The sequence below is a fragment of the Petaurus breviceps genome, unplaced genomic scaffold (genome assembly GCF_028583685.1).
Source record: "Petaurus breviceps papuanus isolate PSGF00001 unplaced genomic scaffold, PetGlider_PUasm1.0 101, whole genome shotgun sequence".
Taxonomy (NCBI): domain Eukaryota; kingdom Metazoa; phylum Chordata; class Mammalia; order Diprotodontia; family Petauridae; genus Petaurus; species Petaurus breviceps.
In genome coordinates this window covers 4064787-4126991 of record NW_027185575.1, presented here as the reverse complement: position 1 = coordinate 4126991, position 62205 = coordinate 4064787, and the positions used below count along the sequence as shown (strand labels likewise).

General features: G+C 39.5%; 1 protein-coding gene across 1 annotated transcript; it reads left to right on the top strand.

Moving 5' to 3' along the window:
* Nucleotides 1-1916: 1916 nt before the first annotated feature.
* LOC138158039 (solute carrier family 15 member 4-like) lies at nucleotides 1917-41738 on the top strand. Its single transcript, XM_069083953.1, has 8 exons — nucleotides 1917-2528; nucleotides 17332-17627; nucleotides 24449-24617; nucleotides 25228-25305; nucleotides 26089-26257; nucleotides 30728-30883; nucleotides 33594-33752; nucleotides 41475-41738. Exons 1-8 carry the CDS (start codon nucleotides 1932-1934, stop codon nucleotides 41621-41623), a joined length of 1773 nt encoding a protein of 590 aa, XP_068940054.1. The 5' UTR covers nucleotides 1917-1931; the 3' UTR covers nucleotides 41624-41738.
* The last annotated feature ends 20467 nt before the right edge of the window (nucleotides 41739-62205 follow it).

Sequence of the window (62205 nt, the reverse complement as noted above, 5' to 3'; positions counted from 1 at the left end):
CACACACACACACACACACACACACACACACACACACACACACACACCACACCCCCAAACAATTACTATAGAGTGAAGACAGAGAAATTTGTGTTGGAAGAGAAAGTATAGTTTGTCTAACTAGGTCCAGTAATGCTCAGCCCTTTCCTCCCTCCCCTTTGTATTTATAGAATCCGAATATAGCACCAACACTTTCTTGAATAGGAATATTCTGAACAATCACTAAACACTTAGTTGTCATCTAGCCATCCTTTGCAAGCCTCTCCCAAGGTAACTGACTTTTTTTTAGTTCCAATATTCTCTGTTCTAAGGACACTCCCATGTCTGATGCTCTCTATTCTAAGGCCCCTCTCAGCTTTGACATTCTCTATTCTGCAGACCTTCCCAGTTCTTATTCTGTTTGTGTCTAGTTCCTATGTGGTTGCTGGAAGATCGACTTCCCCATTAGAGTGTGAGCTCCTTCAGAGCAGGGACTGTTTGTGGTCTTACTTATCTCTAGCACTTAATATAGTGCCTTACCCAGAGTAGGTGTATAATAAATAATTGTTGACATGAATTTCCTCGAAATTCTCTAAGACCCTCTCCAGCTCTCACATTCTTTGTTCTTCCTAGTTTTTAAATTCTCTGTTCAAAAGTTTCTCCCAGATCCTAGCATTTGTGACTTTGTTCTCTTTCCTTCACCTGTCCCTTCCCCTTCACACCTTCCACTTTCCTCAGGTACTGGCAAGTACTCTAGTTTTGGAGTCACTGGGACCTGGGTTCCATTCCCAGCCTTGCCATTTTCCAGAGTGGCACTACTATTCAGACCTGAATCCTAATAAAACAATAATAACAACTGCTAACATTTATATAGCATTATGTGTCAAACACTGTCTTAACTGCTTCACAGTGATCTCATTTGGTCGTCACAATGACCCTGGGAGGTAGGTGGCATGATTATCCCGCTTTTACAGATGAGGAAACCGAGGCAAACAGGTTAAGTGACTTGCCCAGGGTCCCACAGCTAGCAAGTGGCTGAGGCTGGATTTGAACTGAGGTCTTCCAGCCTCAGGCACTTCCTCCTTTAACTTTGGTTTTTTTTTTTTTTTTTTAATTTGGCTTCCTTATCTGTAAAATAATACTCTCCACCTTAAGGGTTTTCCATGAATCAAACGGGATAATATTTCTAAGGCACTCTGTAAACCTTAGCGTGACCTACACATGCTAGCTCTAATTTCTATTGTCTTCATGGAGAGGGTGCCAGACTAGATGGTTTTCCTGATTCATTGTTGCTGAGTTGTTTCAGGAGTGGCTGTTTTGCGGGGTTTTCTTGGTGGCTTGCCATGTCCTCCTCCAGCTCCTTTTATAGATGAGAGATACTAGACACGTAGGGTTAAGTGACTTGCCCAGGGTCACACACAGCTAGGCAGTATCAGAGGCTGCATTAGGACTCAGGGAGGCGCTTCATGCACTCTGGCGCCCCGTTGCTGCCCTGGATTCATTCCAGTTCTCCAATTAGAGTGCAAGCTCCCTGAAGGAAGGGGCAGTTTTCTTTCCGCTCCTTCCCCCCCTGGCTCCGAGCCGGCTCAAAGCTGGCTGAACGAATACACGAAGACAGCCGCAGACGGGCGGCCACCCCGCAGGGGTGCAGGGCTGGGTGTCCCGACTCCCCCAGAGCATCCCGGAGCCGCCCCGCCCACGCCTCGGGGTTTGTGTTCATCCCCACGTGCCTACGGGGGAGGGGGGAGGGGAGGGGAGGAACCGGAACTGTCGCCCTTGGCTTTGATCGAAGGCGGGCTGGCCCAATCGGGACGCGCAGAGGGCGGCCCGGCGCTGGAGGAGTCAGCTGAGGAGAGGGCGACGGGCAGGCAGACCGCGGCGGCGGCCGAGACGAGCGGGGGACGCGGGAGGGAGTGCGCACGGCGGCCGGCGGTTCGGGCCGGCCCCCGCGCATGGAAGGCCGCGGCGGCGAGGATGGGGCGGGCGAGCGCAGCCCGCTGCTGGGCGGGAGCGGCCGGCCGTGGCGGCCCGGGGGCGCGGGAGCGGGCCCGGCGGCGTTCGCGGGGCGGCGCGCGGCCTGCGGGGCCGTGCTCGTGGCCGAGCTGCTGGAGCGCGCCGCCTTCTATGGCGTCACCTCCAACCTGGTGCTGTTCCTGAACGGCACCCCGTATGACTGGGAGGGCGCGCAGGCCAGCCAGGCGCTGCTGCTTTTCATGGGCATCACGTACCTGGTGTCGCCCTTCGGCGGCTGGCTGGCCGATGCCCTGCTGGGCAAGTGCCGCGCCATCCTGCTCAGCCTCGCCCTCTACCTGCTCGGCATGCTCAGCTTCCCGCTCGTGGCCGCGCCCGCCACCCGCGCCGGCCTCTGCGGCGACCTCCCGCTCATCCCGCTGGACAACAGCACGGGACCCTTCCCCAATGGCAGTGCCCCCGGCGGCGGGCCGGGGGGCGGCCGCTACTGCGCCCGGGCAGTCTACGCCGGGCTGGTCATCGTCGGGCTGGGCGTGGGCACCGTCAAGGCCAACATCACCCCCTTCGGAGCAGACCAGGTAGGCCCGCGCCCGCGGGGGCCGGGGGTCTGCGGCCGGCACCGCGGTGGTCCGCTGGTCCTTCCGTAGCAGGGTCCTCCGCGGTCCTCGAGTCCGCGCATCCTTCCCATTTCTGTGGGAGCCGAGGTGCGAGGCAGCGCGGACTGGGAGCTGGAAGAACTTTAGAGCCCACCCGAGTTATGGGTTTGGAGCCGAAGGGGGCCGCGGCCCGTCCCGTTAGCAGCATCGTCCATTTGGAGCTGGGCGGGGCTTTAGGGGCCCTCTGGGGACAGTGCCTTGTTCAGTGGGAGCTGGAGGGGTTCTAGGTGAGCAAAGGGGTCCAGAGAAGTTCATGGCACCAACAGTTTAGAACGGGAAGGTTCTCGGATCTCGTCTGGGTATGGCATCTATGTAGAGCTGGTCTGAAGGGATGTTATTGGTCATTTAGTCCAGTTTTTCCAATTCTAGAGGAGGAGACAGACCCATAGTAGCCTAGACCTGGAGCTGGGAGGGACAAAGTAAACTAGCAGCCGGCACAGAGCTCCTTAGAGTTTGAACAGTGCATTACATACATAATCTCTTACTTGATTTTCATAGAAACCGTCAGAGATAAATGCTCTAATTATTATCCCCATTTTACAGATAATGAAACTAAGGCTTAGAGAGGTTCAGTGGTGGTAAGTGGCATAGTGACTGGAGTGTCAGAATTGTAATCAGGAGGCCCTGAGTTCAAGTTTTGTGTCAGAAACTAGCTGTTTGGACTCTTGGTAAGTCACCAAACTTCGGTGAACCTCAGTTTTCTCACCTGAAAATGGGGATAATAGCACCTAACTCGCAGGGTTATTATAAGGATCAAGCAAGATAATATTTGTACAGAACTTTACAAATCTTAAAATGCTAGCTGTTATTTAGTGGCTTGCTCAGTGAGGGAAATGACTCTGTCTGTTGGCAAACAAGTATTAAGCACTTCTCACTCCTAGGCCCTATGCTAAGTGCTAGAGATGGAGAAAGGCAGAAACAACCCTCCTTCCAGGGGAGGATCTTCTCTCTGCCTCTGAGGCCAGTGCTCTGGGTACTAGGACAATCTGTTTATAGTCTTAACATCATTTTGTAGATGAGGAAACATGCTTGAGATGTGAAGTAACTTACTGGAGTTTTTCAGAGGTGGTCAATGTTGAGATAGGATTTGATCTCAGGTCCTGAAGTGATTTCCCAACACTTCCCTTCTCCCATCATAACCCAGGGAAATGAGTTCTTTGTGGTCAGTCTGGATGTTCTGCAGTCTTCCTGCCTGTCCTTATAATAATACTAATACAATAATCCTAGCTTACATTAGGATAGTATATTGTGGTTTACAAAGCATTATTGGTCTCCCTTTTACAGATGAATAACAGTAACTCACATTTATGCAACCCTTCCCTTTAAGTTCTACAAAGTACTTTTCCTCACATCAGCATGGGTAGTATAACTATTGGCATTCTGATATAGAAGAATCATGTCAGGATTTGACATCAGGATCTGGGTTTAAATCCAATTAAGTGGGTAAATTTCAGCCTTGGAAGAAACCTCAGTGGGTATCCAGTACATTCCCTGCTTAAAAAAGGGTCTCTGCTACAACATGCACAGCACTATGATTTCCCTCCTGCCCCATAACGGTCACCCTGCCTTAGCTGAAAGAGCTTCAGTGACAGCGCCCACTGTTTCCTGAAGCTGCCTATATTCCACTTTTAGATCTAAGTGTTAAAAATTTTCCTGACATCAAGCCTATTGACAGCTTTACCTTTCAAAGCAATTCTTACCCACTGTTTTCCCTTAAGTAAGTTGTTAGTGCAAATGTTTGGTCTTTTCATCTTGATCAATTGTTAGAATTTTGCAGTAGATTGATACATCTGTGGAAGTTGTTTTTCAGTAGTAACAGTGATGCAGCATGTTGCAAGAAAAAATGTCTTTGGTCTAATTAATATGAAACAAATCCTTTCCAATCAGCTGCAATATGCTAGTAGTGTGTGCCAATCTTCCTACTGTTAAAAAAAAAAGTTTCTTTCTGCACTGATCTTTTATAATTAAGTCTTGTGGTAGTAAAATACTTGATAGTTTAAACAGAGTACAGATGTAAGTGTATAGGTTACGCCTCCCCCCAAGTTTGACTTGTTTAAACCTAAATATAACCCTTACTTGGTTGTGTGCTTGTATGTATATTTTTTTCATGTCAGACATCTTATTTCTGGGGTGTGGCCTCTATCTCCATTATGGTTTTGGTTGAAGGGAAACAATTTTTAAAAATGGACTTTCATAACCTATAGCTAGAATAGGCTAGTTTTCATGATTGTTTGCATACTTTTATACTGGAACAAGAAGAATCTAGAAACATCTAAACTCATGTAAAGATATCTGTGCAAATATGTGCAATTTAAAAATTTTTCTAAATGTTTTCTTCACCTCAATGGATCAGAGATTTTTACTTTCGTTCATTTAGCAAGCTTTTATTGAGCATCTACTATTCACTGATTTCTGAAATGAGTATTGGTTGGTTCAGAGATAAGTAATAATGATTAAGTATTACATACAAATATACACACATATATTTATTTATCTTCAGAATTTACAAAGCACTTTACCCACAGCCTTTTCCCTCAAAAGGTCTTGCAGTCTTGGGCAGGGTGGGGTGGAGGTGGAAAAATCCAATCTGTGGCCAAATTCTTTTGATTTTGTTTTTGTAATATCTCTTTTTATGTGCTTTCTTCATTCCTATGACACTGAAACCATCCTGGTGCAGGCTCTCATTACCTCATACTATTTTAATAACCTGTGGATTGGTTTCCTTATTTCAGGTCTCTCCCTACTCCAGTCCATCTTCTACTTAGGTTAACAAATTAATCTTCGCAAAACTCAAGTCTGAGCATGTCACTTCTCTCTCCCCCTCATTCATTAAATGCCAGTGGCTCCCCCTCACCTGCAAGATCAAATAAAAAATCCTCTGTCATTCAGAGCCCTTTACAACCAGTCCTCCTCCCTCTCCCCCAAGTACTGTATAATCCAGTGACACTGGCCTCCTTGCTGTTCCTTGCACAAGACCCTCTTTCTTCCTGTTCTGGACATTTTCACTGGCTGTTCCCTGTATCTGGCATAATCTGCCTCTTCCTCTGTACTTCCTGGGATTTCAAGTCCCAGACAAAATCCTACCCACAAGAAGCCTTTTCAGTCTGATTGCCCTTTAATCCTAATATCTTCTTTCTATTGATTATCTCCAGTTTATCCTGTATAAATCTTGTTTGCATGCATATAGTTGTTTTTCATGTTGTTTCCTCTGTTAGGCTGTGAGCTTCTTGAGAGCAGAGACTGTTTTTTGCCCTTCTTTGTAGCCTTAGCACTTAGCACACTGCGTGGCACTTAATAAATGCTTACTGACTGACAGAATAAGACACAAATAACTCATACAAAGCAGAATGTAAAGGGGAAGCACAGATAAAGTACTCTGAGAAATTTGTAGAGGTAAGAGGTCACATATATTTGTGGGAATCAAGGAAGGCTTCATGGAGATAGTTTTGAAAGAAGGTAAGAGATTTCACTATGAGAAGATGATAGTGGTGAGGGAAGAAACAACCTTGACTTGGGAGATACTACAGTCAGAGACAGAGAGGCGAGAAAGCATGCAGTGTGTCAAGAGATAGGGGAAGGAGTTCAGCCTGATAAGACTGCAGACACCAAGAGTGGCAAAAGCAGGCCCTACTGTACAGGAGCTCACAGTCTAATGGGGAGGCTGGTGAGGTTGGAACCAATTAGTGTAGATCCTTGTATGTCTTTCCATTTATTTGGAAAGTGACAGGGAGCCAGAGAAGGCTTGGAAATAAGAGTAGTGAGTGTCTGATCAAGGTTATCAACGAATGAAAACACAAGCATTTTAAAAATACTTGGTATGTGCCATGCACTATGCTCAGTGCCATGGATACAAAGACAGCACCCCTGACTTCAAAAAGTTTACATTCTGATGGGGGAGACAGCATGTTATTAACTAGGTACACCTGAGATATAGCCAGGAGGCACAGAGGGTAGAGCACTGGGTCCAGAGTTGGGAAGAGCTAAATTCAGACACTTCCTACCTATGTGACTCTGGACAAGTAAGGCATTTCAGTTGTGCCTGCCTCAGTTTCCTCATTTGTAAAATGAGGATCATAATAGTACCTATCTCCCAGGGTTATGAGGATGTAATAAGATAATATTTGTAAAGTGCTTTGAAAACTTTATATCTATTTATGGATGTATGTATGTGTATATATACGCAAATACTAGCTCCTGATACAGAAAAATGAAAACTGCCCCTTCCCCCTCAGGGAGCTTTCATTCTACATACATAAAATATTTTTTTGTATTCTTAGCACCTAAAAGATGAATGTGGGGGTGGATGCATGGGATGGAGGAGCCCTTAGGAGGGTATTAACAGTAATCTAAGTTAGAAAATATGCTAGGTAACTATGAATGAAAATAATAGTCCCTGCCCTTTAGGATTCTAGACTCTAATGGGGAGAAAGGCATGTAGAGGAATGAGATTATAATAATTACCATTCACGTACTCTAAGGTTAGCTGAGACCTTTCCTCATAGTCACACTAGAAGGTGGGCAGTGCAGACGTTAGGTTCCACATTTTACAGTTGAAGAAACAGGTTCTGAGAGAATAGCTGAGTTGCCTGTAATCAGTGCCACAACAAATAGGGAACTGTGGCTGAATTTGAATCTAGGTCTGATTGCAAGGCCAACTTAACCTGCTAAGTGCAAAGAAACAGTACAACTTTATGTTCAGGATCATTCATGGCACCCAGAGCTCTCCCAGGGCTCTCTAGGAGATCTTGTTATTGCCAACTTCTCATTGATTCCTTCATCATCTTTTAGACTTACTCTAAACAAGTCCAAATCAACAAAACAATTTTTAAGTATCTGCCACATAAAGGGATCTTTACTAAATGCTCACTAAACCAATATGAAACAAGGCAACGCTCCTGTCCTCTTAGAACTTAAAATCTTGTAGAGTGTATGTGGGGAGGGGGGCAGGGAGGGAGGGCGGTAGAGTGGGGGAAGAGGTGGTGGGGATGGGAGTGGTGATAAAGGCATGAACACAAATAAATTTAGTATAAGTTAGCTAGTATATGATAAGTGACTGGAAAAATCCAAACTGTAGTGTTAATGATTCTAGAACGATAGTTGGGATAATTAGGTAGGGAGAGCTGAAGATAACAGGTTTTTAGCCTGAGGGATTGGGAGATTATTGGTCCTATTAGCAGAAATGAGGAAGTTAGGAAGAGGAGGAAAGATGATGAGCTCATTTGGGGATTTATTGATTTTGGAGATCCCATCAAGATGGGAGTTGTAGTAGTAGTTAGAGACCAAATATCTCAATTCGGGAGAGATTAGGACTGGAGATAAAACTTTGCTACTTCTTGTAATCTTTCAAACAGGGAATAAGGGGAAATAACCAAGGAAAATAATGTAGAAGGTAGGACAACAGTTGCTTTTTTTTTGGTCATCCTGCCCTTCGTAATTTATCTAATCCAATCCAACAAACATTTATTAAGTGCCTGCCATGTTCTAAGTCATGGAAGTGCTGGGGATGCAATTAATAAAAAGAAAGACAGTCTCTGCATTCCAGGAGCTTAAAATCTAACATTTAGCCTTTTCTCTGTGAGATGTAAACTGTCCTTGAGTTAGATGCTTATCAAGTGGGTGATCCCTTAGTTAATTTTGCTCTTCATTTGGTCATTCAATGATACATTTTCCCTTGTGGCAATGTAAAAAAAAGTTTTATAAGATTGGAAAAGATGGGGGACTATGGGCACTGTGGAGTGGAATATGTTACCTTTGCCATCTGACTTGGTTGATGAGTTGATTGTTTTTTTTAACTGTTTTTTTTCACTATCTTTTAAAATCTTTGTTACAAGAAATTCCTTGAAGTGGTGTGGAGGAGGGTGAGGAACATATTTGGTAATAAGTATTATGTTAAAAATAAAAGACATAAATAAAGTAAGGACAGTGTGGAGGGTGGCCTTAAAAAAGATTTGGCCACTTATGTGACTTTTTGGACAAGTTGCATTCTCTCTGAGGTTGAACTTTATATGTAAAATGAGAAAATTTGACAAGATGACTAGGGTTCTTTGCATCTTAAATGAAGATGTGATCTAGGGAATGGGAAGAAAGAGTAGAAAGGAGAGAACAGATTAAAGAGAGAACATCAGTTAAATTTAGCAGCCAATTATGGAGACAAAATTTAAGAATCAGGTGATTTCAGAATTTCTGCCCTAAGTGATTTGGAGAGTAATGTGTTATTAAGAGAAATAGAGAAGTTAAAAGTGACAAGGTTTTAGATGAAGAAGATGATGTCTGTTTTAGGCATCTATTAAAAAAAAATACTGCAGTTAATAGAGCACTGGCCCTGGAGTCAGGAGGACTTGAGTTCAAATCAGGCCTCAGACACTTAACACACACACACACACAAAACTAGCCATGTGACCTTGGGCAAGTCACTTAATCCTAATTGCCCTCCAAAAAGCAAAAAAAATTTAAAAATTAAAAAAAAAACTGAAGAAAAGGAAGAGGCATTGGAGATAAGAACTGGGTTTGAGAATAGAAAATGAAATTCCAGTAGAACAAATTCACAGATCAACTCCAGAAAACAAAACAAAACAATTTTACCCCTTAACTAGCCAATACATCCTTTCCCTGGCTCTTAGTAGTTTCCTCATCTGTAGAGTTGGCATAACATGTATACTGCCTACCTAATAGGATTGTTGAGGAGAACATTTTTTGAATTCTGAAGTATTATATAAATGTTATTACCTACCATATGAAACGGTAGTGAGGAAATTATTTTGTCAACTATAGTGTTGTGGCAGTGTAAGCTGCTGTAATCAGTAGGGTAATTTTTGTAGGGGGTTGGGGCTGGACCTGTGATTTCTTTGGTATGTGGGGACTCCCCATGAGGAAACACCTTCACTTGTAGGTCAGCAGCTGTTTTGCAACTTACCGTTTGGAGAGATTCTTGGGGATTCTGAGGGTCTTATTTATAACAGATAATAAGGGTTATAGAGGGATGATATCTCTCCCACCATTTTCATTTGATGTTGATTTCTTCAGCTAGTTTTTCAGTTCCTTGTAGTTTTGAGGTTATGGATATTTATTAATCTATTAAAAACATTGTTTTTCATAATGTTCTTCATAATAATGCAGTATTACTGTGCCATTAAAAAAAAAACCCTGACAGATAAGAAGAATACAAGGAAACATGGGACGATTTAAATGAATTGATACAAAATGAAGTAAACAAAACCAGAGATGCCTCTTCCCCTGGAAAAAGAAAAACTAACATTTTATGTATATATCCACTGTAGCCATGAAACTTGCAAGTTTTTAGATAAATAGAGCTGGTATGTCAGGGATAATCAAGTGTGAACTTGGGCAAAACACTGATCTTCAGTTTCTTGAACAAATAAACCATTAGAATTGGATTGTAAAGTTGGAGGAGTTGGGCTAGATGTCTTCTGAGGTCTCTTCCAGCTCTAGATCAATGATCCTAAAAACAAAACAATTGAAATCAAATACTATGTAATTGTAATGAAAAAGTCAGTATTGATGAGCACATAAGATTATACCTCCCTCTCTTTGTGGAGGTGTAGGATTGTGGATATGGAATAATGCATATACAATCAAATTTGATTAGTGTATTGGTTGGTTTTGATGAACTGCCTTTTTTTGTTTATTATAAGGGATGGTTCTGGGTTGAAGAGGGAGGAGGGATATATTGGGAAATGAAGGCAACATTAAAAACAAAAGACATCAATAACCATTTTTTTAAAATTTCAAGTTTTTGTGACTTGGTATTTTGTCTGGGTGATTATGGGTAGATATTCACTAGTTGCTAAATTTTTGCATCCTGCAGTGATATGTTGCTGTTTACTTGCAAAGTCTTCATTGGTCCATAAACTCAGACCTCTTAAGAATGAACTTTTTTTAGTTTCTGGTAACAATGACTTACTCTTGTATTATTATCATGAACCCATCAAATTTCTGTAAACAAATCAACTTGACTCAGCCATTTGTTCCTTGTCAACCTATTTTTGGTTTAGTTTGTGTAGAATAGATAGCCTTTTGGTTCTTTTTATGGATTTCAGCTATTTGATAGATTCTAAACTACTGTCTGTTAAATTTAAAAGGTTCATTGGTCTCTGATCAGGCTTAACTATTGCTCTGTCAAGAGATATCTGTTGAGAAATTATTTCTTTAAATTTTGAATTTGGTTTTACTGTGCAGCCTGAGAATATCAGTTTTCTTCTATTTGATGAATGATATTAATATTTATGTAGTTGCTTTGGAGTGGTGACCCTACACTTTGTTAATATGGTATGAGTTTTTGTTTTAATTCTATCTAAATCAACTGTCACCCATTTTATTCTTCCATTGGTACTGTTAAGATTGTATTTCAAAGGTATTAATTGTGCTAAGTGGGTTTTTCCCCTTGAGCTCTGACTTGAAGATGCCAGTGAGTCTTTTTACGTACATACCCATGTAGAAGCATAAAACTCTTGAGATTAAAGCCTCTAGGTTAAGAGAGTAAGAAAAACATTTTTCAAGGCGCCTAGGTGATGCAACGTTTAGAGTACCTCCCCTGGAGTCAGAAGAACCCGAGTTCAAATCCAGTCTATGACATTTATTAGTTGTGTGACCCCAGGCAAGTCACTTAACACTGATTACCTCCAATAAAGAAAAAAAATACATTTTCCCTGACCTGTGAGTTCATCTTGTTAATAAAGGCCCTTCTCAGCACATGTTCTTTAGTAGTATTCAGTTTTTCTTTGAATATTCTCAGATATTCCAGAACTATATCTAAGAAACTGCCAGGCCATGTACCAAAAGAAGAGAAGCAAAAAACAAGGACATTAAAAGAAAATCTACCTATTATGCAAGCAAAATACATTGAACTTGAAGACAGGATGCGCAGACAATCTGAGGATCATAGGTCTCCCAGAAGAACACAACAGGACAAAAAACTTTAACACTATAGTGAAGGAAATAATGAGCTGCCCTTTACTTCTGAGAATAGAAAATGAAATTCCAGTGGAACAAATTCACAGATCAACTCCAGAAAACAAAACAAAACAAAAAGACCAAACCTAAACGTTTCAACTCTAAGACATGCAGTAGTGGTTAAATTTAACAGTTCAATCCAGAAACAGTAAGTTCTGCAAGTCACCAGGAGCAAGACCTTCAAATACAAAGGAAAGAACATTAGAATAACTCAGGACTATTAAGTACCCACTAGAAAAAGGAGGAAATGAAATAAAGAATGTTTTCTGAAGAGCAGCGAAGCTTAGAATACAGCCCAGAGTGACCTCGCCTGCAAATCTGAGCTTAACCATATGGGACAAAAAGGTAGACATTCACTAATGAAGAATTCAAAACATTTTAGAAAGAAAACCAAAACTTGGAAATATTATTTGCTTCTTGACCCCAAACAACAGAAATACAGGAGGAATGAATAAAGATGGTGGTGGCAGCAGAGCTACAGGAGAATGACTAGTAAGAAACATTTTTTCTAAATGTACACATGGAGACAGAGGTGAAAGTGGAAATCTGGTAGAGTTAACATTGAAGAGGCAGGTGGGGGCATTATGGGCAGAACCTGGCAACAGCTTACCTACAGATGAATGCTTTTATGGGACTATATTACATCAGAGGAGGGTACGTGAAAGGGACTTGAGGTAGGGAATAGATGGCTAGGGAGGAGTGAGAGCTACCAATGGGGGGGAGGTGGCATGTTTCCTGAGAAAGATGTGGGGAGTAAGGGAAGAGAAAGGGGGAAGATTGAAAAGGGGAGGAAAGGAAAAAGGGCTTACTTTGGAGGTGAGAGGAATGCTACTACGGGATGAGAACTTTATACTGGATGTAGCCTGGGTAATTTGGTGCCTGAAAAATCTACTTGACCCAGGAGGGTGGGATTTGGAACTCTGGGGGGCAAATTAGCACCTGGACTAGTGGGGGAGCATAAACATAGGGAGGAGATTTCCAGGCAAATGTAAAAAAAAAAGGTAACACAAGAGGATATAGATCCATGGGGATGGGGATGGGGTGGGGTGGGATAGGAGGACAGGGAGGTGATATCATGGTCCCCTTCAGCCTGTTTGACACCTGCTATAATAGGCATCGTTCTGAGAGTGAGACCCAGTGGAAAGGGAGAATCCATGCCCTACTAGGCAGAGGCAGAAAGCACCTAGAGGGCTGAGCCTAGAATGGAGACCTTGGAAGCTTTGATTGCTTCCAAGAGAAATTCCTACTAGAGGCAGGGGTCATGAATCAGAGAATGAGGGTCAGAAGAGAAGATGGAGAGCGAAGAGAGTGGGGAAGAAAACCTTTTTTGGAAAGGGACACAAAAATGAAACAAATTAATGAACAGGATGAGCTGAAGGGAAGGAGGAGGGGGACTGCCTGATTGAGAGGAAAAAGGGAAGAAATGTATAACTAGATAAAAGCAGGAGTGAGGAACCAAAGTATATGTAAAAACTACAGACCCTTTATTTTTGTGGCATATTGATTAAGCGCATTTATAATCCAGTTAACTGCCATTGATTTATTTCCTCATTTTATATTCTCAATACTGAATACCAAGTGCTTTGATCAGAGCTCACATAACTGAAGAGAAACTCAGAAGGTATCTTTCACTCTGAAATTGCCTGTCCTTGTAAGGCGCTTGTAACTTCTATAAAGTGTCTCTTTCAAACTTCAGCCTCAGTGCAGAATAAAGATTGTTTTCTTCTGCAGTTATTGGTGACATGACTTAGATCCCAGCATCAGGTAGAAAGACAGCCTCTTCTTGGTCTGCTCTTCTCCAAACCCCTGGTATCAGCAGAAGGTGAGATTGTTTGAAAACTCTTAAGAATGGTTATTGGAGGATAGCTGTCCATTAGACTGGTTCCTTGTTTAGGCTCGTGGCATCCAATCATTGGAACCAAATCTGTCAAACACATTGTAGGGTGTTATAGGTGATATATGTATATGTGTGCTTGTCTGTAGCTGCCCTCTACTGTGCACTGTGAGTTGCATGCTTATTATTCGGTAATTTTTCCTATAAATTTAGAAGCCATCAACCAGGATTGGAACTAAGCCAATTTTGGCTACCTCAGACTCCCTTGAACCTCTAGATGTGATGACTGGTCAAGTTCAGAAAGCCAGAGAAATTGACTGATCCCTATAACTCAGTGATAAGAATGCCTTCACTTTCTCTTTGCTTTTAGTATTGAACGAATACCTGACCTAGAAATATTGTACCTTATTAGTGACTTAGGAATCTAGCCACTCCTATCTTCTTTAGGAATCCCATAGATCAAAGTGCCATCCCTCTAGAGATCTTGACTAGAAGAAAAGGGGAAAGACTCCTTACATCGTTTGTGGATTTTTTGAAGTTTTTGGACTTGTTCAGTGTTTAATAGGGATATGATCATGTCTGTATGACACTGAGGAAGGGAGAGCCTTACCAGTGCCTTTGATTGTGAGTTTCGGTTGTCATTAGTTGCTAGGGGGTATTATTGAGATTAGTGTGATAATGACATTGAGCCAATTATCTGAGGAAATTTAATATCTTTAAGTGTCTTAGGTTTTACTCTTGCCCTTTTTCTCTGTGAGTGAGCCCTATGTGATCATGAGGAAGCAGACATACTGACCATTTTATGGATAAAAAACAGATTCTTGGGCCCTCTCAGAAATGGAGAATCTTAGACTAGGGATATCTCTGCCTTGGAAATAGGAACATTACTCTTTTATGTATGCATCTATTTTAGAAATGAGACTTGCAGCTTTTTGGACAAATGGTTTTAGTATACTAAGGATTGTACAGTTAAACAATTGCCCAAAGAAATATCCCTTGACTTAGATAAAATGGAACATTTAAAGTATCCTTTGAGACAAAGCCAAAATTAGAATGCTCAAAAAAAGTTCAGAAGATACAATTTCCTCTTTTCTTCCTTCTAAGGAAGAGAAAAAACTTAGACCAGATATGGATATCAGAAAACTTAGCAAAGTATTGTGGGTTTTTTTTTTTTTTTTGGTCACAAAATAACAGAATTTGAGAGTAGGAAGGGATCTCAGTGATTTCCAGTACAGTATCTTCCCATACATGAAAGGAATATTTTTTATAACATACCCAACAAGCGATCGTCTATCTTCTTGGTTGTATGAAAGAATAAATATTAATAAAGATCTTCATTTTTGTCTTTTTCATATACGTCTTTATACACGGAGAATCCTGGAAGGGATAACGACCCCTACTGAAATTGAAAGTCATTTTAAAAGGAAATGGGAGTTTCGGTAATGAAACTTCCTCAAATTTGACCAGTCATTTTTTTTTCTTCTTGGTTTACTTAACCAAGAGGAAATGAAAAAAGAAAGATGTGTGTATGCGGATATTTGTGTGCATATACACACATATTGCAAAGAGAAAAATATGATGCAGAGATGAAAAATAAGTCTTTTCTAATTCCTAAGTCTTATTGTATTGAAATTTTTTTAAATGACATTTGTTTCTACAAAAAAAAGAAATAGAACATGACCTTTTAAAATAGAAATTTGCAAATTATAATGGGAGCAAGGTACTATCAATGAAAAAGCCTTTATTAAAATGCATGCTATGTAACTGGCATTGTGCCAAGGCCTGGAGATATGAAGACAAAAATAAAATCATCCTTGCTCTTGTAGAGCTTATGTTTTATCAACATGAATTTTCTTTGGATGCAGGTATTCACATTCCTTAATTACTAGTTTGTTCCTCTATGGGGAGTTGGGGAGTTTGAATGTTTGTGGTCAGCCCTCTAAGTTGTGAATGACATAAAAACAAAACAAAACAAAAAAATCAACCCCAATTTCTACTTTGATGAACCCAGGCCTCATTCTTGTGTCCATTGATGGGTCCTGCAAGAGTGACAACATCAGGCCCCTCCATGCAGGGAAAGTCGTTAAAAAGCCACCAAATGTCTTTGCTTACTTAGCTCAGTGTTGGTTGTGCTCACTTAAGTCTATTCTGACCTCAGATAAATCTACCACTATCTGTAACTGAATCTTCTCCACAATTATGGGTCATCTGTAAGAATACTTTTGCTGACTCTTCAGTCGAAGTTGTGACCTTTTCATCATATCAATTCAAACAGTTTAAAATATATATATTTTGGCAAAGCACCTGCCCAAGGTTCACACAGCTAGTAAGTGTCAAGTGTCTGAAGCCATATTTGAATCCAGGCCTGGTAGTCTATCCAGTTCACTACCTGGCTGCCCCTCAAACAGTTTTTACTTTCCTTTATTTCCCCCAAACCTCCACTGTCCCGTGTAGATGACTACTTTTCTATGTGATCTGTTCTTGATCCTGAAGAGACGTGGGAGGCTGACAAGATGCCTTTTCTTCTAATAACCTTTGACCCCTTCTCAACTGCTGTCTGACTTTTCATACTACGAATGCCCAAAATGGCTGTTTGAAATTCCAACCTAGATTTGCCCTTGTCTTCTTCAGAATCATTTGAGACATCAACATTGATTTTGTCATCTGTGTCAATATTGGGTAGAACTTTTGGAGTTAGCCTTAAGCAAAAGCTTATAATGATTTTAAGTTCTTCAGCTTTTTCTTCAGACATAATTCCTCCATTTCCACTTTTATTTCATTTAATATGGGTTTAGAGATTAAATTATTTCTGTGGATTGTCCTACACTGATTGGCTACATGGTGCTGTATAACTTGGAGCAAATGATATAGTTGGCACAAAGTTGCATGCCACCCATGACTATTGCTGGTAAAGATATATTTCCAATTTTGTTGTCAAGTAATCCTGGTACATAATTCAGGTATTCATAACATTAGTATATTTTAGGAACGTTTATAGTTTACCTGCTTTAGTAGTCAGTACTGCCTGTGCCTGAGTAATTCCAGTGAATGGCCTATCGGTATTTTTAATTTGTTTCTGTGTGTCTGACCTTTTTGGGATCCAGCACTCAATCCACTCTCCTCAATGTTGAGGTGATCATCATGAAGGTTCCAAGTAGAGCCAGACTGCAGGACTCTGCTGCTTTGACTATTTGTTTGATTCTTAAGAGTACCACACTGACCAGGGCACTAACTCAGCTGAGTACCATCAGACCACCAGAAATGGCAGCATTTCAGAGTTTCTGTCAGGCCTCTTTATAACTACCATAATGACCTAGGAATCACTCAATTCCCACATCCATGCTGTATCTCCTCATGACTGTTAACAGTCTCCCTTCTTTGCTGTTACTCCCCTCTTCTGGCAAGGGTGTTGGGTTGGGCTTTGAAGGTGTTTTTGTTATTATTGTACCACCACCACTATTGCTGCTGCTCTATTCCTACATTTTCATAGAGGAGGAAATCAAGGTCTAGAGAAGTGTAAAGTGATTTTGGTCAAGGGTTATATCATTTGGAACCTCAGTTTATATGCTGAGGACACACACCACAGGAGGAGTTTTGCTGTAGTGTTGAGCTCTGTAATGGCTACCTAAATTAAAAGTAGAGAGAATTTATGGGCTCTCAGGCTCACAGATCTTGAACAGGAAGGAATCTCTTAGGCCATTTTGTCTGGCCTCCTCCTTTCATGAGGATGAGAAAATGCAGGCACAGGGATGGGAAGGCAGTAAGCTTTAGAGATGAGATTTGAATGTGGTTGTCTTGAATTTCTTATATATAATTCAAAGTTTTTGACATAAAAAGTCATTATAGGATCTTTCTAATCTATTAGAAGCCATGACAGTATTATTGCATATTGCTAATATTCTTTTTCTATCTTTGTTTTAGGTTAAAGATCGAGGTCCAGAAGCGACTAGAAGATTTTTTAATTGGTTTTATTGGAGCATTAATTTGGGAGCAATCCTTTCATTGGGAGGCATTGCATATATTCAACAGAACATGAGCTTTGTTATTGGATACATCATCCCAACAGTTTGCATTGGAGTTGCATTCATGGTATTCCTCTGTGGTCAGAGTTTTTTTATCACTAAACCTCCTGATGGCAGTGCTTTTACTGATATGTTCAGGATTTTGGCATATTCCTGCTGTTCACGGAAACGATTCGGGGAACGTAGGAGCAGCAGGTATGTAGTGACAAATCAGTGTAGGCTTTATGGTTAGCAGTTCAAAGTTCAATATTGATATGAAGTGCAAGGACTGTGATGGGGCTGATGTTTAAGCTATAAACCATTAATGTAGGACTTTTTTTCTCTTCCCTTGATTTTTAGATTCAGGTACTTATAACAATAAATTTGGGAGAAAATGAAGCATGCTGAATTACATTTGCTTTTTCAGGGCACTGGTTTCATCAGCTTACCTTAGTAGATCCTTTCCTTCTTTCTTAGTTCTAAATTCCACCCTATTCTGACTATCTCATCTTAGCTCCAGTTTGGGATGTAGAAGCATCTATGCCTATTGAGGTTTCAGTAAATGTCTGTGATTATCTGCTAGGTGACCTGGTCCCAAACTATTGATGTTATTGGAATGAACAGGTAGAATACCAGAATTAATATCGATTTGAAATTTGAGTGGGAATTTCCTATTTGTTTAGGTCAAGGTTTTTAGGTCTAGGATTGAGTTTGTGGGCCAAACATTCCTTTACTCACTTACACTAGTTCTTCAAAGAATAGAGCCATCAAGTAACCTGGCAAAAAGCAGGTATGTGGAGTGCATCATTTTCTTTGCACAGATGAGCAGCTCTGGAAAGTGGAATGGGTTCTATTTGTAAGTAGCAGATCAATCCCTTGTCAGTAATTGAAGGTATAAATACTTAGCTCAGTTTGGAACATAGGAGCTTTGTAAATTCAGGTAGAATTATGCAGTTTGGAATGCACATCATCTAAAGCCAAAGAACCTAAGTCACCATTTAAAGAGAAAAGCAGAAAGGCAAATAAAATAGCAAAATGCAGCAATCCATAAGAATTAATATATAATATATAAATAAATTATATATATGTATATGAATTTAATTAGAAACAGTTTGGACTGACTAGGCAGCTCTTTTGACTTAAGTAGGCATTCCTATATAGAGCCATAGAGCCCAGCAGAAAATAGGAAGAAAATTAGTGGTTTTGTTCTTAGAAGATGGAGGAAAACAGAAGGGAGAGCATTATGTGGCCGTCCTTTAATTGGACTTCAGAGGCAAGTAGGGCCAGAAAGAAGATAGACCCAGGAAGAACACAGCAACCCTTCTTAGCGTAAGAAGTGGGATACTCCTGGTATTTAGTATTGAAAGGGACTTTAGGGGTCACCAAGGCCAATCCACCTTTTTGATAGAGGAGGAAATAGACCCAGAGAGGTAAAGTTACTTGTATAAAGTTGTCTGGATGGCTCTGGAGACAGTGGGGCCTAGTAGAGTTAGACTTTCAAAAGAGATAGTTGTAGTCTGGGTTACCTAGAATTTATATGAATAATGTAAGATATATTTTGAATCGTTTGTGGAATAACTTGGTCATATTTCTAGCCAGTTTTCTGTATTTTTAGTGTAGCTACTTTGCATGTTGCATTCAAATTTGAACTGGGTTTTTGTTTACTATTATAAATAGTATATAGCCTTATTTTGGGACACATTGGATCAGGCACTGCACCTGGGGTCTGAATTCAAATTTGACCTCACAGAAGCTAGCCCTGTGACCTTAGACAAGTCACTTAACTTTTGTTAACAGTAAAATGGGGATAATAATAGAACCTATTTCCTGGGGTTGCTGTGAAGATCAAATAAGATAACATTTACAAGGCATTTAACATTAACTGACACATAGTAGGCACTTAACAAATCCCTCCCTCCTTCCTTCCTTCCTTCCTTCCTTCCTTCCTTCCTTCCTTCCTTCCTTCCTTCCTTCCTTCCTTCCTTCCTTCCCTTTCCTTTTGTTTTTTCTTCCTTCCCACCCTTTTCCCCTTCCTCCCTACCTCTTGTGCTTCAGTGGCAGCAAGTATAATTATAAGGTCATTTGGAAAGATATGAGTAAAGGCAACAACCGACTGGAAGTTGACTTTATCTCCTTTAAGCTAGTAGAAGGAATAAGAGCTTATTTAATAAGTAACTTCAAGTAAATGGTGACTCATAGCCAGAAAAACTAATGCACATCTAGTAGCTAAAGAGTTTACTTACTATAAGGCTGAATGTCATTCATTTATAAAATAACATTTAGTGCTAGGGGGTGGGGGGATGGGAAGGGAAACATTTAAAGACCCAGTGCTTTCCATAGCATGATTTCTGCCCTTGTTTTGCCATGGTGATAAGGTTTATAGCAGTTGCTGAGGGAAGCTATGTAGTGGTCTGGACCCTCCAATTAGTTGTATTAGCTTCCAGAAAGCACCATATGACCTTTCCTTATTGTTTTGGACGTCAGCATTTAATAGTAGAGGACATCACAGTGATTGTAGTCTTTCTTCTAAGAATTGCACACTTGTACACATGATGTCAGTTTCAGAATTAGTCATTTACATAGTATATGTGATAGGGAAGAAGTATCTTAGTTTGTTTATTATGGTCCTTCCTTACCACAAGTGAAGAAAAGGAATTGTTATGAAAATATTTCTACCTGAATGGCAAGTGACAGCAACTCCATTACATGGATCTATTGACTTCTCTCCATTGCTGGAATTTATTTTATAGTTAAATAAATTTTTACATGGGAAGGAGAGAGGGGAAGTTTAAACCTGGAACTATTCTATCAGTTCTTGATGTGTGGAAACAGTGCCATAACTGAAGATTTACTGTTTATTTTGTATTGTATTCATAGCTGAAAGTAAAATTCTGGTATACAATGAAGTTGGGGGGGGGGGGGGCTAGAAGAAGGACGGGGGAAAGTGGCTCAGTGGATAGACTTGGCCTCAGTTGGGAAGACCTGTATTCAAGTCTTAGCTCTGAGTTTCACCATTGCATGTCACCTATCTTCTCTAAGAATATAAGTTGTGGAACACTTAACTGTCTGCAAATTGGCAGAGGTAATTTTCTCACAGGGAGTTCCCTATACCAGTAAATCACAGTCCAGAACAAATGTAAATAAATAAGCAGGCAAATAGATAGATAGATAAATAACTCACTGGGTAGTGCAGAGTAGATAGCAGTAGAAGGATGCATTTATAAGCCAAATCCAAAGGGGTTTCATTACCAGAGGGTTCTTCTTATAAAGTAGTTTCCTCACTAAGGCACTACCCTCTTTCTCCTTTCCCTTCTCCTGAAGATTGTAATTAACTTCAGTGTTTTTTATGTATTTATAAGTGTGTATATTTGAAGGTGAGAATAGATTTGAAATAATTTAAAAAATTTGGCTTGTACTTCATATATACACATTCATACATATATACACATATATACATATACACACAAAGAATAGCTGTAAGATTATTTCTAGGGTATATGATATTTCTAGTGAGTATGATATGCATATGTTGAAATATAATTTTAATTACCCATATATGGTATGATGCTTACCAGATGTATTTGTCATCTGTTGATTATTTGGGTAGCAAAGCAGCCTATGGACTTGTTTCAGCGTCTTCTTCACAATTGTGAATGGTGAATAACCAATGTTAACAGTCCCAGATTACAAGCTCTAATGTATTATATGCATTGGATCAAGGAGTCTAAATGTTAGAGCCAATTCAGTTCAATTAACAAATGTTCACTAAGTGCCTACCATGTGATGTTGAACCAAACAGATTAAAGAAAAAAAAAGGACAAAACCTAAAAGTACTTTTAAAGGGTGTGGTGTGTTTTGATAATTTTTTTCCCATTTATTTTAGGCCAAGGGAACAGGCAGGAGGTTTAACTGCATGCAGAACTGTGGTTTTCCTTACTGGGAAAGAGCCTCTTCCTGCCCATGTATGAGGACAGTTGGAAGAGTCTGGAAGATAGAGTGGGCAACTTCTCAGAGAGGAGAATTCTTATTTTTTATCTAATAAAACCAAAGAAATAATATAAACCCACTCACTAAGCCATCAGAGAAAGAAAAAACAATTAAACAGCTTTTTAATTATTCCTTTTTGCTCTCCTTTTGACAAGAAGTCAAGGGGTGAAGGAGTTCAGGTAGTCCAGGAACCGCAATAACCAGAGTCCCTGGAAAGCAGTCTGGAGCGAATAATTCATGGACTCAAGCATTCTCTGAGTCAAGGTGGCAAAGATTTATTGTTACGCTTTACAGCGGGCAACAAGTCTTAGGGAACATGCAACCTTAAAGGTATACAGTTAAAGTTTTTATAGGATAATCTTTAGTAGAATCTGTGCCAAATATGCTAAGTAGGTGTGTCAGGGCAGGATTAGAGAGGAGTTAAGGAGTGGTCAGTTCTTAAAGGAACATGAACTTTTAATATCCACTGCACAGGCGCAGGTGTATTGTCCAGAATTCACTGGGAAATAGCCCAGGGGAGGGGGGTGCTGCATGGAGCTGTGGTTTTAGGTTGAAGTCAGCTAGTGGTCAGGGCTGACGAAGCTGCCACCCATCAATATCGTGTTTGACAAGATGGATGTTGGGGAGTATACATATGTCTCAAGCTAATGAGGGATTCAGGATGTATATAATGAACTGGGAGTTACTTACAGATAAACTAGTGAAGGATTTGTAGGTGCAGCTTGTTATTGTACCAAGGGGAGATAAACATTTGTCTGGGGCTTGATCTTGAATGGTTGCTAGGTAGAATATTGGCAGGGGAAAAGGGGCAGAGATAATCCTCAGAGGATGGGGGGATTTGAGGCTAGGGAGAAGTGTGATTTTACAAACTGAGGTCCTAGCTCAGGCACCCAAGCACCCCATCACTTTGGTTCTCTTTATCTACCTCTTCTCCCCTTGCCCTTTCTTCCCCACCTTCTGTCTCTCCCCACCACATCTTTTATCTCTTACTTTTAAATTAAAAAATAGTTACAGTGTAGTTCCCCTTAGGCTGCTGTTTTCACTTTAGTATTATTTCATATATGATATTTTTCCATAGTTAAATGGTCATTTGTAAAGCTGCTAGCTACTGCATTTAGTTATGTTAATATATATCACTGTTAGTATAGTCATTTCCCCATTTGGATATTTATTATTTACCTCCTATAGTCAACAAACATTGAGGAAGGGGAAGAATAGTCCGTCAACAAGCATTTATTAAACGCTATAGTGGAGACTATGCTAGAAGATGGAGATAGAAAAAAGGGAAACATTTTCTGTTTTCAAGAATCTTATATTCTCTAGGGGGAGAAAATAAGTACATATATATGCACTCACACACAGAGTCATTTTTTTTGAGGGAGAGGCCTGGGAAGAGCCAGAATGATCAGGAAAGACTTCATGTAGAAGATGGTTGGGGATCCTTAACTAAGTCCAGCTTTGCTATGGCAGCCCCTGGAAGTTAGGGGCCACTAGACTGCCTGAGGCTCAGGCAAAGTCAGAGCTTCTGTGATGATCAAGGAGTGGTTGTAGGAAGTATAATATTATATTTGTGGAATAACAGGAAGGCCTGTTTTGGCTGGACCATCACATATATAGAAGAGAGTAATGTGTAATAAGGCTGGAAAGGTAGATTGGGTCCAGGATGTGAATGGATTTAAGTGTTAAAGAGAGGAGTTTTTAGTTGATTCTGTAAGTAATAATGAACCACTGGAGTTCATTGAATAAGGCGAGTAACTTAGTGAGAGCTATACTCTAAGAATGAGCCTTTGTCAGCTGTGTCGAAGCTGGATTGCAGTGGGAAAGACTTGAGACAGAAGACCAGTGAGGAGGCTCTTGTGTGATAGGGACATGAATCAGGATGGTTGCTGTGTGTCTGGAGAGTGGGGACAGATTCAAGAGATGCTGCTGAGGTAGAAGGGATATAATTGGATATATGGGGAGAGATTGAGGAATCAAAGGTAACTCTCAGATTGTGAATCTTGTTACTGGAAGACTGATGGTGCCCTTGGTAGAAAACAGGCCAGTTTTGAAAGCATGGGGTGGGGTAAGGGAGAGAATGAGAGAAGGATTAGAATTGGGTAGGAAGATCTGAGAATCATTTGCATAGAGATTATAATTGAAGCTGTGAGAGCTGATAAGGTCACTAAATGAGAGAGAAAGAAAAAGAAAGAGAAAAAAATAGTAAAATATGAATAACTGGCATTAATAAAGTACTTTGTAATTTTCAAAGTGTTTTACAAGTATTACCTCATTTTTATCTTCACAACAGCCCTGTGAGTTAGGTGCTATTATTATCTCCATTTTACAGATGAAGATACTGAGGCAGACTCACTGAGACAAAATCACTTGCCCAGGATCACAAAGCTAGTAACTATCTCAAGGTGGATTTGAACTCCCATCATCCTGATTCTATGTCCTTCCTGACTCCAGGGGTCTGACTTAGGAATATCTGTTCTATACATTAACTAAAAATATTGATGTCAGCTAAGCCTTAAGAAATGAGCATAGTAAACTAAAAGTAGAGAGACTACCTTTTCCAACACGTAGAACTGTTGAAGCAGTATTGGGGCACCTTAATGACTATTGTTTCATAATGCACTTTTTTTTTTGCCTTTTTGGAGGTGGGGAAGGCAGTTGGGGTTATGTGACTTGCCCAGAGTCACATGGCTAGTAAGTGTTAAGTGTCTGAGGCCAGATTTGAACTCAGATCCTCCTGAATCCAGGGCAGGTGCTCTACTCACTGCGACACCTAGCCACCCCAACATAATGCACTTTTACTATTGTAACTGTTTCTTTGAAAGGTGGTATAATATTTATATACATAGCCACAGAAGAGGAAAAAGGAATATATCAAAGAAAAAGTGGGACTGCTAATTCTTAGTGGGCACAGTGTAGTAATTATGAATGTGGAATCCATAAATGTATATAGTAAAATACAGTCAAGAATATGCCATTCTCCAAACTTTTTTTCTACGTTCATTTGGCTACAGATCAATATTAAACTAATTCCTGTATTTTATTTCCTAAAGAGAAACCATTGGAGTATTTCAGCAGTCTCATAAACAAAGTCTATTTGATTCATGTAAAATGTCCCGTGGAGGGCCATTTACAGAAGATAAAGTTGAAGATGTAAAAGCCCTAGTCAAGATTATCCCGGTTTTCTTGGCTTTGATACCTTACTGGACAGTATATTTTCAAGTGAGTGGAAATAAGTAGAATAATTTGCTTCAGTTCCCTATGGCAGCCACCCTAATCCTTTCCCTTGTCTATAAAATATTATTTTGAGTACAATGTAGGTCAGTAGATAATTAACAAAGGAAGCAAAAAGCTTAAGTCAGCCTGTTGGAATGGCTTTGTATGGGACTCTTCCCCAGACTTAATCTGTAATGTCAGGGGACAGATATAATGTGGGCCAGGCGTTATTCTTGTTGGCTTTTATGCAAGAAGTGTTTAAGAACTTTCTAGCCAATTGTAAAAATCCTAAAATTCACCTCTTCTGCTCATATGCCAGTGTGGCATCCACAGATTTTCTAACTAGGACTGTCCCTTTCATCTGTGAATAGTAACTACTTAGTACTTTTAAAAAACATTTTTCTTCTTCCCATTTGGTTAATATGCTTGATTCACTGATTTCTCCTTCCTTTCATTCCCTGACCATTTTCTCTTTCGTGGATTAGTGTTCAATCTCTATACTTGCTTAGACTGACCCCTTCTGTGTAGGGTATCAATGTGGATATACATCTATCGAGGAGTTGTAGTTGTATCTTTCAAACCCATTCTTAATGTCACGTTTCTCTATTATATCTAGATGCAGACAACATATGTTTTGCAGAGTCTTCATTTGAGAATCCCAGAAATTTCAAGTATTACAACCACTCCACATACGGTAAATAAAACCATAGCTATTTCAGTTATGAAAATAGGTTTGTTATGTGGAAAAAAATTCCTCCTTACTTCAGTTCTTTTAACTCTATACCAACCCCCTAAAAGTAGTTGTGGACAAACAGTAGTATGGATAAGTAAAGATGTTCTACTTGTAATGGAACAGTTACACACAGGTAGTGTGGATTTTTGCTCTTTTTCTAGGAAGAAAGGATAAAGGGTGGATTCTGGTAGTGGGTGGTTGTGTGGTACTTGGCAGTGAATTTGTAATGGCATGCTGTGTTCCTTAAACATCCCCGCCCTATGCCAGAGCATTGGAGTAGGGTTAGCTAGCCCATACCTGGAGTTGTTTAGTTTGGTGGAATAGTGGTAAGTTGAATTTGTAGTATTAGTCATATCTGTTGATCACTTCTTTCATCTAGGTGCCTAGGCCAGAAGGAAAACTTGCTATTTCACAGAAATGCATAGATAGAGCAGTGTTACATAGAATGAGTGCAATTTCATATGACTGAGTCTAAATATGTAGGAAGAAAGGCATACTGATTTGCCTTATTTCGGAATTTTTGTTCCCCCATCTCTGCATTTCTTGTTTCTCAACTATACAATTGTGAAATAAATCATCAGTAAATGCATATGTCGTAATAAGGGAACTTAAAAAATGAAATGCACTGTATGCAAAGCTTTCTTCTTTACTTTAAAAAAAAAAGATACCTATGTAATTTAAACTGGTAATTTAGATACCTTTGTCATGGACAGGTCACCTACTGTCTCCATTTTAATTGTCCAGTTTCCAGCAGCCTGGCTAACTATGTTCGATGCATTGCTGATCCTGGTCCTTATACCTGTAAAGGATAAACTAGTAGATCCTATTTTGAAGAGAAATGGTTTGCTGCCATCATCTTTAAGGAGGATTGCAGTTGGCATGTTCTTTGTCATGTGCTCAGCCTTAGCTGCAGGTAAGAATGTATCAGTGGTGCACAGAAAGTGACTCAGGTTTCAGCCCCAAAGGAACTTCCTGCTACAAACATCCAGGCTGTGTCAGTAGTGATGGAAGGTGAGTGACATGACAGGTTTGTGTCCCACTTAGCATATTCCGTAAAACTCTTGTTGTAGAATATAGGAATTTAACTCTTTATACTTTAGGAAGGGGTAGGGTAGTGTATATAAGGAAAGAAAATGTTTGGTTTATTTTTTTGTTTGCTTAAATAATGTATAAAGAAGGAAGAAAAGAAAAGAAAACATTTATATGCTAGGCACTATGCTAAGTGTTTTACCATTATTATCTCATTTGATACTCACCACAACCCTGGAGGTAGGTGCTATTATTATACCCATTTTACAGATGAGGAAACAGGCAAATGGAGGTTAAGTAACTTGCTCAGGATCACAGGGCTAGTAAAAGTCTGATGTCAGATTTGAATTCAGATCTTCCTGACTCTAGGCCCAGCACTCTATTCATTGCATCACCTCGGTAGCTTTTACAAAGTCTCTTTATTCCTCTGGGAGATAGGCATGATTTTTTTGACAACAGTAATAACATTTATATAAATCTTTAAGGTTTGCAAAATGCTTTTGCATATTTACAAAAAGCTTCATTTGAGCTTTAACAATCCCATGAGGTAGGTAGTACAAGTATGATTAGTCCCATTTTACATATGAGGAAACTGAAGTTCAGAGAGGTTGAGGGGCTTTGCCTATCATCATAGAGATAGAGAAAAGTGGGATTTCCCCAGGGTCTTCCTGAGCAAAGGCTGTGGCTACCTCTGCATGCCTCTGTTATCATATACCTGTGTACGGTGTACAGGGTTGTGCAGTGAAAGGCTGTGTCACTGAGTCCCGAAAATGACAGAACTGTGTTTGGTGCTTAGGGGCTCCTACCTTGTCATCTCTGAAGTCATTTCATAGAGTTGTTGTTTGTCCTTGTTCTCAAAGAGGACCAAGGACATCAAGGTGATGTCTTGATTTGCAGGATTTAAATGAGGGAGGGCTGTGCAAAGTCACTAGCTTCACTCTCTCTTCTGGAGCCACCTGGGCCCGGTGGCAAGACATAGGCAGGGTGACTGGAGATGACCCCCATTGCACTTGGAAACCTTGGACTTTTTAAGCTAAGGTGTTTCCTAGGTCTCAGTTTGTCTGAGGTAACACCCATTCAGTAATTTAAGGGCTAAGTAAGAAAGGAGGCAAAAGATGGCCTAGTTTACCTACTCAAAAAAAAAAAAAATTCAGTCTAGGAGGAGAAGACCCTCATCTGAAGTCAGGAAGATCTGAGTTCAGATCTAGCCTCAGACACTTAAGAGTTGTGACAGAGTACTAAAAAAAAATACATTCTCTTTGTTGGCAGCAAATGCAGTTATATTTGACCCTTATAAATAAGCTTACAATTTTTGTTAACTTTCATGTACCTTGTGGTTATGAAGTGGTTATCACTATCTTGTCCATTATTTGTGTTTGGAATGTTATATTTGGGAGTGAACTTTCTCTAAAAGTGTGAGGACATGAAAAGTGAAAAGGTGGTCCATTGTAACTAGTCATTAATCATCCATTATTATGAAGGATTTATGCACAGAACTGTTGCTGATGTGGCGTTTGATACCTGTTTGGAATAAAAGATGAATAATATGCTCATGATAGCAATATATAGATGAACATTTTTACGTACATACTTGAAGGATTTATGGTATTGTTATATCAGGAACTCCACTCTCTCAAATCTCTTGACTTAGTAAATTCTAGGGAATTGTGTGATGCACAGAGAGATTAGGGTACCTGCCCAGGGTCACACAGTGAGTAAGTGTCAGGGATGGGACTGAACATGTGTCTAGGGCAATCTAAGCCCACTGCTTTATCCACTATATCAGGGGTTCTTAATTTCAGTATTTTTATTTATAATTTGTTGTATTTTATGCAACTAAAAACATTATTCTGAGAGGGAGTCCCTAGGTTTCACTAGCTTGTCCAGAAGGCAGAGGATGCCAGAAAGGTTAAGAACCCTTTGTACTATATCACAGGACTCACTTTACATGGATAGTGGATAAAATGTTGCAAACTTTTATTGTGCCTAACCATTATTCCTGGTCAGCAGTAAAATTAATGTCAACAGCAGCCAGTACATTTGTCCTACAAAAGGTTGTTACTTATAAAAATTCCTTTTTGCTTAAAATCAGTTAAGTTCATTTGTGATATGTGCATATGGTTATACTAAGATGTTTTCAAAGTTGTTTTTTTTATGAAAAGAAAATAAATGGGGAGGCTAGATGATGCAGTGAAATAGAGCACCAGCCCTAGAGTCAGGAGGACCTGAGTTCAAATCCAGCCTCAGACACTTAACACAAAAACTAGCCGTGTGACCTTGGGCAAGTCACTTAGCCCCAATTGCCCTCCAAAAAAAAAAACTGCCGGGTGACTAGGTGGCGCAGTGAGTAGAGCACCAGCTCTGGAGTCAGGAGGACCTGAGTTCAAATTTGGCCTCAGACACTTGACAGACTTGCTAGCCATGTGACTTTGGGCAAGTCACTTAACCCCAATTGCCTTCCAAAAGAAAAGAAAAGAAATTTGGTAAGTTGATGTTGTATCAGGGTTATAGACATGTTTTTTTTTTTTTTTGCTTTTTTGAGGGGGGAAGGCAGGGCAATTGGAGTTAAGTGACTTGCCCAAGGTCACATGGCTGGTAAGTGTTGAGTGTCTGAGGCAGATTTGAACTCGGGTCCTCCTGACTCCAGGGTTGGTGCTCCACTCACTGAGCCACTTAGCCACCCCTAGACATGGTTTTTTAATTCCACAAAAGTTAAGTGTTCACAACAAGAAATCCAGGGAGAGGGACAAGTTTAATAGTAAAAATATGCCCCAACATCTGATGGCTAGAGCTGAGGAAACATTTCACAGAATCACTGTGGCCCTAGTCCAGGCCATGTTAGACTTCTTCATACCTGAACCAGAATCCTTTCCCCATCTTACCTGACAGGTGGTCATTTAGCCTGGGGAAGGTTGAAATCCTCTTATGATGGGGAACCCTCTACCATTTGAGGTGCTCTCTACTTTTTGATAGCTCTAAGGGTTAGGAACTTTTTCCTTCCATCAGGTCTGCATTTGCCTTTTATAAGTTCTACCCTCTGGGGAGAAGCAGATACTCTAATCTCTCTCCTACACGACAGCCTTCCTAATGTTTGAAGGCTTTTGAAAGTATTTGGGTAAGTAGAATCTTTATTTTTATGGATACCCCAGGTCATAAGTATAGCTATAAGATATAAGATATATATAAGTCTTATAAGATATAAGACTTAAAGCAAATATTACACACACAACATCTAACATACTGCTTGGAATTGTGTGTATTTAAATCTCTCATTTTGAAGGGTCTAATTCGGCATCTGCTGCATCACTTAAACGCATATATCAGAAATTAATGAAAAGAATGGGAGGCAGGCTTACTTTCTTCTGAATTAGTATCGTAGTCACTTTTGGTGGATAACAAATACAGTCCAGGTTTGGTGGCATCAACTTCCACAGGTTTTCATCCCAAACATAGTGGGGCTGCAAAGGTGGAACATTGAAGGAGTTCTAGTGAAGCATTTGTATTGGCAAATAATGAATGTCTTTTGTTTTCTACTCTGAACTGAGCTCACTTTTGGTACCAGTTGTGTGCAAAGTTATATCTGAGACAGTCTTTTTTTCTTTTAATTTTTTGGTGATGAAAGAAGGTGGGTAGTAAAGAGCCTGTCTTAATGGAGTTAGACAAGCCATGATAAAAACATTTACCTCTATACAGACGTCAGTTAAAAGTAGCCTTTTTCTTGATGTACTACTTTCTTGTGCTTACTTAAAATGTAAGAGCATCATTTGCATATCCTTTTTACCATTTATTCTACTTTATTTTAGAGTATCAGTTTTCAATTAGAATTGGAATAAAAAGAGACTACCCCAATCACCTCTTTCTTTTATTATCCCTTCCTAAACAGTGGTTATTTACCATATACACATACTTGTATGTACATGTATACTATGAAGTTGTTTCATTTAGTAAAAGTTAGGTCTTTAGATGCACTAACAAAAGAAGTACCATTGACTTTATAAACTTAAAAAGAATAGCTTTTCTTTGAATTTCTGCTTCCCTGCCTTTCAGGGAATGATTATGAAGATAGGGAGTAAGGAGACTCCTTCTGTTTTGGGTGTAAACTTTTTTCAATTAAAATGACAGTAAGAAAGTAGCATGAGAACAGTTGAATAAGCAAAAAATTTAATTACGGAAATGAACAATACTACATGTTAAGAAGTCTAAATAATACCACATAAGTACTTGTTACATAATCTAATGCTTGTATGAGATGATAAAAGACAGGGACTAGGTAAAGACTACCCGTCAATTTCTACTGCTTCTAAGTATCATATACAAACAAACAATTGAAAAACCTTTGCATTTTTAATTCTAGGAATTTTAGAGAGTAAAAGACTGGACATTGTGAAGGAGAAAACAATTAATCAGACTATTGGAAATGTTACCTACCATGCTGCTGATTTGCCAATATGGTGGCAGGTTCCACAGTATGTGTTGATTGGAATGAGTGAAATATTTGCAAGTATAGCAGGTAAGTCTTGTTACAGATTTAGCAGATGGTCTCAAGAGTATTGTTACAGATTGAGCAGTGGTCTTTGAATCACTGTAAATCCATTAAGGGCTGTTGATATGCACCTATTGAATCCTTAAAATGTATACTTTAAAATACTATTTGTAAATTGTCCTGTTATTTGGTAGATCTACATATATAATGTTTTATCCAAACAATTACTCTAATTTTTAAGTTTTGAAGCTTACTCTTATTTTTGAATACATAGTTTCTTGATTCACTTAGTATATCAGATGTAAAGATCTTCTTTACTTTTTTTGGAGGGCAATTGGGGTTAAGTGACTTGCCCAAAGTCACACAGATAGTAAGTGTGTCAAGTGTCTGAGGCTGGATTTGAACTCAGGTCCTCCTGACTTGAGGGCTGATGCTCTATTCACTGTGCCACCTAGCCACCCCTCTTCTTTACTTTTAAAGTAAATATGAGGTTATGTTGGGGGGGGGGATATTTTATCTAGGTAGAAAATATGCCTCTTTCAAATGGGTATCCTTTTGTGAGCATTTAAATTTTTGATAGATTGTACACTTTACATTAAACAACCATATATGCCTGTGACTGGATTCCCTTATAAATATATAATAAAACTTTTCTAAATTTAATCACCGCACTTTACCAAAACTGTATTAATGCCAATTTGTAACTGCTCTACAAGTAAGTCTTAGGAGTGGTATTTTTCCCTTTTAGAAGAGATGGAGAGATTATGTTTGAAAAAGCTACTGATTTCCATTACTGAAGATGATGGAATATTAATTAGTATAACAAATCAAGCAACTACCATTGAAGTTTTTTAAATGATTATGATGGTAATGACTTGATTTTTCTTTTCTGTAGATTATAGTCCTGATTTACCTATGGTGTAAGAAAGGTCAAGAAATTGGACTTCGAAACTTTTCTACCAGTTTGTAAGATTCAGCTCTCTAAAAACAAATCCTGGCACTAGTAAGAAGGTAGTGAGAGTACTCTTAGATAACATCTATATTGATGGCTTCATTGCAGAATACTTTGTTCTTCACCCTCCCAGAGACAGAATACCAGAGAAAGGCAATAGGACCTTCCTCAATCAGATTTAATAGCATTCACTATATTCATTTTTCTAAATAATCTCATATATGTTTTTGATATTTTACTTTTGAAAGTATTAGAAGATACTGTGATTAATTCTAACCTAGTTCTTATGTAGATTTTTGTTTCTGATCTAATGGATGTACTGAGTGACAAAAAAAGTAATAAGTAGTTCTGCAGTCTATAATACTCCCTCCCTATCTGTGTGGAATGATTGGTGACCTATTTATCTCCAAGAAAGGAAGTAAGTAGTATAGGGATTATAAGAAGCTGCATCAAAAAAGAAACTTTATCCTTATTTCTTATACACGTTCAGAAATAATGTACTAGTGAAAAGTGTTATAAACATCCATTTCCTGAGACATATATGATGACTGTTATCACATGATCATCAGCTTATCATCATGAGCTTGTATCATCAAAAAGGAAGGAGATTCTATGAAAGGGTCACTTTTTGCATCTTAACCCAGTGGGTCTAGAAAAGCTGAGCATTTGGCATTTGATTGGAAATGGTGATGACCAAGGATTTGTCACTGATTTACATTGAGGCATAGATTATTGTTAATGTTTATTAAATTTGCAGTTGATACAAAGCAGAGTCCTAGTGACAGAGGGATCTTGCCAACTGAGGGACCAGGACTGAATCTGCGAAGATGAAATCTAAGAGGCATAAATTTAAAGTCTTCCACTTGAGTCAACAACAAATTAAAAAAATAACTTTGCAAGTACAAGATAGGAGAGATGTGGGTAGGCAACCATTTGTCTGCAAAAGGCCTGGAGGTTTTAATATATGCTAAGATTAGTATGAGTCAGTTGGATGATATGGTTGTCAAGAAAGACTGGAGTCTTGGGCTGTCTGGGAAGAAACACAACGATAAAGAGGGGTAGCCCCCTTTATTCTGCCCTGTTCATACCATGTCTGCAACATTGTGTTCAGTTCTGAGTGCCACAGGTTAGAAAAACCACCAATAAACTCGATAGCATCCAGAAGAAGGCATCCAGAATGACAGGTGGCCTATTCACTCCCAACACAGAAAACAGTTTGGGAACTAAATAAAGCTGAGTCAAGAAAGAATATGGCTCAGCTTCATTCCATGTTAGGATCGCTTGAAGTAACTGGACAATGTTTATTCTAGAAGAGAGAAGCCTTAGGGAAGGCTTATGACATTTTTTTCTATTAAGTATTTGAAGGTCTGTCATTTGGAAGAAGGATTAGACTAGTTCTGCTTTGCTCTAAAGGATAAAATGAACAGCAACGAATAAACATTGTAAGGAAGTGACTTTAGGCTCTGTCCACAGAAGTAGGGGGCTGCATTGAGAGGTAATGCATTCCTCTTTGTTAAGAGGTCTGACTATTAGACCACTTGCCAGGCATGTTGTAAGAGCAGTTCTTTTTCTGATTTGGGTCATACTTGATGACCTTTAAGATTCATTCCTTCCCTTTCTGAAATTTTGTGACTTGTCTTGAAAAGTAATTAATGGTCCGTTTAGAGCCCTTAAGTATAATGCAATAGGTTTGATAGTGATAATGGGTTTTTATAGATGTCAGTTCTGTTAGGTTAACATTTAATTGCCTATATTCCATGCTTTCTCTGTTTTTTTTTTTAATAGGGCTGGAATTTGCATATTCAGCTGCTCCAAAATCTATGCAGAGTGCCATAATGGGATTATTCTTTTTCTTCTCTGGAGTTGGGTCATTTTTTGGCTCAGGATTGTTGGCATTGGTATCGGTGAAAGGCATTGGATGGATGAGTAATCACACAGACTTTGGTAAGGATGCTTTGTTGGGTCGAGTCTCTGGGTAATCTGTTGCCAGTCCTTAATGAACAGGCAATATTTCTTATAATGTGACTTGCCTTGCAGAAATTATCATGGAACCTTGATTTCTTCATACACAGATGCTCATTTCCCCAGGAGGTTGGTGGTGGTAGATACAGACTAAAAGCATATAAATATAGATTTAATTAAATCCTAGAATTTAGTACTATGTGTTTTCCTGACTTAAAACTATTTTCCTGTAATAGTAAGAAAGTTGGTTGGTCATACTATATTCTTAATACTTAATACTGCAAAGTAGGTATATTTTATTAATTACCTGCAAGCCAAGAATGGCTAGGCCATTTTATCTGTCAGAAATGGCAACCTTGGCAGCTTAAAAATGGAATGGAATCTTGATAACTGGTACCTTAATCTCATAATACATTTGAATTTTGGTGATTCTGAAACTGTAGAATTAAGGCCAAGCTTCCATGGTGGCCTGCCATCAAAACACCTCCTAAACTTGCATTTTTATAGTGACCTCTGACCCTTATTAGACAGAATCACAGAACTTTAGAGTTAGAGAGGATACGCAATGGCTCTCTAGTGCATCTTGTACCTGAATAAGAACCTTTGGTACATTTTGTCCCCAAAATGGCCACATAGCCTTTGCTTGAAATTTTCAAATGGGTGAGAACCTATTCCTTCCAGTCCATTCTACTTTGAGATAACTCTAATTGTTAGGAATTTTTTGCTTACATCAAGCCTAAATTTGCTTCTTTGTGATTTTCATTCATTGTTCCAATGTTTGCCTTTTGGAGCCAACCAGAACAAGTCTAACCCTTCTTCCGTGGGTTTTAAATGCTTTTAACAGCCCTTTAAATGCTTAAAGACAAATATGTCCTCTCCTTAAGTCTCTATCCAGTCCTTTCAGCCAGTCCTCATTTGGCATGACTACCATCTTCATTGTCCTCCTGAAGACATTTTCAAATGTAGCACTGAACACAATACTCCAGATGTGGTCTGCCCAGAACAGAGGATAGCAGGACTATTATGGCCACATTCCAAATTGCACTGTTTCCAATGCTCAGTACGGGTACCTGGTACCTGGAGGCGCTTAATAAATATTTAGTGATTGATTGATTCCCTTCATGCAGTCTAAGATCATGTTGTTTTTCTTGGTGATTCTTTTCTATTGTTTCTTACCGCTGTCTTGCCTCACTTAAAGGACCAGATCCATTTCAGACAAACCTGCTCTCTAATCATGACTGTCCCTTATGGAGTTGATTAGTTGAATACCAAGTATAGAATTTCATATTTATTGCTAAATTTAATCTGACTTCAGTTATCACCCAAGTTGTGAAAAAGCTCCCATTTATAATTTCTCCAAGGTCTTTAGTCAGCTCCATATGTTAGTGTCTTTTATTTTGATGCCCACATTTTATCATTTACCTCTGTGTATAACCAACTTCCTAGTACCTGCAGTTGGTACTTCTTCCATAAACTTTTCTTAATATTGTCTGTTGGATTTAAGGGAGTCTTAATGATACTAGACACTGCCTGGTTGTGTGTCTTCTAAATTCTTGTTTTAAAAACATTTTATAAGTGGTGAATTATATAAAGATAATAGATATATAGTATACCCTCATGTGTATGTGTCTGTGGTGGTAGCTAGGAGGGTTCTCATGTCACTGTTGGTTTATGTTTACTTAATAACCAGCTAATTCAGGGTTGGGAGATGTATGGAGATAGCTTAAACACAACATGTCCAAAACTAAACTCATCTTTTTCCTCAACAACCCCTTTATTCTTACAAACTTGCCCATTTCCTTTGAAGGCACTGTAATCCTTCCAGTGTCTTAGGTTCATAACCTTGCCATTCTACTCACTTCCTCATTCTCCCTCACCTCACATATCCAGTTAGTTGCCAGATCTTGCTCTTTCTACCTTTACAACATCTCTCAGATCAGACCCTTCTTTCCATCTTAGTTGAGATCATTGCCTCTTGCCTAGATTATTGGGCCAGTTCCCAAATTGGCCTTCTTGCCTCAAGTCTCTCCCTACTCCAGTCTATCCTACACACTCTTACTTGGTTAACTCTAGTGGCGTCTTCTTGTTTCTAGAATAAGCACTTGTGTTTAGCTTTTAAAGCCCTATACGTCCTGGCCCCAACTCATCCAGCCTTGTTGGGCATCACTTGCCCTCCCATGATTTGCAGTCCAGCCAAATAGACCATCTCTCTGTTTTTCATTACCATAATACTCCTCCTTTCTCTCTCTCTCTTTATGTTCCCTGCCTCACATGCTTGACATGTTCTCCTTCCTTACCTCATAGAATTCTTTTTTTTCTTTAGGATGAAATTCAGGCACCATCTTTGTGTGAAGTCTTTCATGATCTCAGTTACTAGTGCTCTCCCTAACTTGTATTTAACCACTCTGTATCTATTTATACTTATTCGCTTTATGTTGTATATTTCTTTATATGTACTTGTTTTCTTCCCCATTTGAATGTAAGCTCCTTCTGATGAGTAGAAATTCTGAGTACATGCTTTGTTCTTGTTTCCTCAGTGTCTGACGTATAATAGGCACTTACTAAATACCTGTTCATTGAATGATTTATTAAGACTCAAAAACTAGAAGCAACCAAATATTTTCTCTGTACCTTTTCTTAAAAACAAATTGTTAGCCAAGAAATAAAAATACCCAGATATTGAATATAATGCATTGAACTCTACTTTTGGTTTATATAAAGAAGTAAGCACTGGAGGTTATCTTATGCTAGGCTCTCCTGGACTCAAGTTAAGCCAAAGATATTTTCTGACATAAATAGTACATCATTTATCTGCTTTTAGTGTCTTTGGTCATAGATGTCTTTTTTGTGTGTGTGCTTTTTGGAGGGAGGATGGAAGGGCAGTTGGGGTTGTGACTTGCCCAAGGTCATATGACTAGTAAGTGTTAAGTATCTGAGGCTGGATTTAAACTCAAGTCCTCCTGACTTCAGGACTGGTGCTCTGTTCGCTGCACCACCTAGCCGCTCTCATAGATGTCTTTATCCTCTCATAAAATAACCAATGAACATTTTTATTAAATGCCTACTATGTGCCAGGCATTATGCTAAGGATTGGGGATACAAATAAAAAAAAGAAAGACAATCTCTGCCATCCAGGAGTTTATAATCTAATAGGGGAAGGCACAAAAAGAAGATGAAAAGCAAGGGAGCGAAAGTGGGGAAAAGGGCAGGGTCATGATAGAGAAGCCAGCCACAGGGGAAATGGAGAGTGGTCTTTGTTGAGCCCCTTCCTTAATGGAGGTTTGGAGTTCTTGGTTCTGCTCTCTCGTCCCAGGGACAGAAGGTAGGGAGGAGTGGATGATGAGGCTTTCCTAGTGATGACTTTCCTTGGCCATGGTGGAGAAGTCAGAGATGTCCCAAAGTTCAGTAGCCAGGTGGCAACTAAGATCTTTGTATTGGGCACCCTCCTTAGATCGATGTTTAAATGGAGGCACTATCTTAGAGGAATGCTCCAAACCACCCAGTACTTTACCACTGTAGTATGCTTCTATTTGTCTAGTTAACAAAACAGATGTACTAGGAAAAATTCTGGGAGTGAATTGATTTAGATGGCAGAACTCTCAGGTCCTTTTCCCTACCTGATTCCTCAGCAGAATCATGTAATATGAGCCTAGATTTACCACTATGGGAGCTTTAGAGATCATTTTCCAATTGGTGAAACAAGGGTTTTAACATGGGTCTTCTGACTCCTGTTTCAGCAGCCTTTCCACTGTGTCACACTGTCTTCCAGTAGTAGTAAGCAGGCAGAACAATAGGGCTAGGCCTTTGTTTAAGTAGACACACTCTCATAAGATGAGACACGACAGATTAGTGCATCTTCATGGTATAGATTTTTCATTTGTGGCTTTCGTTTACTGAGGATAGGTACGTTTTTTCTCCTATCATTTGTATTGAAGTGTTTTGGGAAAAAAGAAGTCAACTTATGAAAGAAGCATTTTCTTCCTTCTCCCTTCGTTTGAAACCCTATGGAACATTTTCTTCCCCGTTCTTTCTCCCCTCTTCCCCACTCCAACATGTGTATCTATCAACAAGTTTAGAAAGAACATAAATTCACACCAAAGTCACACAGCTCAGTATGTAAGGGAGATCTAAATGTCAAGACATTTTGTTAAATTTTGGGGCACAGTTTCATTGTATATGATTTAGAAAAATAGGTGTGCCTGTAAATGTAATGCATTGTCCTCCATTGCTCCTTGAAGTCCGTAAAGCTGATGTACTCGTCTCTGGGAAATTCTGTTACAAATTCTTCCCATTGTATTTGTTTTTTGCTTTGGCTCATTGACTCTTGTTTTTGTATTTGCCCATTTCCTAGTTGACAGCTTCAGTTTTGTTTCCCTTTCTACTTCAAAAAATGCTGCTATAAATACCTTGGAGTATATGAGACTTTTTTTTTAATCTTTGACTTCCATGGAGTATATGCCAATAGGGATTTGGTTGTTTTTGTTTCAGATCATTTAGAAATGGTTAAGAGCATTTCTTAGCGTAATTTCAAATTACCTTCCAGAATTGGGAGCCATTTCATAGCTTTCCCAACAGTATATTAGTATGCTTGTCTTTCTTCACCTTCTCCAATACTATTTCCATCTTTTGCTATCTTTGCTAACTTGCTGGGTGTCAGTTGATTTGCACTTTTTTCTTAATGTTTGGGGAATCTATCCACTGGAGAATAACCCTAGGTTTTAAATGCTTTTGTTAGTTGACCATGTATTTTGAATATTCGGCAAACCTATATCAGAGATTTTTGATGCAAAGATTTTTTTTCTGAATAAACAGCTTATTATTCTAGTTGCATTGGTTTTGTTTATACAAAACCTTTTCAATTTCATGTAATCAAAATTATGTATTTTATTCTTTTTGGACACTTGTAGGCTTTGGTTAAGAATTCTCCTCCTAGTCATAGCTATGGAAGCTACCTGCCACAGTCTCTTTTGTTATGAATTTATTTACTGAAATTATTGTGCCAAATTTCTAGTTGAATCTTTACGGTTCTCTATAAATTTAATCTATAAAAAGCAATAATTTTGTGTCTTTTCTGATTATTCCCTCAATCTCTTTGTCTTATTGTTATAGCTAGCTTAGCTAGCTTTTCTAGAAACATGTCAAAAATTAGATGTAACAGTGGACATCTTTGTTTTATGCCAGATTTAAAGATCTCTAGTGTTTCTCTATTACAGATAGTGTTAGCTCTTGGTTTATTAGAGAGATTCTCTTTATCATATTAAGGAATACTCCCATTTATTCCTGTGCTTTTGAATATTTTCAATAGAAATTGATGGTATGTCTTATCAAAAGTTTTTTTTTTAATCTCTTGATATGTTATCTGTTAGGTTTACAATTTTCCTAATATTGAATCAATTATGTATCCCTGGTATAAATCCAACCTAGGCATAGTGTATAATAATCATTATGGATATGTTGTTGTATAGTCTTTTTGTGATGTTTTATTCACTATGTTTGCTTTCATATTCATTTGTGATATCAGCCCATTTTTATCATTCCTGTTTTTCAGATACCTTACATTGTTTCCAATTTTTCTCCCCAATCTTTTGACTTTTTCTAGTATGTCCTGTGGTCTCCATGGAGTTCTGTTTGCTCTGTTCTCCTGGGATTCTATCACTTTTGGTGAAGTTTTCTGCCTTCTCTTCTTACTATTTATTTTTCTTCTAATTTTTGTCCCTAGTCTATTGTACTAATTTGCTTTTCTTTTTTTTAACCAGTACCAAATAATATTGATGATTCAATACTTCTTTGTACCAGAAAGGCTATTCCCCCTCTATTCTTTTGTTTTTCTTTAAGATTATTATTTCTTTTGTGATTTCAGACTTTTTTACTCTCCAGATGAACTATACTGTTATTTATCTACATCTGTAAAGCATCCCGTTGGTTATTTATTATAACACTAAATCTGAAATAATTTAGGTTTAATTTATTATATATTGACATGACCCAGCCATGAGGACCAAAAATCTCTCCAGTTATTTGAGTTGCTCCTTATTTGTTTGAAGAATATTTTGCAACTGTATCTTTATTACTCTTCAGTATACCTCTGTTAGACCCAGCTATTTTATACATTTTTAGCTGTTTTGAAGAGATTTTGCTGTTCCTGTTGCTATATAAAAAAATTATTTTTGTGGATTTATTTTTTATCTCTATACTTCCAGAAGCTATTGTCTTGATTCCTTTGCTGATTTTTTATGGTTTACTAAGGATGCCATCATATTAGCAGCAAGTGGGAGTGGTTTTGTCTCTCTCTCTTTTTCTTGCTTTTTTTTTTTTTGGAGGGTGGAAGGCAGGACAATTGGGGTTAAGTGACTTGCCGAGGGTCACCCGGCTAAGTAAGTGTTAAGTATCTCAGGTCGAATTTGAACTCAGGTCCTCCTGACTCCAGATAGTGAATATCTATGCTCTATTTACTGCGCCACCTAACCACTGCAACCCTCCCCCCCCCTTTAGCTAAGTCCATGCCTTTAATTTTTTTCTTTTGTCTAACTGCTGTCATTAACATTTGAAAAAAATTTGGAACAATTAAAATTGTTAGTATTATATTTGCCTAAATTTTATTAATTTAAGATTTTGTTTAAGCTCTACTTCATTAAGTATTCAGTGACAAAAAACATTTAACTTTTAATTTTAAAATACCTATTTAAAAATAGCTAAGGTTTATGTTCATTATTTAAAAACTTACTGGTTACTTGTTTCAGTTTATTGACAAATCATAACTATGCTTCAGTTCTTAAAGGATGTTTGATTTTATTGGTGTGGATATGCCCTCCATCAATATAAATTACAGCCACTCTGATTCATAGACTGTCTTTCAGAATTGTTAAGGCTGAAGGATCATCATCCTGGAGCCAACCTGATAGGAATATATCTTAGTTTATTGTAGCCACCATTCTTAAAGCATTTCCTAGGACTGAGCTTTTGTTTTAGGGGCATACCCTTTACAATTCTAGGGTCACTTCCACAACACTGTGAAGCACTGGGGCAGGATTTTAATGGGAGGGCCATTCATAAGTTCATAAATGTCCATATGAAGGCTTATCATCCTTCATAAACTTTATTTTTACCTATTTGTTGATAGTGCATTTTATTAATAAAATCAATCTGATCACCAAAACTAATCTTTGGTTAATTGGGTGCTGTAATTAAATGTTTTTAAAGTATTTAACTTATGAGTTTGTTTACTTTACGTAGTGAACTGTAAGTAAACTTTATCAAACACCTATTAGTTCTGTTCATGTTAACTGCTTTTTTATTTGTGACATTTCTGAGCTAACTGACATGCCTCTTTTATGAACTAGTCAGTTCACCAGCATTTATTAAGAGCTTACTCTAGGGGGTGGCTAGGTGGTGCAGTGAATAGAGCACTGGCCCTGGAGTCAGGAAGGCCTAAGTTCAAATGCGGCCTCAGAAACTTAACACTTACTAGTCATGTGACTTAAGTCACTTAACCCCAATTGCCCCTCCAAAAAGAAAAAAAAATGTTTACTCTAGGTCAGTGCTGAATGAGTGAGGGTACAAAGCACTCAGTACTGGGGGTTCAGAGAGGCAACAATGGCCCTTGCCTTCAGGGATCTCAGGTGTCTCCTACTCTGGGAACAGGACCTGTTACCTCTTGTGTGAAGCCCTGCGGCACTCAGCCAACCCACTTTGCCCTCTCTCTAGGTAACATTAATGGCTGCTACCTGGACTACTACTTTTTCCTGCTGGCTGCTATCCAAGGAGTGACCCTCCTGCTTTTCCTGATTGTCTCTGTGAAATATGACCGGCAGCGATCTCGGGCCAATGGAATGCTCATCAATGGCAAGTCCTGATGTTTCCTGACCTGTGTGTACACAGTGAAACTATTCTGACCTTGTGGATTTTTAGTATACTGCCAAACTATGGATTGGACAAGAGACGCCATTAAATGCACAACAATTTATTCTACCTGTGTCTGTTTGTAGTTTCTTTTCTGGTGTGCTGGGAAATGCTTTCATTCTTATCCTTACATTTGGAGCCCCTTGCAGGTTTCTTCAGTAAATTTATACATCATTCAGCAAGTTTAAAGTGTAAATACTTTGAAAAGTCTTACTTTGTCTGACCCATCCCCACCCCCATTTGGAACTAGCATTAGTCTACTGAAAATATTATTTTAGTTTAAGAATTATTTAAATTCCACAGTTCCTTGTGTAGTACCTTTTTATCTGAATCTGAATCTTTCCCTTATCAGGAAGTATAAAATTATTGATAACTTCAGGTTATATTCTCAGTTTAATTGTCCTAGCAGGGAGACTTTTTAGATAGATTGTGGTTGTCCAAATAGTCCTAGCATGCACATTATCTAGTCATAGAGTAATTTTACATGACCCTTGTATTGTTAATTTCAACATATGAAAAAAAAATTTATTCTTTGGGGAGTAAATTCCAAATCTTATATGGTTCTTTCAAATTATTGGAATTAATAAGGCCTCTTTGGCTTGCTAAAATGTTATATTTTTGACTTTGAGGCCCTAAATTTTATCGTTTTCTGTCCTAGTAATTCATGACTTTCAACCACTTAGTGAGAATTTCAGTTTAGGTAAATAAATCAGTCCTCTGAATCTTACACAGGTTTGAAAGTGTTGCCCTATATTACTTCTGTCATTATAGAAAATGAAGTTTCAGAAATTAAAACAATTCAAATTCAGTACAATTGTTTCGTATATTATTACAAGAGTGACATCTAGAAACGTGTTCTACAGATGGCCAGTGTCAGTTCAATGTACATTTATATAGGAAGGAGTCAGGAGTAAATTCATTCTTAAAAGGAAATAGCTGTTTTACAACATACCAGACTTGCCTTCCCCAGCATAGGGCAGCAGAACCAATAGAATTGTGTGTGGGATAGGGGTGTGGATATCCATAGTTGGGAATGTATTAACGCATATCTTGACTTTGTACACATGAAAGTAACCAAATACTCCCCACTCCCACCCAGCCCTAGTTTACCAGTAAAATCTTAATCAGATGTGAGATATGATAATTTTCCAACTTTGCAAACCTTAAAATTAAGTATATAGGGATTTTGTTCCCTCTCCTGGTTCTTCCCCCTCCCCTCCCTTCCATCCCCAGTAACCTATGCCTAAGTCCATATGTGGAACACTAATTTTTTTCTGATAACTCATTTCCTCCCCACTCCCACTATCCACATTGTCCTCCCATCTTCTGGTTAGTCTTTCCTTCATTTTAATCTGTCCCTCAGCCAGCAGAAAAATTTATTTTACAAATCCCTAGCTCTGCTGATGTCATACCTCCCCCAAACTTTTTTATTGTCTTCCAGAGAAAGGTCAGATCCAACTTTTAAAACACACAATGCATATTTGCTAAGCTTTGTGTTTTTCCTCATTCTGTTTCCTTTTTCTGGCAGTTGAAATATTTGATTGAAGAGGAAGAGAGAGTAACCAAGTGAGGAATTTGGGGTTAGTGGTGGTGATATTAATTGGTTTCTTTAAATTATAAGAAGATAGTAAATCATGGTAATTCTCTCCTTTCCCCTTCCTAATAGGGGTGCTAATTAAATTAATAGAAGACATATATGTACAGAAGGCTGCACATGGCAGGAGTCACCTATGTTCACACTCACCTTTCCCCTCATTTCCTGCTCCTTCCCAGAGCTTGTCTCTCTACAAATGAGGTTCTTTGTGCTGGGCAACTGAAAGTGATTGAGGAATATCTACCCCAGGGCACAAATCCATGCATATAATTGATCCCAACCAAAGCAGCCATAAATAGTCTTAAACAGGGTTGCTATTTATGGCTGAGGGGTGTGGGTGTGGGGGGGCTTACTCCTGTACAGAAGTATTTCTCTTATGGACATCTGTCTTCTTCAGTGCTCAATTCTCCTGTCTTGAGACCTTAAACTTATCCCTTACCAGGCAAAGGAATAAGCAGTTAGTAAGCTACTAGGTGCCAGGCACTTTGCTAAATGATTTGGAAATATCACATTTGATCTTCACAGCAGCCCTGTAAGGTAGGTACTATTGTTAGCTCATTTTACAGATGGGAAGACTGAGGCAGACAAGTAAAAAGATAGCCTCATTTTATAATTGAGGAAACTGAGGCAAACTGGTTAAATGTCTGTAAATGTCTGAGCCTACAGTCAAGATCAGGTCTTTCTGACTCCAGGCCTAGTGCTCTAACCATTGCATCATCAGGTTCCTCCTGTTCCCTTTCCAAGGTCTTCATCCCACAAGCAATCTTGTTCTCCAGTGACTCAGAATCAGTAAGGACATTTATTGACTTTTCTTTTCCACCTGACCAAGACAGATGTGTTTTTGCTGTGAAAGAGCACCTGTGAAGACACAGTTGCTTCTTGAAGAAAGCCTCCTATTTTGTTACTTCATGTTGCTGTTTCAATCCTTCTATGTAGGATTGGTTTCACCTTTCTGATATGACCTCTGTGACCTTGGATAAATCAGTTAGCCTCCTTGGACCATAATTTCCTCATATATTAAAGGATTCAACTAGTTAAATCTCTGATATCCCTTTCAGCTTTAAGTCTATGGTACTAAGAAGTTTAATGACTTGTCCAAAGTCATACAGGTAATCTGCAGAACCTAAATTCAAATGCAAATCTTTGACTTAAGCTTCAGTATTTTTTTCTTTGTGTTTTATGCCACTATCTTCTGGATCAGATTATTGCCTTTATTATTTGATAGTCAAATACCTCCTCCATTTACTATCAGGAATGAGGAACTGCCGGTTCCTTAAAAATGAACTGAAATGTACTCTGGTCTTAATTTCTTGTCTTGGTATATGGATAGATATTCAGGGACATGGGTAGGATTTCGCTATGGAAAGACCAGGGTGACTGAGCTGTTCTGGGAACTGAAGGAAAGATGTAATCCACTGGGAGCTAATCATGGTGCTGAATCTTTGTGTCTAGCACAGGACTCAAATTCAGTCCAAGCACCATGATCACTACATCCACATCTATCTACCAGAATTCACAGACCTTTATGCCTAAAGTTTAACCAGAATTTTCACACTTGAATGAAGGAAAAAGTTCTTCCCCCTGTTGATGGAGATTATTGTATAATAGTAGTAATATTATATAATAATAGCAATAATAATAATGAACATGTATCTCTTTAAGATTTTCAAAGCACTTCACATATATTTTTATATGAGCCTCATTACAGTCCCATGAGGCAAGTACTACATTTATTAGGATCTCATTTTACTTATGAGGAAACAGGCTTTATTTAGAGAAGTTATGTGATTTACTGATGTTCACAGGGCTAATAAGTGTGAAAGTCAGGCTTAAAATCCTCCTGGTCCCAAGTCCAGCAGTTAGGCCACTAAATCTTGGCTTTTCCACTTGTTTTCGGTTTGATGTTGGCTAAGTTATTTTCTTTCTCTAAGCCTCAGCTTCCTCATAGGTAAAATGAGGGAGTTAGGCTAGATGACTTATGAGATATTTTTCAGATAAATTCTAATAGATGTTATAAAGTTATATTGATAAGATTTTGGAAAGAAAGACATTTCCCTGCAGGCCCCTCAGTATGCTGAGTAATTGTCTTAGGACTTCAGAGCCCAATTTTGAGTTTCCATGATTCTGTCTTTGTGGCACATCTTTGTTAATTTTTGTTTGTTTGCATGTTTTTCCCCTGTTTAGGTAGTATACTGAGCATAGAAGGCATAATTGTCCATGTGAGTCAGGAAAGGTGCACCTGCCCTGCAAATGAGTGGAGAGTTGGAGACCTCCTGAGAGTCCACGCAGCAGTTTAGTGGGGGGGGGGGGGGGTGGAACAGGGAGTTCTGGGCTTTGTAGCAGGAATAATATGAAATACTTATACAATTTCTATTTAAATAGTTCTTTATGGCGTGCAAAGGTCTTTGAATAGGAGAACTAAAAAGAGCCTTAACCATTTTAGTTGGACACGCCTACATTTTAAGAATAAGGAAGGTAGCTTAGAGAGAAGTGATTTTCTAGAACATGCCCCTACCTTCCTGCTCCCACTCCTTAGTGCTAGTGCTTTCTCTCTTGAGAATACCTTCCCTTTAGGCTAGAGTTATTTTTGACATATGTGTATGCTGCCTTACCCTTTGGGATGTGAGCTTCTTGTGAGCGAGGACTGTGTTTTTAACTTTGTATCCTAGTGCTTAGCATAGGGCCAGGCATGTAGTAAGAGCTTAATATTTGTTGGCTGACCGGCTTACTGAAAGTTAAACAGGTAGTAAGTAGGCACAGCCATGATTCAAACCCATGTACAAATATAATGTTTGTTCTCTCATACCACCAATAACAATCAGAATTTCTGATAATGTGAGTAACATTTCCTTCATAGAGGTCAGGAGATTTTGCTCAGGCTCTCACAACCCTTTGAGGTAGGTAATCAGATATTATCTCTATTTTACAAGTGAAACAGGCACAAACAGGTTATGTGAGTTGCCCAGGGTCAGGCAGCTAGTAGGTGGCAGTAAATATTTAGTGCCTGCTAAGTGCTGGGAATTAAAAAAGGCAAAAGACAATCTCTGCCTTCAAGAAGCTTACAATCTAATGGGAGACAATATGCAAACGTATATATAAAGCAAGCTATGTACAGGGTGAATAAGAACTAAGAAAGGGAAAGCATTGGAATTGGCAGGGTTTGGGAAGTCTTCCTGTGGAAGATGGGATTTCGTTGTTTGTCCTTCATTCTCAAGAGGACCGTGACCTCAGGGAGATAACATGCAAGTGAGTTGGATTTAAGTGAGAGATGGCTGTGCAAAGTCACTAGCCTCACTCCTTTGGACTGAAGATGTGCCTGGATACAGTGGAAGACGGTCTTTTTAAACTAAGGTCTTTAACAGGTCTCAGTTTGACTGAGGCAGCACCCATTCAGTGATTAAGGCTAGGTAAGAAATGAGGCAGAAAATGGTGGGATTTTAGTTGGGACTTGAAGGAAGCTGGAGAGGTTAGAAGATGGAGAAGAGGAGGGAGAGCCTTCCAGGCATGGAGGACAGCCAAAGAAAATGCCTGGAGCCAAGAAATGGACTGTCAAAGATGGCTAAGTCAAAGAGTAAGATTGGAAAGTAAGATGTAAGAAAACCTGGAAAGGTAGAAGGGGCCAGGTTATGAAGGGCTTTGAATGCTAAACAGCAATAGGAAGACTATGGAGTTTGTTGAATAAGGAGGGCAGGTGGGTGATCAGACCTTTGTTTTAGGAAAATCACTTCAGTGACTAAATGGAGAATCAACTGGGTGAGGAAAGACTTGAGACTGGCAGACCCACCAGCAACTATTGTGACAATCCTGATGTAAGATAAATTTTCCCCTAAGTACCACTTTGGCTGCATCCCATAAATTTTGGTATGTTGTCTCATTGTCGTCATTTTCTTTAATGAAATTATCCATGGTTTCTATTATTTGTTCTTTGACCCACTTATTTTTTTAGGATTATTTAGTTTTTAATCTCTGTTGTCCATTATTAAATATATTTTTTATTGCATTATGATCTGAAAAGGATGCAGTAGGGTTGCAGAAAGGATGCAAGAGGTGATGAGGATCTGAAGTGCCCATGTAAGTGGAGAGAAGGGGACAGATGTGAGACTTGGCACTGATTGTGTGTGGTTGAGAAGCAAAGAGACTCAGCCAAGTTGACAGAGAGACAGCCGCTTCAAGGAAATCTTCAATAACAAAACTTCTCAGCCTGAAGAGAAGTATTTGAAACCATCGAGGTAGAACAATTGTTAACATTAACCAAGCGTGGGAACACTCAAAAGCATTGTGTTAGGTGAACCATTAACAGTTTCAGAGAATTGGGGAAAGTCAGTTCTTAGAAAAAAAGACTTGGGTGACAATATTTTAGTTAAGTTGGACTGATATAAAAATAAAAAGTCCCATTTTCCCTTCTGTGAGAATGACTAGGAAAAAAAAAACAAAAACAAGCCTAACAATGTTAACACTAAGTGCAACGAGGCTTAACATCACATTAAAATGCAAAAGAAAAAGTTATGGAATGAATAGAAAAGCAGAATCCATGTTAGCTCACAGAAAACACATTTAATCCACAAAGATCAGAGTAGATAAAAAATGAAGGAATGAATTAAAATTTAACATGCTGCTGACTTAGCCTTCAACATTTATAGGTTGTGTGACCTGGGATAGGTCACTTTGCCCTCACAGCCTCAGTTTTCTCATCTGTGGAATGAGAATGATCATGATTGCAATGTCTGCCTCACAGGGTTTTCATGAAGAGAATGTTTCATGCTGTAAAGTGCCATATTGATCATTTTTTCCATTAATATTATTATGACTGCCACAGCACAAAAAGTTGAAATGACACTAATTATATTAGAATATTAACTGTGCATGTACCAAATATTAAATCATATATTCATCTAATAATTTTACCACAAAATTTATGGAGGAAAATCTTAATACATCCCTTGGAAGAAGAGATGGGGTAAAAATCATGTATCTGTAAGGAAATGATGCATATATATAAGACTAAAGATAGTTTTATCAGTGGAACCATAGTCAAAGGACATGAATGGACAATCTGCAGTAGTCAATCAGTAAACATTTTTAAAGTGCCTGATATGTGCCAAGCACTGTGCTAAAGGAAAACAACAGGCCCTACCCTCAGGGAGTTTACAGTGTAACAGGGGAGACAACGCAAACATATGTGAAGCAATCAGTATATAGGATAAATATGAAATAATTGCCAGAGGGAAGACACTAGAACTAATTGAGGTCAGGGAAGGCTTCCTTTAGAAGGTGGGAGTTTGGTTGGGCCTTGAAGGGACTAGGGGGGGACGGGGTGGGAATGGAGGGGGGGGGTCAATACTTGGAGAGGAGGGAGAGCATGGGGAACAACCAGAGAGAAAGTCCAGAGCCTAGAAATGGAGTGTATTGTTTGCTGTTTGTGGAACAGCCTGGAGGTCAGTGTCACTAGATCAAAAAATATGTGTCAGGGAGTAAGGTGTAAGAAAACTGGGGACTAGGTTAGAAAGGGCTTTGAAAGCCGAATAGAACATTTTGTATTTGCTCCTGGAAGCAATAGGGAATCACTAAATTTTATTGAGTAGGAGGGTGATTTAATTGAATTTTTTGGATAATGAATTCCTGCTAATAAAAATTATTTGAATGCCTCCAGTGTATATATTTACATATTTATGGACTACAATGTATTGCTGTGCTAATTGTTATAAAACTTACACAAAATAGTAATAAAAATATTGAAATAACATTGAAATGGTATTTCATATCAAATGGTATTTAGAAGCATTCAGGTGATGCAGTAGATAAAGCGGTGGGCTTGGATTCAAGATCACCTGCCTTACATACATACTAGCTGTATTAACTAACTGTATTAACTCTGGAAAAGCCATTTAACCTCAGTGAACCTCAGTTTCTTCATCAGTAAAAGAGATAACAGTAACAACTACCTCACAGGGTTGCTGTGAGCACCAAATAAAGATGTTGTGTACAACCTGTGGAAACCTTAAAGTGCTATATAATTGCTAGTTATTATATTTGATTCTAGACTCAATAGGGAATCACTGGAATTCATTGAGTAGGGGAGTGATACAGTCAGACCTGAACCTTAGAGATTCACTTGCTTTGACCGCTGTCTAGAGGGTGGATTGGAATGAGGAGAGACTTGAGACAGGGAGGCCAATTAGAAGATTGTTGAAAGAGTCGAAGCAAAAGATGAGAGCCTGCATATACTTAAGATGTGAGCCTGTGGGGTGAGGGCTGCTCATCCATCCAACTCACCCCGCTCCCACCTGTGGCTCCAAGAAGCTGTAGTGTGCATATTCAAACCCACGAGTGAGTTAGTGGGATGTCTACCCAACCATGTGAAGACCTGCCCTAGAGCAGGGCTTCTTAAGGTTTTCCTACTTGTGACCCTAGAGGAGTGGGTAGATGAGGACAGTTTGTTCCAATGGCCATGAAGGCGGCTGAAGCAGGCACCATGGAGCACTTAGAGCTTGGGAAGGCATCGAAGATGCCACGGTCACCCACTGAATCCTGAGCCATCGCTAGTCATTTTGACTTCATCTCACCATTGGATTCCAATGACTGAAAGAGAGAGCGAGGTTGATGTATACTGTTCACTTACCGTGGCAGTGTACTTTCCAGGGATGGGCACATAGATGATGATGTTGATGCACACATTGCCAGAACTAGTTCAGTGTTTGAGAGGCTCTGAAGGAAAACGTGGGAGAGGAGAGTAAAGTATTAGGCTGCCTACCAAACTGAAGGTCTACAGAGCTGTGGTGCTGACCTTGTTGTTGTATGCCTGTGAAACCTGAACAGTCTACCAGCGCCATTCCAGGAAACTGAATCACTTCCGTTTGAATTGTCTTAGGTACATTCTGAAGATCACCTGGCAAGATAAGGTACCAGACACTGAGGTCCTTCTGCTAGCTGATCTACTGAGCATTCCAACTCTACTGCAGAGAGCACAGCTCCAATGGGGTGGCCATGTTATTTGAATGACAAACATATGTTTCCCTAAAAGGCTATTTTATAGAGAGCTCACCCAAGGCAGGTGCTCACATGGAAGTCAGAAGAAGTGATATAAGGACACTCAAGGTCTCTCAACTTTGGAATTGATTATGAGACATGGGAGACATTGGCGCAGAACTTCCCAGAATGGAGTGCTTCATCAAAGGAGGCCAAATGGGACCATGAAGAGTCAGACATGACCGAAAGCGACTGAACAAGCACAAAAACTGTACACTATTAAATACCTACTATGTGTCAGGTGCTGTGTGAAGTGCAGGGGTTAGAAATTTAGAAAAAAATAGTCTCTGCCGTCAAGGAACTTAAAATCTAAAGGGGAAGGTGATACACAAAGGGAAGCTGAAAATAAGAGAGGACATGAGAGGGCATGATGATGAAGTTAGAGTAGAAACAAAGCTGGAGTTCTGAGTTTTCTATAGAGGGAAGCCATGGGAAGGGTTTTGTTTTGTTTTTTTTCATTCTGCCCTCCAATCAGAAGAAACTGAGGGTACTGATGAGTATGAAAGCTGAAGCAACCTCCCTGATCATGAATTTCCTGGTGATATGCTAATCCTGAATGGTTTGGGGGAGGTGAGGAGGAGGATGGTGGCGATAGTGAGGTCAAAACCAAGAAGAGCTGTTATTAACAAATTAATTTGATGAAGTTGTAATGATAAAACATAGCACCAGATTTGGATACTTGGGGTGAGAGAATGAAAAGTTGAAGATGACATAGAGGTTATGACCTGGAAAGATGATGGTGCCTTCGGAAGTGTGGAAGTGTTGGTCAAGAGCAAAACCCAAACCTGAAAAGCTTTAGGAAGAAGTTTAGTGGGTCAGTTGGCCAAGGGGAGAGCCAGAGGGAAAAATAATGTGGCTTCCTCTGGAGTATCTGTGAGTTTCACATTATATAGAGTTCAAATAAGGATACAATTTGCGGAGTCTTACATCTAGGCAGTTTCCAAAAAAAGGTAGTTTCCAGATGTTGTTTGAGATATACATCAGCAGGTAAGTATAAACATTCAATACAACTTGGGTGAAGCCAAAACATAAACTTTTGAGGTGGAACTAAAATGACCCTGGTGGGTTTCAAACATTGCTTGCAGCAATCTGGGATCAGCATGACCCACACATCACATTCTGGGTTAAACAATATCCAGCCAAATAAAACTAGCTTCAAATAATATCGAATAAAGTGTTTTTGCCACAGAAGAAGGATGGTTTGGGGGCATAGGAAGGATAATATAATGAGATCCAAAGATGTAATCGTAACAGTCCATGTCTGCTCATCCTATGTGATTCATTCTGTTCTACTTCAAGTGAAGATGGGGTGGTGGTGAGACCCTTCATGTAGAACTTACTTTCCTCTTCTCCCTGATCCTGTTGTGGTCATCAGGCTTTCTGGAGAACAGGGGGTGGGTGCAGCTACATCTTCTTGACTACAAATCCAGTGCTCTCCACTCTGCCATTTAGACTTCCACATTAGACTGCTAAAGGGCAGAACAGAGAGAAATGTGTTGAAGTCTCCAAAAAGGCAAAGGAGAATCTTCCTAACAATGAGATTTATACTGGTGTGGAATAGTCTACCATTTTCCTTGAAATGGAAGCTTTCAAATGGAAGCCTGTTGTTCAGATGGCATTTTTGCACACTTTATTTGAGACCACTAAGGGGCTGATCTTTAAAGTGCTTAGCATAGTACCTGGCCCATGATATCCCAATTTGTCCCCTTGCTTCAAGCATCTCTCCTATGTAGTTTTCTCCTTCATATGACTGCTAACTGTATATAAATGCTACATAAATGTTTATTCCCTTCCCTCTTCCCTTATTATTTTTTCTCTATGCACCTTTTAACACAGTTGACCATCTCTTGTTTTTGCTACTCTCTCCTCCCTTGGTTTCTCTGGCATGACTTTTGGTTCTCCTATCTGACTCCCCTCCTTTTTATTCATTGTTCTATGATCATCCATATCCCACTTCCTAACAACTATTGTCGAAGATACCAACAAGTGGAGACCTCAGAGAACCCTTTCTCTCCTTTCCCTCTAGTTTGCTTTACTCAATTTTCACCCAGCTACAGATCCTCCCTCATCTTCCACCTCTGCCACAGTTAAGTCAGTCTGACCCTAGGACTCACTGTGCTCTTCCAGGCATTATTTGCATATCTTCGTCCTTGCCATTGCTCCCCAAGGTACACTGGACTTACCATCTGCTTCAACATTTTTGCCTCCAGACTCCTAGGCATTACCGTATGACCTGGCATTGCACCCTAAAGACCAGCTGTTCTTTCCATCTGTGCTGAAATGGAATGTTGCTATATATGTTACCTTCCTTAATTAGAACGTGAGCTCCTTAAGAGGAAATACTCTCTCACTTTCCCATTTGTGTCCTTTTTACTTCTTATGGTTCTTGAAATACAGTAATTGCTTAATAAATGCTTTTCCATTCCATTCCACAAAGCGGTCATGCACTCCATTCTCTCCTTCCTTCCTTCCTTCCTTCCTTCCTTCCTTCCTTCCTTCCTTCCTTCCTTTCTTTCTTTCTTTCTTTCTTTCTTTCTTTCTTTCTTTCTTTCTTTCTTTCTTTCTTTCTTTCTTTCTTTCTTTCTTTCTTTCTTTCTTTCTTTCTTTCTTTCTTTCTTCCTTCCTTCCTTCCTTCCTTCCTTTCTTCCCTCCCTCCCTTCTTTTCTTCCTTCTTTCCTTTTCTTCTTACCTCCCTCCTTCCCTACCTCTTTTTCCCTCTCTTTTACAAACACAAAATGGGCAAAGGGGGCATTGTGGTAGTCAGCATATTCTTCCTGGTCCCTGCCACACCATTCAGTTCAATGAGCATTTAAAAAAAAAAGTGCTATGTGTGTGCCAGTCACTACTATAGTAGTTAGGGATGTAAAGACAAAAACTGTCCCTGCCCTCAAGAAGCTACCATCCTATTGGGAAGATAGGGCATAGACATCAAAATAAGAAAATATAAGGTAATTTGAGGAAGGAGAACATAATCACAAATTGGGTAGTAGAAGGGAGAGTCTGGAAAGGCTTCACCTAGGACATGACACCTGATATGAAAAGCCTGAAAGGAAGATAAGGATTCAGGAAGAAAGAGAACATGAAATCATAGATCCAGAGCTGGAAGGCATCTAAGAACTCATCTAGTTCAACCCCTTCACTTGACAGATGAGGAAACTGAGGCCTAGGGCATTTACGTGATGAATAGGAAATGGACTTCCTGCCATAGTGGGACAACCTGTGGGAATTCCAAGGTAGGAAACAGAACAATGAGTGGGAGGGAAGGCTAATAGTCTAGTTTGCCTGGATTAAGGAGGGTAATATGAGGTAGGTTGTTTGGAAAAGTAGTTTAGAGTTAGATTGTGGAGGGTCTAAGAAAAATGCCAGATGGAGAAGGTCCTACTTTATCTTCAAGACAACAGGAAGCTATTTATTATATGTGTTTACATATACATGTTTGCATATTATTATGTGTTTACATATAATAGTGGTACACATTGAGCATTGAATTTTTCCTAGTTGAGGCAGGTCTCTTTCATGATTTTTGTATGGGACCTGACTCTTGGGCTATAGCTAGACAATTTAAAAGATGGAAGCTAAGAAACAAAATGTTTAGAAAGCCTCAAAAGTCCCGTAGTTCACCCAGTAGAAACTTATTCTGGTCAAGTGGTTTTCTCTGGTGCTGACCACTGTTTTTCTAAATATACTTTGAAATCTGAGAATTGGGCAGCTACCAAAATCACATCCCGTTCTCTTCCAAGTATCTCTCTGAATTTTACAGGCTGCCCCATGAACAGAATAGACTCTCTCTCCAGCCACACCTGCTAATATCCTTCCTTCTTTTCCAATCCTGGTTCAGGTACTCATTTGGTAACTATTCCTATTCTTAATCCTATGTGCTAACCTGGTTCTGTAACCCTAACCCACAAACATTTTCTGCATTTCTCCACTGTGTGCACCAATCTCTCATATATCAGTAGAATTTCCCTATCTGAGACTATCCACAAATACACTTTTGATTTATATTTGCACCAGTGATTTTTGCTTTTTTTTTTTGAGAATTTCCAACATTTTCAACAAAAATGAAGATTAATATGCAATTAGGCCAGGACGGGAATTCAGATATTATTTATTCTCTTTTACCTATGTGGAAACTGAGACCCTTAAAGGAAAAGTGATTTGACCAACATTATACAATGAGCTAGTGATAGAGTTGGGTCTACAACCCAGGTGTTCTGATTCTTCATCTTGTGATTTTTTTTTCACTGTACTGCTCAAGAATGCTTGACTACAGAACATTATCCAGCCTTTTCTGACTTGTATCCTTTTCAGTTTAATTCAACAAAATTTTTTCAAGTGCTTGCTCTGAGCAGTATGCTGGGGAGAGGACAATGAAATAGGATATAATCCTTGCCCTCAATGGTATTATGATAGCTATATTGGAGGGGTGGTGGTGGTGAGGTGTGTGTGTGTGTGTGAACTAGTATAAGATACATATAGAGTGTCTTAAGTGCTTAAAAGATTAGTCATGAAGAAAATAAGGATTTATCAAGCACCTACTGTGTGTTAGGCACTGTGCTAAGTGCTTTACAAATATCTCATTTGGTGAGGCAATTTGAGGATTCAATCATTATTAGATACAATAACTCTGGGAGGAAGGTCCAATTATTTTCCCCACTTTAAAAGATGAGGAAAACGAGTCAGGCAAAGGTTAAGTGACTTACCCAGGGTCATTCAGTAAGTATCTGAGGTCAGATTCGAACTGGAGGGTTCCTGACTTCAGGCCCAGCACTTTATCCACTGTCCACTTCTCTATGAGGGACTGGAAAGGGGATGGGATGGGATGGGAAAACCAAAGAAACCCAAGATGGCTTCATGGAAGAAAGTAGTATCTCTTCTAGGTCTTCACCAGGTAAAATGATGGATAGAGTCTGTTCTGGGCACAGGGCAGCCTGAATAAATGCACCGAGTCAGGAGAAGGGAGGAGTAGATCAGAGAAGAGTGTCCTGAGAGCATAATGTGAGCTAAGGTTGGAAAAGAAGGCTGAAAACGGGTCATGGTGGACCTCAAATGGTAAAATTAAAGGCATTTCAAATTACTCTATAGAGTAGTAAAAAAAAAAAAAAACAACTAGCAGAAAAAAAAACCCCAAACCAAACACCTACAGTCTCCGAAAAGCTTTTTCAGCCTCTATGACTTAAGAGGGACTGATAGCAAAACCCACTCAGTGGGGGTAGGCTTGATTATCACTTAAGTGAGATACTCTTAATGCAGAGCTATAACCACAAACACTTTGTGGATTCCTAGCCAGTACCACGAGTTATTTCAAAGGAATAGATTTTCCTGTGTTGTCCCCTTAGTGACGAATGGCAAGCTATGGCATTCAATTTGCTCCAAATCTGTCAAAATAATTCAATAAGAACTTAATAAATCCTACTGTGCACTAGGCACCAGGCAAGATGCTGGGGATAGGAAAAAAAAAGAAAAACAAATCCCTGCTCTCAGAGTCCTTGCATTTTATCGACCAAGTGTACAAATGAACTAAATACATGCAGAGTAAATATCAAATAAATACGGGGTAGAGGAGGAGATGGGTAACTAGTGTTTGGGGGATTGGGAAAGGCTCTGTGGAGATGTTGCTTGACTGGAATCATGAAGGAAGTGAGGAATTCTGAGGTGGAGAGAAGGAGGGAATATATGCCAGCTATGGCAGAGGAGAGAGGGAGCCTCATATATGAGGAGCGTAGAGATGGCCAGTTTGGCTGGATGGTGGTGGTCAGGAAGGGGAGTAACAAAGCCAGAAGAAGGGTTGGAGCTAAATTGTGAAGGGCTTTAAAAGCCAAACAGAGGTGTTTATATTTTATCTTAACATGCGTTAGAGCAGTGTTGTCCAATTCAAATAGAAATGGGACCACTAGCCCGTAAAGAAGGCTCCCTGCAGGCTACATATTAACTTAGCTTTAAAATGTAGAGCTACCTATATTTTATTGTATTTTTATTTTGTTAAATATTTCTCAATTACATTTTGATCTGGTTCAGACCACACTTGGGATGTTGTGGGCTGCATGTGGCCTGTGGCAGTAGTGTTTGATGTCTATACTACAGGACCACTGCAGTTTGTTATGGATCAGGAGAATGTATTGAGTCTGGGGCATTGACAGACTTAAGGGAGGACATGATCATTGTCTTCAAGTGGTGGCTAAGTGAGGGCAGCTAGGTGGCACCATAGTGTACAGGGTGCCAGGCCTGGAGTCAGGAAGACTCATCTTCCTGAGTTCAAATCTGGCCTCATATGCTCACTAGCTAGGTAACCCTGGCCAAGTCACTTAACCCTGTTTGCTTCTGTCAAACTGGAGATAATAATAGCACCTACCTCCTAGGATTATTGTGAGGATTAGATGAGATGATATTTGTAAACTGCTAAGCAGGCACTTTCTAAGTACTGGCACATAACATAGTAAATGTTAATGATTTTATAATATAATGTTAATGTAATTAACTATGAATATAATCAATATCCAAACACAATTAAAATTATTACTTAATATATCAATATAATGATATTAATATTATTTTAATGCTAATTACATTATTATTATGAGGAGATTGGTTAGCCTTTTTTTTTTTTTGCCCCGAAGGGGAGAACTAGGAGAAATGAGTCAGATTTGTCAAGGAGGTGATTTAGGTGGATGTCAGGAACTGTCCCAAAGTGAACTGTGATGCTTCAGAAGATGGTGGATTCCTCCTTTTTGGAGATTTTCAAGCAGGGACTGTACAACCACTTGTTGTATATGTTGTAGTGGCAGTTCCTTTCACTTATGAATTGTTCTAGATGTCTGCTAACTGACTCTAAAATTCTGTGGTTCTGTAACAAGATCAGATCTTTGCTTAAGGAACGTGACCTTAGCAGTTTTGTGAAGGATGGATTGAAGTGGGGAGATGCAACCAGTTTAGGAGGATGCACAGTAAGGAGCCCAAGCTAGAGGTGAACTGAGGTAGTGGTTATATGAGCAGGGAAAAGGCATCTGATGAGAGAAATGTTGTGCAAATCGTTATGCATTCCTCAAATGCATGAAAATGCCCATACCTTCATCAAAAACCACTTTGGTGCTAATCCACCTCTGTCAGGGGAGATATATTCCATCAGGATTATTGATAATAGTGTGGTGTAGTTGAAAGAATGCTGGTTTTGGAGTCAGATGACTTGGGTTTGAATCCTGACCCTACCACTTATTACCTGGGTAATCTTGGGCAGTAATAATAGATGATAATAACATGTACCTAGCTATTAACACTTATAGGGTTTATAAAGTACTATAGAGTTTTATTCTCATTTAATTCTTACAACAACCTTGGGAGGTAGAGGCTATTGTTGATTAAACTGAGGCAGATGGAGGTGGAGTGACTTGTCAAGTGTCATACAGCTCATATGTGTCTGAGGCCATATTTGAACTCTGGTCTTCCTTACTCAAGGTCCGGTGAGTACTCTATCCATCGCTCCTAGTTTCAAGTCCTTTGATTTTCTTGGGCCTCAGTTTCCTCACTTGTGAAATAAGGAGGTTGAACTAGATGTGTTTCTACAATTCTATAAAGGTGTCCTGTAAGGTCCCTGCCAGGCCTTGATGTTGAATCCCTGAATCAATTTCATTTTTGAGGTAAGAACTACTTATTCCCCTCTCCTTTCTTGCCTATATCTCTTAGAATTCATAGCTTTCTTTAAGGTTCAGTTCATGTGCCCCTCTCCTCTGGGAAACCTTTCGGGATATTTCTGGTTGCCAGTGTGCCACCCCCCCCCCCTTTTAAAATGTACATAGATAGGATTTTCTTTTTACGTGTTGTATCCCCCTAGGTAGAATCTCTCTGCCCTCTCTGAGGGCAGGGAGTCTTTCATTTTTATCCTTTTGTCATCATGGTCCGAGTATATGGCATGTAGCAGGGGCTAAAGAAATGCGTGTTGGGGGCAGCGAAGTGGCACAGTGAATAGAGCACTGGCCTTGGAGTCAGGAGGACCTGAGTTCAAATCCAGCATCAGATGCTTGACATACTTACTAGCCATGTGACTTTGGGCAAGTCACTTAATCCCAATTGCCCTCCAAAAAAAAGCAAAAAAAAAAAAATTCCCTTTTGGATCAGCTTGGGTCGCCTGGAAAAAAATGTGTGGATTTGCTCTCTTTTATCTGAAGGGGGAAGACTATGAGAATTAGGGCAGAGATGAATATGTGGCTAGGGTGAAAGCTGGCCAGTGGCCTCCTCGTGGCCTCGTGGCTCTTTCTGCTATCTTAAGAGAATCCCAGTACTTAGGTTGGGATCCGACTGTAGCAAACTTGTCTGTTTTGACCACAGTAGATGTAAAGTCTACCAGAGCCCAAACTTTGGAAGATCTTCTGACCAAGGATCTGTCTAGCTAAGTTTGGTGGAAATCATCACGGAAGGCTCCATCCCTAAGAGATGACTTGCTTTAAAAACCAAAACAAGTCACAAAAACTGTCTACTTTAGACTCTAGAGGTCACCAACAACCTCATTTTTATAGAAGAGGAAATTGGATCCCAGAAAAGTGAAAGTGTCTGTCCAGGAAATTAAACCTAAGTCTTCTGATACCAAATCCAGAGGTGAAATGTAGAGTGGATAGAGTACTACAATTGGACCTGGGTCTCCTTAGGGCAGCTAGGTGGTGCCGCAGTGCAACAGTTCAGAGCCTGGAGTCAGGAATTCTAATCTTCTTGAGTTCAAATCTGACCTCAGACACTCACTAGCTGTGTGACCCTGGTCAAGTCATTTAACTTTGCCTCAGTTTCCTCATCTGTAGAACAAGCTGGAGAAGGAAATGGCAAACTACTGTAGTATCTCTGCCAAGAAAAGTCCAAATGGGGAAACAAAGAGTTGGACACAATTGCAAATGACCAACCTGGGTTCAAATCTCATTTCAGACACTAGTTATGTGACACTGGAGAAGTAATTTCTCTCTTCTGACCTTCATTTCCCTCATCTGTAAAATGGGAATTTTATTTCTTTTGCTTCACAGACTTATTACTAGGATCACCCTAAAGCACCATGTCAGTTACTTATTGTTAGTGCCATTCATCCACCCATTTATTCATTCATTCTAGTGCTTATTAAGGGCCTGCTCTGCTGCTTCCTCTGAACTGTGCAGTCACAAATCCTTGAGCCATGACCCTTGTGGGTGCCTTACTTTTTCTGAGGAGAAGTGTTGGGTTATCATGGACCAAAAATTCATGTCCTAGCAGCCAGCCTCCCGGAGACAAGAATTTTCAGGCTTAGCTAGGCCAGTCCTATGTAAACAGGCAGGGGAGACCTCCTGGCTCTATAATCCAGCTTGACTGGGCCTTTGGGAGCTTTTGTACCCTTGAAGACTCAGGTCACCTTCATGCCACAGTGAAGAATCAGATGCTATTACAAAGTTATTTTCAACATCATTTGGGGGATATATTGTGACCACTTTCCCTAGGTTCCTGAATGATACTTGGATGGGGGGCAGGCTGTGTTTTAGTTTCAAACTGACAGGATCATAAAATTGCTGTGGTTACACTTTTGCTCATTAAACATAATCTCCTTCCTCCGATTCATACATCATCCTATCAGTCGCCTCCTTAAATCAGCCTCCACTGTGACTAGCTTTAATTACTGTCGTACCTCACTATGTACTTGCAGGAATCTATGCATGTCTTTTTCAAAATTCCCTGGCATTATTATAAAGGTTTGCTTGGAGCTGAAACTCACCAAAACTACTCCTGCTGAGGTGTGGACTTTGAAGATGTCTCCACCTGAGTACCTTAGAATGTCTCTTAGTGTGGTGTAGGAGAAGGAAGGCTGGATTCAGAGTCAGAGGCTCTGAATTTGACTCCTGGCTCTGCTACTTACCATCTGTTTGATCTTGGAATCCAGTTTTTTGCTTTGTTAAATGTGAGCATGGGTGTGGCATGAGTGGGTAGAATTCTTTCAAACACTTACTCTGGGTATGACTCTGGGCAGGTCTCTTGGGCATCTTCCTCATGTGTAAAATGAGGGGTAGGGGTTGGATTTGACGGCTTCTCAGGTCTCTTCTTGCTCTGTATCTTCCATACCATGATCTTATGACTAGATGACCTGTTGGATCCCACTCATCTTCTAAATCTAAGGTCCTCATATCAAGAAAGCAATAGGTAGAATCATCACTTTAGAGGGGGAAAGAACCTTAGAAGCCATCAAGTCTAGTTCCATTTTACATAAGAGGAAACTGAGTCACGGAGAGGCGAGTGTCTGGGTTGAGATTTAGTAGTTGATGAAGCCCCAAACCAGTTCGAAGTCAATGAAAGTAGACTCACAGCATCTAAAATTCCAGTGTGAGCATTTATACCTCAGAAACTGGCAAATTCTACAAATCACGCTAGTTTTTGTGGATTTTTGTCTGACTGAAAAAAGTGAAGGAGAAACTTTTAATTATGCATATTTAACTTAAAAGTGCATCATGTGCCTCATAGACCCCTGCCTGAGGGCCTTTGTTTTGGCCAGCCTTGCTTCCTTCCCTTGCAGTCTAAGTTTCTGACTTCCTGTACTTGGACCATGATGCCTAGGCAGTGATCTTACCCTGAAACCTGCCTCAGCACCTGGACCTCCTCTCCCTGTTACATCCATCTATTTCTGAAGCCTTCTTACTCTGGAACACCCCTCCTTCTTCCACTGATAAGCTCCCCCCAGGATCTCCATTCTGGGGAGTGACCTAGGCCATCCACATTGCATTTTGGCTTTCCAGACCTGAATACTATACAGGCCCTGATATGGATTATCTGGGTACCTTCATTTCCTGTCCTGCCCCATGCTTTTTTTTGTGTGTGTGCTTCCTTTTGTGTGTTATCTTCCTCCATTAGAACGTAAGTTCCTTGAGGGCAAGGGCTATTTTTTTACTTGAATTTATAGCACTTAGCACCATACTGGCACACAGTAAGCATTTAATAAATGCTGATTGCCTGCCTGCCAGCAAGTGCTGAGGGCCCAATTGTTGGCATGCTCACAATAGTGAGATGTGATAGTAGAGTAAGAGATGGGAAAACTCAAAAGCAAATAAAGACAGGAACAGAGGATGAGAACCAGCCTCTCACAGTGTCCCATGGTGTTCAGTATCCTCTGCTTAAGAAAATGGGATGGACTTTCAAAAATATTACAAAAATTATTTAAAATCAACAAAGCCTTGGCATTCAGGTATTTACTTATAGGATCGATGATTTAGAACTGGAAGTTACCTTGGGAATGATCTATTCCAATCCTCTTATGTTACAGATAAGGAAACTGAGGCCTAGGGAGGATAAGTTCATTACCCCAAATCACACATGGCAGATTTAGTATCTGAACTCATGTCCTCCAAGACTCCAAATCTGGGGTACTTTCTAGCTGACCTTCTGTTGAATGCCTCATCTCCTTGAGTGATAACTGAACCTTTCCTCTGCTATGGCAGAGTTCCCTGCATTTCCAAGGCTCTTAATAGATGTTTGTTCAATTGTAGACGTAGAGTAAAACATCACTATTTTGTAATGATTGAGGATGTTTACACAAGGGAATTCTTGAGACCCAAAATGAGATTACTAAGTATAGGAGGGGAAGGAAAAGGAGGGGTGTGTTTCAACATTGGGATCTCAGCAACAGGATGCTGGTAGATATTTAACAACCAGCTCTCTGAAAAGATGTATGTACAACATACTTTAAAGCTCTGCATTATTAACATTTTCTCCATCACTTTATCAAGTCTAGGTAATTGATGAAGAAGAAACCAAGCCCTAATTTAGAGCATTTGCTGATTTCCAAGGTGTAAACGCTCACACTACGGGGTAAGGAAATAAGCATTTTTAAAAGCATCTGCTGTGCTAAGCACTTTACAAATATCCTCATTTGGTCCTCACAGCAGCTCTGGGGGGTTGTTCATCCTTTGTGTCAAAAAGGACCAA

What these genes read in the sequence shown, in the direction of transcription:
- LOC138158039 (XM_069083953.1), top strand. Translation starts at nt 1,932, where the DNA reads ATGGAAGGCCGCGGCGGCGAGGATGGGGCGGGCGAGCGCAGCCCGCTG. An exon ending in CCCCCTTCGGAGCAGACCAG is followed by an intron (nt 2,529 to 17,331) that starts GTAGGCCCGCGC and finishes TCTTTGTTTTAG; the next exon opens with GTTAAAGATCGAGGTCCAGA. An exon ending in GTGCTCAGCCTTAGCTGCAG is followed by an intron (nt 26,258 to 30,727) that starts GTAAGAATGTAT and finishes TTTTAATTCTAG; the next exon opens with GAATTTTAGAGAGTAAAAGA.